Genomic DNA, 60,948 nt, shown 5'->3' with positions numbered 1-60,948 from the left:
CTGGTAGGCTACAGTCCATGGGGTCTCAAAGAGTCAGACACGACTAAGCACAGCACATAAATATCACAGAAGACCATGGATATTAAACTGCCTGGGTGTGGCGAATCAGCAAAATGTGTTCTTTACTGCATATATAACTCACATATGTGGGATTTTAAGTATAATGCTAGACTACTAAAATACAAATCCATGTATTTTTTTTAAGCGGGTCAGGGAGTAAAATCATGAATGAGACAGGACAGTCAGCCCAAAACCATGCAGTAAAGTTGTGGGTCTGTTATTTCCAAAAATGAAACATCTGTGTTCTCTTCAGAAACCTATGTTGCATATATTATTTAGAGCTCACATTAAATGAACAGTTGACTGTAATGCTAACTCAAGAAAGAAAAGTTCACCATTCACCAATGACTAAGTCCACATTCAGCTCTCAATTTTAAGGCAGCACAGCTTCGGTGACAGCAACTGCTAACCAAAAGTGATGAATACTTAGTCACTTGCCAGCCCTTTTGTTGCAACAGTGTAGTAATTTCCCTAAGACAATTTGCTACTGAATAATTTTCCTGCTGTTAGAAGGCTTACTCTGTAGAAAAACACCACAAATTTCCAGTGTGAAAGTAACTCCATGGTGGTATAAATATATATATGCATAACTATACAATATACACTGCACACATCCTTTACAGAGAACAATTAACTGAGAGGGTTAATTTAATTGACCATATAAAATACTTCTGTAAACAAAGTATGGCAGGCAGTAAGGAAACCATTCATAGACTTCCTAGGAATAATCTGAATTCCTTTCATCTGAAGAAATCGCATGTAAGGACGCAGTATTGAATATTAATAACATTCTTTGTATTAAAATGAGTCAGTATTTTACACTTTAAGAAACTTTACATATATACAAAACATTTACACTGGGAATGGTATTAGAGCAAATAGGCTTTGTTTTAGTCTCATAGATCTATTTTCCTTCGATCAAAGACTTAAATTCTTTCACATTGTGGTCACTTGCAACAGACATAGCATGATCCAGAGCTCGAACGCTTGCAAGGAGTTTTACTATCTGTTTTATGTTTTCTCTAAAAAGAAAAAAGGAAACAGAGATAAGCAAGTTACAGCATGTGAAAAAAAAATTATCCATATTTAAAAAAAAACCTTTCCTGTTTAGATGACTAGCCAGGAAAAGGATTCATTAAAAAAATAAAAATAAACACCCCACATCTCGTTCAGATCCATGATTTTCATTAATATCTAGAAAGGAAAGAAACCAATCTATTGCCTAATTACTTCAGAGTCCAGCCACCCATTCCTTCGCAAACCCGAGTCCTAGCTCTTCTAGAATATACCAGGAACACAAATTGTATTTGTGAATATTCATCACCAATCCATCAAGATCCAGCATAACTTCCATTCCTCTAAAGTCCAATAATAAAGTATAATCTGGCTTCCTTTATCACCCAGCTACAAGTCATTCTCAGCAATCCTCAAATTTTAGCATACATCAGAATTAGCTAGAGGAGTGCTGAAACACAGACCATCAGGCCCCTCCCTCGGAATTCTGTTCAGCAGGTCTGGGGTGAGGCCGAGAATCTGCGTCTCTAACAAAGCTGCCAGGTGATGCTGCTGCTGCTGGTCCAGGAAGTACGTTTAAGATTAGTTTGAATAAGTGTGACATTGTCAGTTGTCTCTTCTCTACAGAAATGTAGTAAGCACCTTCCTGGGAAGGATTATAATTTGTAAGATGTTGTGACCCAGATGGAGCCTACTTTATGTGCACTGCACACAGCAGGTGCTTAAATAGCTGCTAAATTCTTTTCTGTAGAAAAGTGAATACTGTTTGTTTATATTTAAACTCCCCAAAACACTGCAACCAACACCAAAATGACACATTAAGGATGAAATAAAAATATAAATCATAATTACCTGCCAAAGATTTTTTTTTAACGACTGAAGTATTTACTACCTACTTTGCCTTTTTTAGCATAAAAGGAATCAAGTTTTCTCTCAAAATAAGGTTCTTTTTCATGGTAGGGGAACAAAAGGAAAAAGAAAAAAGATTTTCTTATGGTGGTACAACTGATGTATGTGATCAAAATGAAAATGAAACTCTGACATTAGGAAGAATATATGAAATGAAACTAACACACTGCAAGCTGCAGAGTGTGGCCAAAAAAACAAACAAAAAATTTCTTCTAAATGGTATTAGTAGTTATTATTACTATTACTTTTATGCTACAGATCTATCCCCAAATTATTGAACTTTCAAGACAACATACTGAAAAAGGTTAGTGGTTTATTCATTCCTTCTCTGAAACCCTTCATAAAAAAATACGTGTAAGGTGCTCCCATAATTCACTTAGCCCATCCGTTCCGTTCTGTCGCTCAGTTGTGTCCGACTCTTTGCGACCCCGTGGACTGGAGCCTACCAGGCTTCTCTGTCCATGGGATTCTCCAGGCAAGAATACTGGAGTGGGTTACCGTTTCCTTCTCCAGGGGATCTTCCCGACCCAGGGATCGAACCCGGGTCTCCCGCATTGGAGGCAGACGCTTTAACCTCTGGTATAGATATAAAAAAACTTAACATAGAGCACAAACATCCCCAAATTGGGATATAACCTTCAATATACTTGGGGTTTCAGTGGCTATTTTTTCTTGGGTTTGTATCTGTAAAATGAACCTGCAAAGACCAAGATGCATGACATTCTAAGAGTCTACAGTCTCCTCAATTTATGATTCATTCATTCCCCTTACAGCTGGTGCTTACTATAAGTCTTCCCTTAATATCTTCATGAATAAATAACATACTGAAATAACATTAGGTAAGAGTTAGAAAGAATGAAGGGATGAAGCCAAAGCAAAAACACTACCCAGTTGTGGATGTGACTGGTGATAGAAGCAAGGTCTGATGCTGTAAAGAGCAATATTGCATAGGAACCTGGAATGTTAGGTCCATGAATCAAGGCAAATTGGAAGTGGTCAAACAGGAGGTGGCAAGAGTGAACGTCGACATTCTAGGAATCAGTGAACTAAAATGGGCTGGAATGGGTGAATTTAACTCAGATGACCATTATATCTACTACTGTGGGCAGGAATCCCTTCGAAGAAATGGAGTAGCCATCATGGTCAACAAGAGTCCAAAATGCTGTACTTGGATATAATCTCAAAAACGACAGAATGATCTCTGTTCGTTTCCAAGGCAAACCATTCAGTGTTACAGTAATCCAAGCCTATGCCCCAACCAGTAATGCTGAAGAAGCCGAAGTTGAACGGTTCTATGAAAACCTACAAGACCTTTTAGAACTAACACCCAAAAAAGATGTCCTTTTCATTATAGGGAACTGGAATGCAAAAGTAGGAAGTCAAGAAACACCTGGAGTAACAGGCAAATTTGGCCGTGGAGCATGGAATGAAGCAGGGCAAAGGCTAAAAAGAGTTTTGCCAAGAGAACGCACTGGTCATAGCAAACACCCTCTTCCAACAACACAAGAGAAGACTCTACACATGGACATCACCAGATGGTCAACACCGAAAACAGATTGATTATATTCTTTGCAGCCAAAGATGGAGAAGCTCTATACAATTAGCAAAAACAAGACCAGGAGCTGACTGTGGCTCAGATCATGAACTCCTTATTGCCAAATTCAGACTGAAATTGAAGAAAGTAGGGAAAACCACTAGACCATTCAGGTATGACCTAAATCAAATCCCTTATGATTATACAGTGGAAATGAGAAATAGATTTAAGGGACTAGATCTGATAAGATAGAGTGCCTGATGAACTATGGATGGAGGTTCGTGACATTGTACAGGAGACAGGGACGAAGAACATCCCCATGGAAAAGAAACGCAAAAAAGCAAAATGGCTATCTGACGAGGCCTTACAAATAGCTGTGAAAAGAAGAGAAGCGAAAGCAAAGGAGAAAAGGAAAGATATAAGCATCTGAATGCAGAGTTCCAAAGGATAGCAAGGAGAGATAAGAAAGCCTTCCTCAGCGATCAATGCAAAGAAATAGAGGAAAACAACAGAATAGGAAAGACAAGAGATATCTTCAAGAAAATTAGAGATTCCAAGGGAACATTTCATGCAAAGATGGGCTCAATAAAGGACAGAAATGGTATGGACCTAATGGAAGCAGAAGATATTAAGAAGAGGTGGCAAGAATACACAAAGAACTGTACAAAAAAGATCTTCACGACCAAGATAATCACGATGGTGTGATCACTGACCTAGAGCCAGACATCTTGGAATGTGAAGTCAACTGGGCCTTAGAAAGCTCACTACGAACAAAGCTAGTGGAGGTGATGGAATTCCAGCTGAGCTATTTCAAATCCTGAAAGATGATGCTGTGAAAGTGCTGCACTCACTATGACAGCAAATTTGGAAAAGTCAGCAATGGCCACAGGACTGGAAAAGGTCAGTCTTCATTCCAGTCCCAAAGAAAGGCAATGCCAAAGAATGCTCAAACTACCGCACAATTGCACTCATTTCACACGCTAGTAAAGTCATGCTCAAAATTCCAAGCCAGGCTTCAGCAATACATGAACCGTGAACTTCCAGATGTTCAGGCTGGTTTTAGAAAAGGCAGAGGATCAAATTGCCAACATCCGCTGGATCATGGAAAAAGCAAGAGTTCCAAAAAACATCTATTTCTGCTTCATTGACTATGCCAAAGCCTTTGACTGTGTGAATCCAACAAACTTGAAAATTCTGAAAGAGATCAGAATACCAGACCACCTGACCTGCCTTTTGAGAAACCTGTATGCAGGTCAGGAAGCAACAGTTAAAACTGGACATGGAACAATAGACTGGTTCCAGATAGGAAAAGGAGTACGTCAAGGTTGTATATTGTCACCCTGATTATTTAACTTATATGCAGAGTACATCATGACGAACGCTGGGCTGGAAGAAGCACAGGATGGAATCAAGATTGCTAGGAGAAATATCAATAACCTCAGATATGCAGATGACACCACCCTTTCGGCAGAAAGTGAAGAGGAACTCAAAAGCCTCTTGATGAAAGAGAAAGAGGAGAGTGAAAAAGTTAGCTTGAAGCTCAACATTCAGAAAGCTAAGATCATGGCATGTGGTCCCATCACTTCATGGGAAAAAGATGGGGAAACAATGGGAACAGTGTCAGACTTTATTTTCTGGAGCTCCAAAATCACTGCGGATGCTGACTGCAGCCATGTAATTAAAAGACACTTACTCCTTGGAAGGAAAGTTATGACCAACCTAGATAGTATATTTAAAAGCAGAGACATTACTTTGCCAACAAAGGTCCATCTAGTCAAGGCTGTGGTTTTTCCCGTGGTCATGTATGGATGTGAGAGTTGGACTGTGAAGAAAGCTGATCGCCGAAGAATTGATGCTTTTGAACTGTGGTGCTGGAGAATACTCTTGAGAGTCCCTTGGACTGCAAGGAGATTCAACCAGTCCATTCTAAAGGAGATCAGTCCTGGGTGTTCATTGGAAGGACTGATCCTAAAGCTGAAACTGCAATACTTTGGCCACCTCATGCGAAGAGTTGACTCACTGGAAAAGACTCTGATGCTGGGAGGGATTGGGGGTGGGAGGAGAAAGGGATGACAGAGAACTGAGATGGCTCGATGGCATCACCGATTCAATGGAGGGAGGTTAGTTTGTGTGTCTCCGGGAGTTGGTGATGGACAGGGAGGCCTGGCGTGCTGGGATTCATGGGGTCGCAAAGAGTCAGACACGACTGAGCAACTGAACTGAAGAGTGCAAAAGTGAAAAACTACAGTGCCCATTTTTGGTAGGTTTATCAATATGAAGTCAACGTACAATTTAAAGTAAAATATAAACATGTCTCTACCAAAAGCATTTTAGTAATACTAGACCCAACAACTAAGACTCTAGATCACTGTTTCATTTGGTAATTACAAATAATTACCTTGCATTTCTTTTTTCCACATCAGAGCACCCAATACTGTTTCTGTAAATTGTATCTGCTAAGTGTACAAGGTATCGACAGAAGTTTTCTAACTGAGAAATAGTTCTTTCTCCTTTAAGATTCACGAACCACTGCTTGGGAAAACAATTAATTACCTATGGAGAAGAAAGATGTAGAACAGTTAAAACAAAAATAAAGTGTCTAAAAGCTGAGTCTAGACAACAGGTATAATGTATTTAACTAGAAGATATGCTACTGAGCTACATATTAACTAGGTACTTAGAAGGGATATTCTTTTAAACCTGATTTTCTATGTAAGCTATACAAATATACCTGGATATACTCTACTTCGACAGACACCCAATGCAAAAGATAAATAAATTCTCCAAAATTTAAGTAAATTGGGGACATAAAATTGATAACCAACTGCCTCACTTTCCAGTCTTCCAAGTCCTAAATGAATTGAACTGACCTTTTGTCAGCAGTTTTTGATGTAATAATATGTATAGCATAAATACCAAATTACAGCCCCTCCCCCGCAGAATGGTTCAGTCAGCAGGCATCTGTGCCGACAGCAGGAGCCACGCCGGCCCAGAACAGGGTGGAGAGACCATCACGCCAGAGGGGCAGCCTAGGGCAGGCACCTAAGCAGGGTCCGCATGGCATGGCGCCAACTCGGTGTAGGGAACTGAAACCTGAGCAAGGGGAAGCCTGTTCCCACTTGTGAGAAAGTGGCCCCACCGAAGAAACTGGGGATGCTTGGAGAAACAACGGGTTCAAGCTGGGCCAAGAAAGTACCAGGTGAGTCTGGAACATTGTGCCAGGAAACAATGAAATGCTCCCCCAAATTAGAAACAAGGTCACAGAGGTCAACTTGAAGGAACCTATACTAATCAAGTCTAGGACAATTCTTGCCAAAGATGCAAGATGTGAATATAACCATGAGAGAATATAAAAAAAAAACACCAAACTGAAGGACATTCTACAAAAAACTTGCCTATCGTTTTCAGGGGTATCAAGGTATGAAGATCAAGGAAACCTTCAAATGACAATTGAATGCAAAGGATGATCTGGAAATTTCTTTTGCCAATTTCTTTCAATATTATTGAGACAGCTGATAAAATTTGAAAAGAGCCCTAAGGATTAGGTGACAATATATAAATGTAATTTCCTGATGTTCATGTTTATACTGTAATGTACAACAAAATCTATGTTTATAGGAAACAAGACACAAAAATATTTGATGGTGAGGGAATGTCAGAGAATTACTCTAACGTGGTATAGGTCAAAAAGCTATACTGTACTTGCAGAATTTAATTGTATTATTGTTTAAAAATTAAAAAAAAAAAGTTTTAAAAAACTATCAAAATTGTGTATATAACACATGCATATAACTCATGTATATAAAGTAAAAAAAATTTTAATTACTTCTTAAATGAGAAAAGAAACCATTTCTTTAGTAACACTTAGAATAGCATTCCTTCAACTGTTAAAAACCATCTCCAAGTTAAAACTTTTATTAGTACCTACAAAAATAAATATTGATATAGACAGATGGATAGAAGGATAAATATACACATATACAGCACACATTTTTACATGAAAAATGCTAAGGGGATTTGGGACTACCTAGGAGGCAAGCTGACTGTCAACATTACAGCAAATTAAATAATCAAAGGGGTTTTCATAAATTTCTCAAATCTCTTCAAATAAAACAATTCATCTTAACGTATATGCTTTAAAAACTTCACTATGAGTCATTTAACTCACATTTTGGGCTTTTTTGATGCTGTCATCTCCATATTCTGAATTCTGAAAAGCCATGAGAATGTATCTATTTAATAAACCGTCAATTGATAATTCCTGAAGAGTTTTGTTTGAGAAAATGCCATACCATTGAAGAAAATTGCCTAAGAGCTAGTGAGAAGAGAAAAATTATTTTTCCCAGTTGCAGTGAGATACAATTGACATGTAACATTGCACAAGTTTAACAATTTAAACATATAATAATAATTAAAATATATATTGTGAAATGATTACGAGTTTAGTTAACATCCTTCCCTTCACAGAGTTACACATCTTTTTTCTAGTCTCTTAGCAATTTTCAAATATACATTACACTACAGTAATTACAGTTATCATGTTGTACTCTACACCCTGAGAACCTACCTTACAACTGGATGCTTGTACCTTTTGATTCCTTTACCCCATCTCCCCATTTAGACAGCATACTTAAAAAGAGACATTACTTTGCCAACAAAGGTCCATCTAGTCAAGGCTATGGTTTTTCCAATAGTCATGTATGGATGTGAGAGTTGGACTATAAAGAAGGCTGAGCGCCGAAGAATTGATGCTTTTGAACTGTGGTGTTGGAGAAGACTCTTGAGAGTCCCTTGGACTGCAAGGAGATCCAACCAGTCCATCCTAAAGGAAATCAGTCCTGAATATTCAGTGGAGGAACTGATGCTGAAGCTCCAATACTTTGGCCACCTGATGCAAAGACCTGACTCATTGGAAAAGACCCTGATGCTGGGAAAGATTGAAGGTGGAAGGAGAAGGATAGAGGATGAGATGGTTGGATGGCATCACCGATTCAATGGACATGAGTTTGAGTAAACTCCAGGAGTTGGTGATGAACAGGGAGGCCTGGTGTGCTGCAGTCCATGGGGTCGCAAAGAGTCGGACCTGACTGAATGAACTGAACCCCACCTGTGGCAACCACAAATCAGATCTCTGTTACTAGAAGTTTGTTTTTTTGAAAAGGGAAAAAAAGTACTGAGAGGCAATGTAAAGTGACGAATTTAAGTACATACAAAGTCAATTGCTTATACACTAAAACACCTTATAAAATACCATGGACCATGTCTTGCCTAAGCACTAAGAAGCAGTTTTGAAGGGCCTGAATATTTCCTAGAATGACTGAAATTAACTAAACTTTAAATAGCCACACAGAGTTGGTAGTTACTGTAGTGGACAACGCAGGTAAGAAGAGTTTCCATCATAACAAAGTACCTGCAGAGAAGTGATTATTCTTAGATAAATGTCCTCCCTTGAAAATCATGAAAAATGTCACAGTCCTATGACTCTGCCAAAAGATGGAAATTCTCTGACTACCACATTGCATGCTTCCCTGGTGGCTCATTGGCAAAGAATCCACCTGTAATGCAGGAGACTTGGGTTTAATCCCTGGATTAGGAAAATCCCCTGAAGAAGGAAATGGAAACCCACTCCAGTATTCTTGCCTGGAAAATCCCATGGACAGAGGAGCCTGGCAGGCTACAGTCCACGGGGTCACAGAGTCAGACACCACTGAGAGACTAACTTGTAAGACCTGCGTGTTTACCAGACCTCATGAATCAGGACACTGGAAGCTACTTAAGTTCAATACCCATACAAAAATGGAAGTCCCCGCACATTCTACCATAAATACTTCCATGTTCTCAGTATTTCTCATCCTAGGAAATTATAACATTATCCAACCAATCAAGCAGGCCACAGCCTACATGTCACTCCCAGCCTCTCCCTCAAGCTGCCTCATCCCACCTCAACCCCTGCTGTCCCTTCTCTTGGTCCCTGCTGCCATACCCCTAACGGAAGCTGCCGCCATCTCTTTATGGCTCTGGTACTGTTCTTCTCAAGCAGGGTTCTGTGACACAACTAAATCCTACAGAAAATGATTTGTGTAACTCTTTAATTTTCCCAAGGATGGAACAAACTAGTACCATTCCAGGTACATACACCCGGATAGATAGAGGCCTTAGGGCACCAGGAATTAGTTTGTTCCCAGAACCGCAGTTGAGAACTGCTGAAGAGTCAGACTGGCCTGAGGAGACGCCCAACTCTACCAGTTAACAAAGGAGTGAGCCTGGGTAGGCGATTCTGCACCCCACTGTCCCATCAGTGGAGTTAAGCTCACAGGGCTGTTGTGAGGATTCGAGAGAATAATCTGTATAAAGGGTGTGGTACAGTGCTTGGAACACAGTAAATATGTAGTAAGTACTAATTCCCATTTTCATTATTACCATCTTTACCTATTTCAAACCATTATCTCCACATAGCAACCGCAATATCTAAAAAATGGCAATATTTTTCAAGTCACCTCCCTACTTAAAAACCCTCCACAACCCATGTTAAGGGCAGATGACTTTCAACAAAGGTACAAAAGCAACTGAATTTAATAAAAGATAGCCTTTTCAACAGAGTGTGCTGGGGCAAATGAACTTAAACAACCAGGCCTCATGCCCTATATAAAAATTAACTCAAAATGAATCACAGACTTAAATGTAGAACTTAGCCATGAAACATCTAGAAGAGAGGCTAGGGAAAAAACTTAGTGGTCTTGTGTTACACAAAGATTTTTCAGATGTGACACGTAAAGCACAATCCATAACAGGGAAAAGTAGTAATTGAACTTCACCAGAATGAAGAGCTTCTGAGAGAATGAAGATAAGCTACAGACTCAGGGGAAAAAGTTTGCAAATCATTATGTGAAGTATTTGTATCAGAATATAAAACTCAAAGCTCAATAATAAGAAAACCCAATTTTACAAAATAAGCAAAAGATTTGCAGAGATACTTCACTAAAGAACCTATGAGTGTTAGTTGCTCAGTTTTGTCCAACTCTTTGCAACCCCATGGACTGTAGCCCACCAGGCTCCAACCCATTCCACCAAGGCCCAACCCATTCCACCAAGAATGCTGGAATGGGTTGCCATGCCCTTCTCCAGAGGATCTTCCCGACCCAGGGATCAAACCCGGATCTCCTACACTGCAGGCAGATTCTTTACCATCTGAGCCACATACAGATGGTAAGTAAGCACATGAAAACGTGCTCAGCATCATCAGTCATTAGGGAAATGCGAACCATAACAAGACATGAACATACACTTGGAGAATGGCTTAAAAAAATAAAAGCCCTGAAAGACACCGAGTGTGTGAGAAAGAACTAGAACACTAATACTGTTGGTTTAGAAAACAGCTTTTAGATATTTACCTAATAATCGAAGAGAAATAAAAACTTATATTCCCAGAAAAACCTGTATGCTGACAGGTTTACTCATAATTACTCCAAACTGTAAACTATCTAATGGATAAAAAACCACACCAAAAAATGTTATATCCAGAAGAATCTGAGTATAACTGAATCACTCTACTGTACAACACAACACTGTCAAGTCAACTATATTTCAATAAAAAATTTTAAATGGTATATTCACCATCTGAAAACAGGAATGAACCTAAAATAACACTAAATCATGAATGCATTATGTTACATGAATGCAGCCAGATTCAAAAGGCTAACTAGTATATAATTCCATTCCTAAGACATTCTTACAAAGAAAACTATAAGACAATAAAAATGGCTTAGGAATTGGGGGATTTGGGTTATAATCTTGATTTGGAGAGTCTCCTAGAATGTTTCCACGTAAGTTATAGCTTCTGTATCATCTGGATTGCTCATCTCTTCCCTAACTCTAGCCACCCTGGACTTCTCTCAGCTCTAGAATATCTGGCTCTCCCTCACCTCAGGGCCAACCAACAACCTAAACATCACTTCTCAGGATGGAAGGGAATCTGCTATACCCCTTGTCATATGCTCCAATACAACTCTGAATTTCCTTTTTCAAAATTCCTCCTACCTGAGATTACTTATTTGCGATCATCAATTGTGCTGGGTTATAAACACCATGATGGCTCTACTTCTGTCTTATTCAGTGCTATATTCCCCCAACTTGGAAGAGTACCTGGTACTCTATCTGCTGAATAAATCAACTGTGGTTTAGTAAGGCATTTTGTTGGGTAGTCTGGATCTTATTGGGACTCAGAATTCATTTCCTCCTCTGTAAACATCAAACCTATCAAGTTATTTAACCAAATAGTAAAATACTTTTCAAAATATACTGTATGAAAGTCAAACAAAATCTGAAGGTTTCAGATAGCCTGTAGACACTTACCTTAACTGAAGACCAAAACTGTCGTTGAAAAAACAAGTAAGGCCCAGAATTTTTATTTTCCAAGACACTAAGGAAAAAAAGAGAAACACATCATGATCAAAAGTTGTGTTTTAAGTTCCATCTTATTTCTAGAAGATTTCTGCTAAGTAAGAGGTGAACAAAGGAAGCAATGAATTTTTCTGATTTTCAATTGTATTCCAGAAGATAATAATTTTAAAAGGTAATGGCAATGTATTCTGAGATAACGGAGCACTATTTGTTTATTCCACTTAAGTGAAGCAGTTTCCACAATGAGCTCCTCAATTTGGGCTACAGGTTTAGACGATAGGTAGGTACTCTTGCCTGGAGAATCCCATGGATGGAGGAGCCTGGTGGGCTGCAGTCCATGGGGTCGCTAGGAGTCGGACACGACTGAGCGACTTCACTTTCACTTTTCACTTTTACACATTGGAGAAGGAAATGGCAACCCACTCCAGTGTTCTTGCCTGGAGAATCCCAGGGACGGGGCAGCCTGGTGGGCTTCTGTCTATGGGGTCACACAGAGTCGGACACGACTGAAGTGACTTAGCAGCAGCAGCAGCAGGTAAACTTTACAGGTAGGTAGAGTTTATATTACAAGCTATGCTTAGTTTTCCCAGAATTTAAGAAGCTTTCTCTGAAAGACAATAGAGAATACTATCATCTTTAACATTTTTAGGAATGACTTACTTTTTGGGATACAAGGGCATGAATACATCATCATCTAAAGTTCTCCTCATTCTCAATAGGAGTGCTTTTAGGTATACCTGAAGAGTTAAAAATAGATCACGCATTATAATAAGGGTTATGATAAAAACTGAGGAAATAAAAATAAGCCGCATTCAAATTTAACTGAGTGTTCAACTTTGAGTGGACAGCTCAAATTCACTTCCTCACGAAAGGCCCTTCTTCTCGGTTCACGTCTCATCAGTTACCAAGTAATAGAGTCATTTAGAGGTCTTCCAGCCCCTTCACCTACTATACAAGGGTTAAAATCAGGTCTGTAATTCTGGTTCTTCTCAAAATGAGGCCAGTGAAGTAAAACAATGATAAAGAGTACGCTCGTAAGAAAGTTCAGTGGGGGCAGCAGCAGTTTAAAATTTGGAAACTGATTATATAAAACAACACCTGACTGTTTCACATGCTATTTTACGTGTTTCGGGATTTAAATTATCGATTGTTACACATCCCAGTAGTTTTCTGCTTTTCTTTTCTCAAATAAAAAAAAAAATAAAGTTCTTCAAGGGATGTCTGATTAGTCTGATTGTGAATGGGGACGGGGTGGCAAGAAGGATGAAAACAGTATAGATAAGCTATCTAGACTCTCTTCTTTTGAAACTAAAAACCACTACCTCAAATTTTCTATATAAAGGACCAGATACCTCAAGTCAGAGAATCAGATTTTCTGACTATAACCCACTCATTTTCTCAACTTGCTCATTTCCAAAGGGAGAGAAGATATATAAAATTTTTAAACTTTTCATAAATAACAACTAAATTACCTGTGTATTTTTGTTTTCTGCATGCACCACTGAAGGATATCCATTTATTAATTTTAGAGTAATTCCAACCATTCTTGAAGTCTGTGTTGTAGAAAAGGGGTCCCACATATTTTCAGCAATCACTATTAAGAAAAAAAAAAAGGTAGAAAAGTACTGAGATATAGACGTAAACTGCAGCTGACTTAAATCTGATGTCAAGCAGTCCTCAGTTTAGAAATGCCAATCGTTGACTCTTCCTCTAGAGCGTGAGCTTCAGTTGTCTTTGTCCAATTAACCACAGGAATGTTGAAGATTAGGCAAAGGTGAAGAGGAGACACAGATTCCTATTACTTTCTGCTTCTTGGTGAAAATAAAGACTGGGGAAAATAGGATTTTATATCCCAGGAGATTCTGTCCCAGTGTCAAGAATCTCTAACTGAACCTAAACTTTTTTAATACTTTAAATAGGTCCGTAGGTCAATGATTCCTAAACTTTTGTGAGAAATTGACGAAAGAAATGAAAGTGCTCCCTGGAAAAATGCATATCGTCCCCGAAACTATGGATTCAGTTTTGCTTCAGGCAGTCCTTAAGAGTCTAAAATCTGCCTACTGCCCCCAATTCCAGGCCCTCCCCAAGGTGGTCTTCAAAGTCCCAAGGTACCCTTTAGCCATCTCTGGGTCTGACTGTAACTTCATTATTAATAATATAATTTCTAAGAGAACATATGCTCTGATTAAAAACTCCTGACAATAGATATGAAAAACCCAATGAGTTTGAATGTTCAATTCCGTAATCTCTACCTGTTAGTTTAGGAAGAATCACCTTTTCCACAATGGTAGGCAACAGTGCGACATCGACATCATCCTTTTCTTGCTCTCGCTCTTCACAGCCATAAAACAGCAAAGATTCAAACCATAGCATGTTCTCAAAGTCACGACATTTTGCCTAGAAAATATTTACAACATTTACAACAGTGGCTAATTCTGCTTCTAGCCACAAAGAGAGTAACCGGAACTGGATTCAGCCTTCAGCCATAAACTAAATAGGCGACAAAGTATATGAAACGTCTATTCTTAGACAATGGACCAGCAGAGGCAGTACAGGACAACGGCCCCTGAAAGAAAAGAGTCAACGGAGGCGACTGCTGGTCAGGAGAGCAGAGCAGGGCGGGGGACTACCAAGTAGAGCAGTCCTGCTGAGTCAGGAGACAGAAAGAGTCCAGGGAGGCGGAGACAGCTGGCGGCTGCGGGATCGAGGGCTGCCAGGGGCGCAGCACCGCACCCGCAAGCCTCTGCCAGTGCGCTGGGACACACAGCGCAGCGTGGAATGCCACAGGGGCTGCGCAAGCAGGAGCTGCGAGCACAAGAGTCCCCAGAGCTCACATTGTTCTCCTGTCGTTTCCAGGGCTTCCACCTCAGCCTTCTTTTTGGTATAGTTTGCATACTCAACCCAACCCATGTCATCATGCCCATGGCTCCACCCATATGTTGGTAACTTACAAAACTGTTATCTAAAACATGACCACTAGATGTACACTGACAATTTGACAATTACCTAGACAATTATCTCCCTTAGGTAACAAGCAAACAGTTTCTACTGATTGCACCTCTTAAATCTACCAGTTTATCTCATCCTCCTGATTTCCATCAGCACTGACTTACTTCAGGGCCCCCCTTCACATCTTCCTCACTGACATTCTACAGTCTTCTGGGATCAAAGAACCAAGTTCTTATTCATTCATGTTCCCATCTCCATGTCAATACTTGTAATTTTAGTTGAGAAAGAGACTGTATACAAACTGAGAAGCAATAGATGGTTCTCTTAAAAAGGGTCAGAAAATAAAAGGAGAGATCGGTAAGATTACACCCAGTGATACTCTGCATCACTTATAGCCCTGAGCATGACCTACCTCCTGGGAAAAATAGTTTATTCAAGCTTCATCTCTTCCCCAAGCATCATGGTATCCTGCTTTCCAACAGTGAGAAAAGTCACTCACCTCAAGCGGAGTCCAAGTGAGAAGCTGCAGTCTTATGAGGGGGTTGAGCAGCTTTGGCAAACACAGGCCGATGTAGGCATGCTTATAGGATGTGTAGTATTTTGAACGCCAGGCTTCAAACTGGGATTTAATACAATCGATTGAATAGAAACTTTCAAGGACATCTTCAAAAACCTTGCTGGACTCTTTTGAAATGCGATCTAAAACCAACAAAAACAACAAAGAAACCCCCACAGAGAAATGTTAACTTAGTATGCAGTAGAAAAAACGCAGTTCAGTTATCTTCACCATTTTCTCTGTAGCCTGAGTAAGTAATAAGATAAGGCTCATTAACAAAGGAACAGTCCATGGGGTCGCAAAGAGTTGGACAAGACTGAGCAACTGAAATGAATGATCAACTGCAACTTAAAGGAAAGGAAACAAAGATAAATTTAGGTTCCAAATGTCTATCACACAAACTACATTGCAGGCAGTCACCATTCTGCATAGTTCCAATATGTACCATTATCTGCTGCTGCTGTGAAGTCATTTCAGTCGTGTCCGACTCTGTGCGACCCCATAGACAGCAGCCCACCAGGCTCCCCCGTCCCTGGGATTCTCCAGGCAAGAACACTGGGGTTGCCATTTCCTTCTCCAATGTGTGAAAGTGAAAAGTGAAAGTGAAGTCACTCAGTCATGTCCGACTCTACCGCAGCCTACCAGGCTCCTCCGTCCATGGGATTTTCCAGGCAAGAGTACTGAAGTGGGTTGCCATTGCCTTCTCCTACCATTATCTGCTACCATAGTCTGAATAACACCTGTTCCCCAAAACTCCGTTCAAATTTCAGTTACCATGGAACAGTAAGTATGAGTAATTGCATAAAGTACAAACTCTGTATCCAGCTCTTCTGCCCACAGATCACCATTTAAATAACAGATATGCATGATCATCAGTGACCAATCATATCTGTTCTTTCAAAGTTGCTTGGTGACTACAATAACTAACATAGACAAGAATCCACAATGGATGCTAGGATCTTTGAGTGAAGTTATTTGATGCTGTATATGACTCTGAACAGTGGACTCTTTATAATGAAGAGATCGAGTCATGACAATCTACTTCTTAAGATCCACCTAAACACCACTGATAGAAGGCAACCTAACATATGCCATCTGCTATTATATAATCCAACATCCTCTGGATCATGGAGAAAGCAAGAGAGTTCCAGAAGAGCATCTATTTCTGCTTCATTGACTATGCCAAAGCCTTTGACTGTGTGGATCACAATAAACTGGAACATTCTGAAAGAGATGGGAATACCAGACCACCTGACCTGCCTCTTGAGAAACCTGTACACAGGTCAGGAAGCAACAGTCAGAATTGTATATGGAACAACAGACTGGTTCCAGATAGGAAAAGGAGTACATCAAGGCTGTATATTGTCACCTTGCTTATTTAACTTATATGCAGAGTACATCATGAGGAACGCTGGGCTGGAAGAAGCACAAGCTGGAGTCAAGATTGCTGGGAGAAATAGCAATAACCTCAGATATGCAGATGACACCACCCTTATGGCAGAAAGTGAAGAGGAACTCAAAAGCCTCTTGATGAAAGTGAAAGAGGAGAGTGAAAAGGTTGGCTTGAAGCTCAACATTCAGAAAACAAAGATCATGGCATCTGGTCCCATCACTTCATGGGAAATAGATGGAAAAACAGTGGAAACAGTGTTAGATTTTATTTTTCTGGGCTCCAAAATCACTGCAGATGCTGACTGCAGCCAGGAAATTAAAAGACGCTTACTCCTTGGAAGGAAAGTTATGACCAACCTTGATAGTATATTAAAAAGCAGAGACATTACTTTGCCAACCAAGGTCTGTCTAGTCAAGGCTATGGTTTTTCCCGTGGTCATGTATGGATGTGAGAGTTGGACTGTGAAGAAAGCTGAGCGCCGAAGAATTGATGCTTTTGAACTGTGGTGTTGGAGAAGACTCTTGAGAGTCCCTTGTACTGCAAGGAGATCCAACCAGTCCATTCTAAGGGAGATCGATCCTGGGTGTTCATTGGAAGGACTGATGCAAAAGCTGAAACTTTGGCCACCTCATGTGACGAGTTGACTCACTGGAAAAGACTCTGATGCTGGGAAAGGTTGGGGGCGGGAGGAGAAGGGGACAACAGAGAATGAGATGGCTGGATGGCATCACTGACTCTGTGGACATGAGTTTGGGTGAATTCCCAGAGTTGGTGATGGACAGGGAGGCCTGGCGTGCCTCATGGGGTCGCGGAGAGTCGGACACGACTGAGCGACTGAACTGAACTGATTATATAATAAGAAACAGCAACTTTTATGAAGTATTCTCGCCAAAAAGGTTTAACCTGAATCTAATTAAGACTCCAGACTTAAATTCCAGTTTACAAGAAATACAGTGACTGTAGGAACAAGTTACCATGAGGAATTTAGAATGTAGGATATTTTATAAGACAAATGGCCTTCAGAAAGCAAATGCCTTGAACAGATAGTAGGGGTGTGTGTATTATAAGGTACTCATGATATCCATTAATTCTAGATAAAAAAGGTGCAATGACCAAGTGCAATGCAGGAACCCTGTGTGGATCCAGGTTTGGATAACACAAAGTAACCCACAAAAACAGTCCTGAGAATTTGGGAGGTACTGAATACAGATATGATACTAAGAAATTTCAGTTAATTATTCTCAAGGGTGCTAACAGTGTTACAATAAGGTAGAAAAGCATCCTTTTTCAGGGGGGAGACATTAAATATGTTAAAGTTTTTAGAGGCAAGTGCCATGATGTCTGTTTCAGCGAAACATACACATATCCAAAGCAAACTTGGCCAAATGATGGTAAGAACTGCTGAATTTGGGTGACAGGTAGATGGTGATCAATTTCCTATATGTTTAGAAATGTTCACTATAAAATAGTGAGAGAAACAAAATAAGATAAGCTTCTCCAACTATGAGTCTAAGTTAATAAATGACAGGTAACTGCAGCCAATGGTGGGAAATAAAGACTTTTACTTGGGTTTCCTTCTGGAAATGCCTTCATGTAACAGTACTAACTATTCCCTGTGGCTGAATGATTCAGGACTCCCCAAATCAGGAACTCCCTTTAGGGCTGAGCAGGGCTCCCTACTGCCAACCTTTACCTTTCCAGACCAGACAGGCTATATTAGGGCGGCCCCTGGGATCTGAAACATTCTCCTGTCGCTTTTAAAATTCTATGATTCTGAAGAGCAATATTATTTATAATGCAAGTAACTAAATAAACCCCATAAGAAAGTGTTAACACTAATTGTGAGAACTCATCACGCTATTCAGTAATAAAAACAGGTAAAAACAGGTGCAAGTAAGCAACAAGTGCCAGGTTCTAAGGCAGAGGCCACAAAACCTCAAATTATTTCATGGTAACAACTACAGTCAAACAGAAAGCACACTGACAATGAATCTCATTTCCAAATAAAAGTCTAACCTTTTTCCAGATTGAAATTTGTGATATCCGTAGAAGTTTCTTCATCATCACTGGAAAGGCCTTCAAGGTGATCTGCCATCTTACCAGTCTGCTCTCTGGCTTGTCTACGACGAGTCCTAAATAATAAGCAGTGAGTTCCCAAACCAGATAAAGGAGACTCCTCCTTTCACAAACCGACCAACAGCAAACATCTGGAGATTACCTCCTGGCCTCCCGTTCTGCAATCCGACGTTTGGCATGCTCTTGATACAGTGCCCGATCTCGTCCAAAGGAGTCAAGATTTGGTGCCATCAGAGCTTTATCTGGAAAACAACAATGGTTAAAATTAAAAGCCTTCCTCCAACAATCTTGAGGAAAGAGTTTGCACAGAATAAGCCATAATGACAGACTGCTTTCTAATCTCAACAACGGGATTCTGCAATAACTGATAAACCAGATAGTTTGCTAATTTAGAGCAAATCTCAATATTAATCCACGTTTCCACAAAAAGGAGTAGAGAAATAGAGTCTGACAACACTACCCCAGTGCAAACTGGCTGAATCCCTGTTCTTATGTCTAAGTAACAAAACTAGTTTATGCTATCATGATGACAAAGTAAAAAACCTACGTTATTTGTGTAAAGGGAAAAATAATAGGTTACTTTTTTAGGAATGAACTTAAGCATCATATTGTTGAATGATATGAAATGACAGCAAAGAGGTCTAAGTAGGAAGTATGAAAAAACACCTTTGTTACAGGGATTTAATGATTTATTCTATTTTGTTCTAATTTTTCTTTGCAGAAATTTATTCTCTATTACTATTTTAAAAACAAGGGCAGAATCAACAATATAGACTAAAAATCATATCTGAATAGGACCAAGTTGTGCTTTCTCAACCACTACTTTCAAAGCACAATTCCCTTATTTCTTTTTTTCCCATTTTCCCTCTCTCCCTCTTTTTAATTTCTTGGACAAATTTTCTGACTTAGCTCTCGACATTCCTACTTATGTTTATCTGTCAGTTACCATTTTTTAGTCTCCAGGGTGTGGCTAGTCTTCTGAGAAGATTTCTGTTTTATAGCACCTTCTACTTGTGCTACATGTAGGAGCTCTTCTGCCATCTCCCAAGGATAGCAATTACGTTTTAAATTTTCTCCTGCCACCTGCATTTGTGTCCTCAGTCTCTTTGGTCCTACTTCTTGTGTTGCTTTCCGATGATAATTAACTACACAGGAATGAGACTGGAAATTTGGTGGATGCAGGTGGGAGCTGTCTAACAGAGGCATCTACATCAGATCACTGGGTAAAAGTCAACCTTCTGTTGGGGGCCCCAGATACTAGTGTCCCATGGTCTTTTCTCTGGACCCACTCTCTTTGTCCAGAGAAGAATCCTGGAGACTCTCTTGCCTAGGGTAGAAGCAGAAGTGGGGAAAACATCTCTCTGCGATGCTTTATTTCTACATTTAAGTTCGACACTATGGAGACATCCTGTAATACTCAGGATAGTAATGGGAAGCAAAAACCCCAGAGGGTGTGGGGGCAGGTGGGGGGCGAGACCACGTGCAAAATGAAAGACATCAACTGAAGTTTTTCCCTGATATCAAAGACGTGGCACAGCAACAGGGAAAATAAAACCAAAAAAAGTGTTGGTGTCTACTTCAGTGTATCCTAACTACCCTAGATCCAACTACTTTTAAAAGTTGACTCTTTTGCTGCTTAATAAACAAGATGCCCCAGCTCTACCTCAAATGGGACTCCACTACATATCACAAATAAATTAGCTAAAAAGTCCCAAACTACAGAAATGATTCCTGCCTCTTTAAGAGGCAGCCATCATTAAAGACGTATTCTAAAGAAAATTATAATGTTAACTTAGTATAATACTTAAAATGTTTATATTTAGAGACTTTTTAAAATATATATTGAAGGAGACAGAGCAGACAACTCAACTGATAGCTTCCTTCTTTCTGTAAGAACTATATGCATTAACTGTGGTAAAGCACTTCCAAATCTAAACAGAAGAATTTCACACTGTATTTTTGTTTCTTTAAAAAAAAGATATCAGAAAAAGAAATCGATACTTCAGTATCCCATGCAATTTTCCTCAAATCTTCGGCAATAATGAATACTCCCTCTAGGACAATACTTTTCACTTACTCATTACATTTCTTTCCAACTGTCAATCTATTGATAATTAACACCCATCATTCAACCCTTATGCTGAATTCCATGTAAGTAAATACCTCCAAATTATAAAGAACAGATTATAGCTTGGAAAAGGTATTTGATGAAATGCACAGCTCACACAACCATTTAACTTAAAAGGAAATTACTTCCCATCATAGATATAATGATTATTACCTGTATTCTGCCCCAGAAATCTGGTTCTGTCTGGATCAAAAGTGATTTGAGAGGCATGCATTAGTTATTTAGGTGCCCCAAATGGCACTAATCCAAATTTAAATGTGTATGGGCTTCCCTGGTGGCTCAGAGGTTAAAGCGTCTGCCTCCAATGCAGGAGACCCGGGTTTGATCCCTGGGTCGGGAAGATCCCCTGGAGAAGGAAATGGTAACCCACTCCAGTATTCTTGCCGGGAGAATCCCATGGACAGAGAAGCCTGGTGGGCTACAGTCCACGGGGTCGCAAAGAGTCGGACACGACTGAGCGACTTCACTTCACGGCAAAAACAGAACGTCAAAGCCATTCACATGGCTCACACTGAGTCTGACTCATCTGAGGGCCATGTCACCATCTCTTTATGATGCTCCAAAACCCATTCAGCACACAGGAGAATGCTTTCCAGGGATTCAGTGTCTCTCTAATTTAGAGGATACACTATATGACAAAGCATTGTTTTCAGAAAGAATAAGAACAGGGCACTTTACACTTGGAACACCTGGAGTGGCTGTTTAACATGCAGATTACTGGACACCATCCAAGACCTGGCAAGAATTTCTGGAGACGGGACCAAGAAATCTGCATTTTAAATTAATATCATGGGTAATTCTGATGTACACATCCATTTAAGAACTGCTGACACAAGGACCAAAGAAATAACAAAAAAAGCCAGGAGAAATCCAACATAGGAAAATTCCTATTATAGTACTCAAGAACATAGAGGGCAATAAAAAGTGGAATTAAAATGTTTTTAATATGTCAGGTTAAAGAATTTCAGCTAAACTCTTTATTAAGAGGTTTCTAATTCATTTTGGTTTTCCATAACCCACATCATAATGAAAGGAATATAAATTTTAAATTTCCAGATTTTTACACTAAAATTTTAAGAAGTGTTGGCATCAACTGACTTACTAAAAAAAAAAAACCCAAAAAAACTTGGTTATATAAGGCAAACTAGAAAATTTTTTTAAAAAATTTCAATACAAAAAATTTTGCTTTATGCGATGGGTGAAGCTCAAAACTCCCCTAATCTTGGAATTGTATCATTTGTTATGTAATAAAACCCTCTCTCCCATCCAAAATTTCCCAGCCCCTAACTCAAAACCTTGGTTATGATCAACAACAGCATTTGTGTGAGTATTTGTATTGATGTTAAAATGGGGGAAAAATAATCACTTAGGGACAAGTAGATACTGATGACATCCTTACTATACTTTGAAGAATGAAAAAATATGCCCAAAGAAGACTAAGATAGAATATTAGTACATGATTTGCGCTCATTTGTGAAGCTGTATTTTCTTAAACACAAACCGACATGCTATGAATAATTTTAGATCTACCTGACACAAGAGCAAGGAAATTTGTTTCTTAAAAAAGAATGCCCTGAGATGTCTACGTTTCAATTAGGATGCACTAAGTAAACAAGGTTGTTTAATGAATAATAAAAACCTTCAAGATGGACTGACTTGAATGGCTTGAAAACTCCGAAGATTCATCTTTAATATCATCTTGTCGTCTTTGGACAAGGCGGGAAGCTCGCTGTTTGTACAGCTGATGTATTGCTGATTCAAGTTCATTAATCAGTGGCACCTGTAAAAATACAACACACTCCGTAACACCAAACTCCTCAGATGCTTATTTATTTGAGGGTTCCATATTATTTCCGGATTTCTGAAGGGAGTACCCTCTGGACAGAATAATGATGAATTCCCAATGAAATACAAATAGTAATTCAGTTTTACGACGTCTGGGAAATAACACTTCTTCTTTTATTCCATATATGGAACTATAATGTCCAGTGCCTAGTTGTTGGAGCAAAAGTTTAGTTAGGAAACTTAAACACTTTAACAATAGTAAAGAGAGTGAGTAAAGAAATGTCAGAAATTTTAGTGCTTTTCTTTTAAAGTACGTGAAAGTCCATTTTTAGTTTTCTAGCAGCATGATCTACCTTGCAATTTTTGTAGCGTAAGATAAACTAATATTGCTGTGTAAGACCAACAAAATGGCTCTGAGTAGGTAAAGAGTTTGCTAACTGCCCAATTTCGGACATTTAAATTGCTCTACCATCCACAAGGACCAAGTACTTTACAGTAATGTTATACTACTTTGTGGCTTTATCATACATTTTAAATGTGAACTGCATTCATTTATATTAATAAAGTGAATAAAATTTCGAGCTATCATTAACCTGTCTAAAAATCAATCTATTTGAAACTCAAAGTTCTTCTGTTCCCATCAAATATTTAATTTTTTTCATATATTTAAATAAAATTGCTTGCATGAATTGTTGCTTTACAAAGTCAACAGATTTTTCCAGGTTAACAGCCACAGCTAAGCATTCAGTTGGTTCATACAGAATACAAAAAGCTTACAGAATGAGACCTAACTTAAAAGGAAAAACCAGAAAACATTCTCTTTTTATAAATACCTTATGCTATATAATCAAATGCTATGAAACTTTCACAAAACGCTAACAACCACTAGACATACCTGAGGAAACCAGAAATTCTAGTTTCCTGATGGTTAGTGCGAATAAAAAACACACTATTTAGAGTTGGGCACCACTGGCACCAATATAGCAGCTTCCTGAACTGAACAGACTGCAAATGGAAAATAAAAAGAAGCAGGTGGGGTAAAAGCATTCACACACTTGAATGATTCCACTGCAAAAGCAACAAGTGTTCACAGAAAGGTCAAACTGACGCAGTCATTTTATTCTTTCATATGCTGCACCATGGGCAGCAGCGTCCCCAGACCTGGATGGTATCAGCCGAGCCCACAGACTAACTCGAAGGTTAACCATGACCCATTTTTCAAGCAATTGTTGTCATACTATTGTGACTTACACTCACCCACCCCCTCATTTTTCAAACCATATAAGACTAAGGACAAATGAACCTACGGGCCTGCAATGCATTCCTTTAGCCCTGGAGGTTATTAACACTCTTCTACTGCTAAGCTAGATGGCTGAGGCTGCATCAGACAGAACCTTAATGATTCAATTTACAGTTAAAATGCTGATAATGTAATTTTTGTTTAGGTAATGAAAATGCCTTTTAACAAAGCCCAGAGAAAATTCTGAGAATAAAAGTCCTAAAGCACATTTTCACCTCTCTTTCAAGTTTCTTAACGATATTGATTCATGATTTATTATAAGAGTGCACCATGACGATTTCTTTACCCTCTCCAAACTCAAAACTGCTATTGACTACCATTATTTCTAGACCAAATTTAAGGCAAAGAGCACAAGAAGGAAGATGACTCCAGGAAAGCAAAACAATGGAAAGTTAAAATAATCTGCAAAAATAAAAATCTAAGCTTGAAATCACTTAAACCTTTATAATGAAAGAGAAAATACACAAAAGAAAGCTTATCTGTTTATGGTCTTACCCTGACACAGTATTTTTATAACTGAAATGAGCATTCAAATCTATCCAATTATTCCTCAGTATTTCCAGAATGACAATTTATGACATTATTAATTAATTTACGGAGCAGCAAGCTCCGTAAAATCAAATGGATATGGAAATGTCTAAATGAAATAAAAGCTATCTTCAAAAGGGAATTACCCACTTCTCTTTTATTAAAATGTAGCCACTATATAACAGATATGGTTTAAGATCTGCTTCAAAAACATTTAGCTAAGGGATTCTGTAAAAACCTCAGCACAGTCCGAGGTTTACTTCCCTAGGAACAGCGTAACCAGGAGAGAGAAATCATACTACTAAATGTTTTCAAAATAATAAGCAACTGAAAACAATATGAACTAGATATTCTACTAGTCTCTAACTCAAGAATGGTACAATCTGGTTGATTGTATTACTGTCAATATTTTTTAAGGGCTCAGTTTGCAATCACAGTGTGTAAGTTTACTCAAGTAAGTTGCAAAGCAAAGACCAAGATATTTTCAAGAAAAACTCCACAGGGACAAATTTCACTTACAAAGTATGGTTTAAGACAAAGATTCTTTCTCTAGTCACAAAAGCTTACTGGGCCAGCTCCCACCACCATGCCCCCTGGGTTCACAAGGGCTTTGTTAGTAGGAAGGACACACTACCAGCTCTGACATTTCTGTCCACTTCCCCTCTTAACTCAAGCTTCTCTGCACAGAGTTGAACTTATGTTTGCTTCTCACCCTGGTACTTATCACCCTAAGCCACAGACCTGCCACAAGGGCTATTACAGCTCAGAATGTAGCTGCTTCTCCAGAAATCATATGATCAGGACAAGAACACAAATCCTCCAGAGAAGACTTCATGGATTTGACCAGACTGACTGGAACCACTAAGACTCATTAGGAAGACACAGTTTGGGACTGTTCTTTAGCCAGTCTTTGGCCTTAAGATACTGATCAAGAGATAATAAAAAGTTAAAACATACTATATACCTACAAATTCTATGCTAATTCATATGGTCAAGGATAAGAGAGAATGTGCCTTCTAATCCTGTATCCCATGAAAGTTTAGAGACAGAATACTCAAAAGTACGATGATTTTAATTCTTTTTCAAGACAAGGCTGTGAAGTCCACAAATGCCTTTTTTAACCAGTGCATCAAACAATAGATTTGTCTTAAAGAAAAATCAACTTAAAGTTGTTTGAAAGAGAATTTTGTGTGCAGCTAACAAAAAATGCAAACAAATGGTACAACAGAACGCAAATAACTGCCAATTGACTATCATACCAAAAAAATAAAAACCTGGAAATGAGACCTTAAAACAAATTATGGTCAATGAATGGTTTCTGAAATGGATAAAGCACAGACTTATTCAGATGAGAACTATTACTAGCAATGGCAATCAATTTTATCTAGGGTAAAAATAAAAACTAATAAATACATATTTGGAATTACTTATAGATACAGTTTAAAGATAAGTTTAGATCTGAACTGTAAGAAAGAAAATTTCATCAGTGAGTCCCTTATATTCTAATAACCCAGGACAGGCCAGTAATCCATCATTAAGTTATGGCAGGATCTGCCAAAGTCTTTAAATGTGCTTTGAATTATCTTTTTTGTTTTCAACAAAGGCACTAAATTGCCCCTAAGACAGAATGCTGCTAATGAAGTGGAGAAAATGAAGCATGACTTTTCATCACTTCTAAAGCTAAAGTCAGTGGATATTCTCTGAGAAATATAGAAATCTAGACCTCCCTAAGTTTTGCCTTATTCAAAGAGATTAATATTTTTGCATTCTTACCTTTTCACTGAAACACTCAAGCAAGTCTTGGACATACCCTCGCATTTCTTGCAAAAATTTATACCGTTCACCAATACCCCCAGAAGACCCTTCTAATCTTTCAATGGCCCTGGTGGAGTCCGCTCGGCTTTGCAGGTGTTTCTCGTGCTGCTGTCGGTTTGTTTTGTGCAGTTCTTTCATGGAGTCCAACCTTAAGAACAGAAAAGCATAAATATAACATATTTACATCTGGAAGTCTATGCTGTCAGGACACTTGCAATATTTATAATAATGCATTTCGTTCCACTATTAGAATATAAAATTGCTTGGAGTAGATCTTTTCATCTGTACTCCTGTTTTGCTCAAGAAAATGGCAGTCTACAGACTTCTTACATAAAGTTATTTGGTGGGCTAACCAAAACCTCACTGTTTTGCTTTCCCCCCCATATCTTGGCTACACTTTTTTCAGAGTCCAAGAGGAGAAAACTGAGAACTGTCTTCAACCAGATCATGGAGTGGTATTTAAAAAAAAAAAAACTTTGAGGCATCCACAGAAGGAATCCAAGTAGGTAGCAGAACAAAGTATGAAGTCATCTTCTGGTTAGGTTTTGAAGATAGGCCAGTCAATCTTCTTTGCCGATATTTGTATTTGCTACCCCAGACTACATCTTGCCTGAGGGAACAGAAAGCTAGAAGACAGGTCTTAAAGAAGTTGATCTGCCCTACCTGTCTTTAAGCTGTTTCTTTACCCAATCAATAGTAACGGGAGTCATCTCATTACTGGGAGTTTTGAAAGGGACTGTGTTATCTGGTTTTTGAGATTTGGCATCGGATGATCCATAGGCTGAATAACTATACGGAATGCCATAGGATGGACCATAAGGCATTGTCTGGTAGGTGTTCTGGTAGTACATGTTCACTTCCGTGGGCTGACTTGCTTGAACCTAGATGAGAAATGGGATATATATTAAAACCAGCAGCTGAAACTACAAAAAGAATAAAAAACTAACAGTAAATAATAAACCCATTTTTTAAAAACAGTATGTAATTAAAGTCAGTAATTACAGAGCTTCTCAAAATCAAAAGTAGGGCTGGATGAAATTTCTCTTATGGGATTACTGGATTCATTTCCAGTAACTTTCAGGAAAACAATAATGAAGAGTTTTTGAGTTAGTAGGGACATTAAATAGTGTCAAAACACTAACAAAAAGAAACTCTGTATGACATGTCCACTGAGCTATTTATTTCTATAAAACAAGTTGTTATAACTACTTTGGAAGATATTTTTCATCTACAGTTAAGATTTTTGCATTACTAAGAAATCCACCTTCTACAAAATAATTTTTAAAGTCAGAAAAAAAAAAGTTGCACAAGAAAGAAACATTTAATCTATACAGTGGACAGCTTTATTTTGGCAATATGTTTTTTACTTCAACAAAATAAGCTAGAAATCTTAATTCACCTTTTCAGGTTTGAAGCTTAGCTGTTTAGCTCTCACCTGTGGGATATTGATTCCTTTCCTTATCTGCTCCTGCTCCCATCGGCTGAGCTCTTCATCCTGCTCCCCAGTTACTAGAGCATCATCGTCACTCCCCTCAATACCTATGGCCATAAGCAGGGAGAAAATAAGTCCAAAAAGCAGCAAGGGAAGAGATGCTACCCTGATATTTCACAAAATCAAGCAAGAATATCGGCACAAACTCAACCTTACTAAAATTAAAGTGTCTGTTATGATCTGTCTCGTATTTGACCTTTCTGCTTTACTTGTCTTAATACACAGTTATCCCTTAAGCAAGAGGCAGTATCAGTTTAACAGTAAAAACCTTAGATAGGCTTCCTAACTTCTGTTAGTTTGACATCAATTCAACAAAGAGAAGAATGAAACCTAATGCCTCCTAAGAATGAAGAGCCAATTAAATATATTTATAACACGTTGGGTGCTTAGCAAAATACCCGTCACACAGTCCTCAATAAACATCAGCTATCAAAATCATGCTACACTTCCCCCAAAATGCCAGTAAGACACTTAATATCCAAGCAAGAACTTGTTCTCCAACATTGAAAGTGAAGTGAATATCGCTCAGTCATTACTGACACTTTGCAACCCCATGAACTATGGAATTCTCCAGGCCAGAATACTGGAGTGAGTGGCCTTTCCCTTCTCCAAGGGATCGTCCCAACCCAGGGACTGAACCCAGGTCTCCCACATTGCATACGCATCCTTTACCAGCTGAGCCACCAGGGAAGCCCAAGAATACTGGAGTGGGTAGCCTATCCCTTCTCCAGGGGATATTCCTGATCCAGGAATAGAACCAGGGTCTCCTGCATTGCAGGGGAGTTCTTTACCAACTGAGCTATGAGGGAATCTTCAACATTAAACATAGTTTAAATAGATACATTTTACTTGATTTAGTATCAAATAAAACTTACTAACAACAGGCTTACTGTTGCACTAAATAAAGTTACCTATTTCCTCTGCAATTTTCTGTCTCTGTGACTTTTCTTTCACAGAAAAAACTATGCGGCGTTTCTCATCATCATCTTCGTCATCACTGGCATCATTCTCATCTTCTCTAACAAGGCGGCCTTTCCCAGGCTCACTATCATGAGGAGTGAAATCTCCCAATTCCCGGGCCATCTGACGCTTTTTCCTTGCCGCATGTATAAAAGCTGCATCTGGAATTTCTCCTGGAAACAAACAGTAAGGATTAGAACCCATGCCATATTAGGAAGAAAGGTTCTATTTTCTTGAAACTATGAAAGATAAAAGAATCTCTCCAAGGCAGCCATGCATAAATGATGTTCTAACATCCCTTGCTGGCATCCCCGCCCCTCTCCCCAAACTCTGCCTGCAGTACGACTGATTTATTTTGACTTAAACAGAAACTGAAAGAAGCTAAGGAAACAAAACAATATCTACAATGGCAATATATCCAGGAAGGCAGGGAGAGGAAAATTCATGAAAACAGTTTTATTTTAATGGTTTTTATTTTTCATTTTTAAGAAATAAGCAAAAGTAATAAAGTCGTATTTATTACTAAACTGGAGAACAAAAACAAAAAAGGGATCTACACTCTTACAACCCTAAAACACACTATAAGATTTAGAGTGTATTTCACCTGCAAATAGTTTTCAGTTCACCTGAAAACACATTGAATATATAATCCTGTATCTAATTTTTCTTCATATTAAAACATAAGCTTTTCCATGTTGTTGTTTTGCATAAACATAATTTTTAGTGGTTTACAACATTCAATAGCTAAAGCATAATCTACTACATAATCAAATTAATTAACACTTTCACTTACAGTAAAAACTAATGCCTTGCTACTTTTCTAATTTGTTATTTAAGTAGCAATGGGATATCTCATCATGTAAACGCACCGTAACTTCTTAACTTACTAAGCCATTCCTCTCTTACTAGACATTTTTTCTAAATGTTTCTCACTGCAGTTAATGGTACAATAAAAACATTATTTCCTTGGGATACATTTATAGCTATGGAATTATGGGTCAAAGAGTAAGAACATCTGAAATCTCCCAATTCAAAATGTCAAACAGCTTCCCATAAAGACTGTACCAATCAGAATGCTATTAGATCCATGTATGTAATTTTTCACAACTTTACAAACCCAGAGCAAACATTTTGACTTTTTAAAAAAATTATCATCATTTTCTTGGCTGTATTGCATGGCTTGTGGAAGTTTCCAGACCAGTGATCAAACCTCGGTCATAGCAGTGAAAGCTCTAAGAAGTTCCCACAGAGTAAGCATTTTTTAATTTTATAAGTTAAATGGTTACTCTTCATAATTTAAATCTGGTGCTGCTGCTACTGCTAAGTCACTTCAGTCGTGTCTGACTCTGTGTGACCCCATAGACGGAAGCCCACCAGGCTCCCCCTTCCCTGGGATTCTCCAGGCAAGAACACTGGAGTGGGTTGCAGTGACTAAGTATTTATTCAAAAAGCTGATTAACCAGTGAATAGATCTGCGAACTATTTCCATTAAAATGTAAAAAAAAAAAAAAAACCTGAATATAAAGCTAGCAGCAGTTTGGCATTTGGTAGCAGTTCTTGAAAAGTTAAAATCTTAATCTGAAATACACTAAAAAAAAAAAAGGACTTTTGTACTATTTAGCCATGTCCTTGAACCCCTCATTTGTTCTGATAATAAAACTGCCTGTCTGAGAATGAACTTGGGAAGTTTCTACTTCTCCTCCTTTCTGTATTTGCAAAAGGAAACAGCCTGGCTCCAAACAGATGTCGTAAGAAACACCACTTAGCTAACTCCTTCCTTAATGACCATCATTACAGATGGCTCATTCCTGAGGGATTACTTCAGTTCTAAGGAACATCTGCAAGCACACACCTGGACGGAGAACATTTAATGAAGATAAAGCATTTGAAAAGGCTCCACCAGCCTTTGGCTTTTCTTCCTCCTTCTCACTTTCCATATCCATTTCATCTTCCCCGTGTTCACTGATGATAACTCCATCTTCTAGACTGGTGTCCTTAACATGACCTGCTTTGTCCAAAGGCGGTTCGTCTACATTTTTGAAAAAAAAAAAATAATAATAATAATACAACATATCTAAAACAAAATCCGTAAATTAAGGAGGCACTTTTAATGCAATTATGGGCTCAATTCATTAAAGCATCAACTATTCTAACTGTTTATAAAAATACTCAAACTACTGACATGTTAAATGATCACAACAGACAACCAGGAGGTAAAAATAATACAGGGGATAGAGTGCTGCATGAGGCCCTGCCCAATCCCTAGCTTTAGTTGCTGCTAAGCTGCTAAGTCACTTCAGTCGTGTCCGACTCTGTGCGACCCCACAGATGGCAGCCCACCAGGCTCCCCTGTCCCTGGGATTTTCCAGACAAGAACACTGGAGTGGGTTGCCATTTCCTTCTCCACTGTGTGAAAGTGAAAAGTGAAAGTGAAGTGGCTCAGTCATGTCTGACTTGTAGCAACCCCATGGACTGCAGCCTACCAGGCTCCTCCGTCCATGGGATTTTCTAGGCAAGAGTACTGGAGTGGCTTGCCATTGCCTTCTCCTTTAGTTAACTTTATTGAAATTTTACCACTGTACCAAAACTAACTTCTTCCTCTAAACTCTCATAGGTAACTGTTCTAACCTCTTGGAAGCATTATTTCACTTTACATGTCAGTATTTCTTTCATTAAACTCTAAATCCATTTGTGTTAGTCTCTCAGTCATGTCCAACTCTGTGAGACCCCCATGGACTACAGCCCACAAGGCTCCTCTGTCCATGAGAGTCTCCAGGCAAGAATACTGGAGTGGGTTGCCATTTCCTTCTCCAGGGGATCTTCCGGATCCAGGGATCAAACCTGGGTCTCCTGCATTGCAGGCAGATTCTTTACCATCTGAATCGCCAGGGAAGCCCATTTGAGGCAGTTTTCTATCAAGAACAAAACAGAAACTTCTCTGTAATGAACACTTTATGGGATATCGTCTCAGGTTAAAACCATCATCTGAAGGGTTGAGACCCAAAAGTCACAGTTACACTGTGTAAACCCCTGATGCTGTTGCCACAACTCAATGTTTGGAAGAGTGGATTTGTGACTAAACCTGATTTTTCTGGCAACCCAAAACTGGGACACAGAGACAAGTTAGAGACTCAGTTCAGTTCAGTTCAGTCGCTCAGTCGTGTCCGACTCTTTGCAACCCCATGAATCACAGCATGCCAGGCCTCCCTGTCCATCACCAGCTCCCGGAGTTCACTCAAACTCATGTCCATCGAGTTGGTGATGCCATCCAGCCATCTCATTCTCTGTCGTCCCCTTCTCCTCCCGCCCCCAATCCCTCCCAGCATCAGAGTCTTTTCCAGTGAGTCAACTCGTCGCATTAGGTGGCCAAAGTATTGGAGTTTCAGCTTCAGCATCAGTCCCTCCAATGAACACCCAGGATTGATCTCCTTTAGAATGGACTGGCTGGATCTCCTTGCTAGTTAGCACTAAAAACCACCGCTTGCAAACCAGGAAGGGAGCTATGGAGTCGCTACACTCCATCATGTGGACGGAGAAGAGAGCTCTCTCTTCCGCAGGCCATTCGAGGCCAGCTTCAAGACTACTTTCCTGCCACAGGGTTCCAGGTGGCACCACTGCCACAGTGGTTTATTCCAAATGGTTTACTTTACTTCCAACTAAATAGTCCTATTACACCTTCCATCCCAGGCAAAATGCAAAAATAGGCATTTTTCACCCTGAATCACTGAACCTGGCAAGTGCACACACAAGGCACTAAGAATACAATGAAAGAGTGAAACAAAAGGCTCATTCTAAATATGAAAGATATACTTCCGTTGTTCCCCTAGCATGTGCCCCTCCCCAAAACTGCTTCGAAAGTTCTCAAACCATCTCCTCCATCTCCTACTCCCCTAAAGAAGAATCCCGGGGAAAAGGTCCTACACCCCTCACCCCCCTGCCCCACAACTTTACTTAGAAGATTTCGGTCATTCTGCTTCAGATTCTTAAATGTTTAAAATTCACCACTCTACCTCACTGCCACAGGCTCCCTCTGAAGTGCATTCTGAGGCTGAGATTTTAAAACTCACTTTATCAGATGCATAAAGGTACCGGGAGTCAAGAACTACCCATTTGCTTTTGCTCTCAATTAACACTAAACCAATGGCTTTTAACAAGACAAAATAGAACTGCAAAAAAGTTTACTTGATCCAATATGCCCAGATGATTTCTGCAGACTTTAAAAGATTCAGTGTTTTAATAAAGTCTTAAGTTATTTGCTTGTGACAGAGCAAATACAAAGTCCAAAACATGGTGACAGGTGAATTTTTGTTAGTCCTGTATTATCCTTCCAGACAGCTTTATAAAAAGAGATGCTGAATAACCTTTTCTGAGGCTCCTCTTGTGCCTCAATGTCTTCGATACTTTAGGAAACCTGATGACACAAATATTCTACTCTGTGGGCACATTCTCCATCTCCTCCACTCTGTCTACAAAGAGACACAGGCTTCTCTTTAGGAAAAGAACTTCAATGTGATCCCAACTATTTCTCTAGCTATTGTCCTCTACTCTGCCAAATGTTCCAAAGCAGCCGTGTGGACCTGCTACCTCCTATTTCCTCACCAGTTTGCCAGACTCTACCTTGGCAAACGGCCTTTGATATCTCCCATTCCAAGCTCACCAACTAAACCCAGAGGCTCAGTCACAGCTAACTGATACAGTACCATTGAGCAATTTAGCAAAAGATGTTCCTTCCTCTAAACAGGCAGAGCTTGGCAAGTAAATTAGTCTCTTTTGCCAGATGCTCCCCGCCCCCCCCCAAAAACCCAGCCACCATACCAACAGCCCTTCCTTTTCCTGACCTTCCTGATACTATTTCATACAACTGACACTCAGCAACACTCATCATCTTGAAACTTTCCTATCTGTTCTCCTTTGGACTTTATGACTCTTTGTATCTCTTGAGTAAAGCGTCCTTCCTGTGTGTATGCTTATTACAGGTGAAGTCTTTGGTCCGCAGGAATATTTCCTTTATGCTGCAGCCTCGATTCCATTTACCCCTGGCTTCAATTATCACCTCAATGAGCACCAAAACAAAATCTACATCTCCAACTATTCACTGGCTATTTCCACTCAAATTCAAGTTCAAAGGTGAACTCATCAATTTGGAATATCCCAAAGGTATAAGTTGATACTAAGTTGATACTACCCTTGTTTTCCAGTTAATGCATCTCTGCCTATTTAAGGAGGGCTGGGGTAGGAAAAGTTTGGGATTGTAAATTGATTAATAAAACAGGAACAACAACCTATAACACAGAGGCTCTGCCTTTGGGGAGGACATTAATAGAGTTATCTGCTGAGAAGGAAATCAGTTAATATGAAAACAAGGTGGCCACATACACTTTGCACCTGCTTCAAGTTTTAAACTCAACAGTAAATGGTCTTTCCTCAGTTCTCACTTTTCCTAAGCTTTCTTCTTCAACTTCATCATACACAGTTGGTTCTTAAGAGATTTAGAAAAAATGAAGCAGCTTCCTAGACTCCAAAATAATCAGTTCCCCTAAATATACTCCTCCTCCCACCTGCATTCCCTATTTCTGTATATCATACATAATTATCCTCTCAGTCACCTGGCACAAAAGCTCTCAATTCTGTTTCTTTTAGATCCAATAGCTGAAGCATACATTAGGTCTACCAATTCTTCCATTGGAATACTTCTCAAATAATCTTTTTCTATTTCTTTCCCCACACCCACAGCAAACATCTTAAATTCACCTAGAATTTCCTACTGAAGCAAGAAAAGCCTCAGTCTTGCTCAACTGAGACCTTTTTAAACCAACTATTACTGGATCAAAGCTGGTCGTTGCACTTAAACTGCTTTCAGTTCAGTTCAGTTCAGTTCAGTCTCTCAGTCGTATCCGACTCTTTACGACCCCATGAATCACAGCACGCCAGGCCTCCCTGTCCATCACCAACTCCCGGAGTTCACTCAAACTCATGTCCACAGAGTCGGTGATGCCATCCAGCCATCTCATTCTCCGTCGTCCCCTTCTCCTCCCGCCCCCAACCTTTCCCAGCATCAGAGTCTTTTCCAGTGAGTCAACTCGTCGCATCAGGTGGCCAAAGTATTGCAGTTTCAGCTTTAGGCCTCTAATATTTCCTTGTGCCAATCCATGCTGCATACTAACACCAGGTTAAGATTTCAAAAGGCATTTATCATGTCACCATCCTGGCAGGCCCCTGAAATGGCAACTCTAAACCCCATACTAGATAATAAACATCCTTCACAATCTGTCAACAATGTACCTTTCACCTTAAACCTCTGCATCCCCCACAAATCATCTATTCAGCCTGTCACATGCACTTGCTCTTTTCCAAAACAGGAAATCTTTGATAATAGCCCCACACCTCCCCTATTTTCTTTGCAATTTAAAAGATCAAAAATCCAGCTTCAAATTCCACTTTATCTATGAAGCATTCCTTCACCCATCTCTAAAAAGAAAAGTGTAGTTAAGCTTTAAGTCACTCACTAGACATTTTGCCAAATTCAGGATCCAGTTATACATTGAAGTGATGTTGTCTCCAAAATTAGATTGCAAACTTGAGATATAATGACATACATTCCCACATCAAGCCTATAGTGGAGAACTGGGCAATAATAATTCCATTTTTAATTCCACAAAATAAAAAGATCTCCCTAAAGCACTTGCAAGAGAATAACTCAGACCACAGCATATTATCATGAAACCACTTTCCTAAGGACAAATAAATGCTTAAAAGTTTAACTTAGGTTGTGAGAGGACATAAGAGACAATGTAGGCAGGTGCCACACACCCAGGAGTGTGCATTCATATATCTGATAAGGCTACATGAGACTTAAGGGGTTCCTAAAAGTTCTCTAAGAATTAAAATGACTGTGTAAATAAAACCAAAGGAACCCAAAACTTGTCTCTACAAAATACAAGTACAGAATACAAGTACAGGAATTTGCACAGTACTCCTTCAAATAGAAACATACTGTGTCTCAGGTTTAAGTGGGAAACCTCTCTCTGTTCAACAGCACTTGGAACACTAGTCAGAAAACTAGAAGAATTTAGTCACTGCAGCAGAAACATTCCAGTGGCAATGGTTCTGTCTTTTTAAATAATGCATTCACAATGCGGTCATGTTGGAATTAAATAAAACTGCATCATTACTCAACTTGAACACTTGACAATGACAGAACCAAGCGAACAAGTGCACTGTATATACACCAAATCTATTAAATACCTGTGAGAGTTTCATTTTGTCACTTCAAAAGAATCAAATTAGTACTTACTGTCGGCAGATGAGTTGAGTTCTGTCTTAATCTTAGATTTTTCAAGATCTTCTTTATATTCTTTCTTAAGCAATTTTACTATCTTTTTGCTGTAACTTGATTTCTTCACTTTGAAAACTTCTTCATTTTCTTTAAAAAATAAGCAAAATCTGTAGTAACTATTTTCAGACAATATTTTCCATTCTAACTTTTCAATTCTTCTAAATATACTCAAACATTCCAAATCATTACATAATTTGAAATTACTTAAAATCTGTAATAGGCTTCCAAAAACTGAATCAACCTCATAACCTGGAATAAAATGCCAATCTGAGACTTTTTAAAGGCATAACACATGTAACTACACAAAGTTCTGTGTTCTACTGTTTTTCTTAAATCATTTATTTCAGGAGAGGAAAAGAGATCTTTGAAAAAGCACCTAATTATCAAATTCTTAAGGTATCTTAAATAAAATATCCAAAATCAAAAGGTGCTACAGTTTACAGAGCTGTCAAGACTGAGTAACTCTATACCCATCACACAGGGACACAGTTATTTCAAGACCAAGTTGAGAGCTAATCAACTTTTCAAAAATAAATTTCGATGGTGTATCCATCATCTTTGATTTGAAAACTTTAAAAGTCGAATGCAAACACTTTACCAAGCTGTCCCTACATCAGCAAAAACAAAAATGTGACTGTACTCCTGGCAAACTTGAGAAACTGCCTATTACTGGAAACAAATCATCGCGCATCAAGATGCAAGTCAGATTTCCAAAAGTCTTAAATTCTTTTTTCATAACGTAGACTTAACTGGATTATACAAATATACACTTAACAATCGGGGAAGTAAAATGATAGACGGCTCATCTACGATCAGAAATCTAAATCCACTGCAGCCTGGCCCCTCACACCAGATTGGATAAACCGCCTTGAATTACCATTACACCGTCTCTTTTCACGGTCCAAATGTTAATGCGAGTTAAGGTCGCACATTTGTACCCCTATTTGGTTTTACAGGAAAAGTGAGGATCTGAAACAGGATCGCCGATCGCGAAGGGCTGGCCCAAACTGACTCAGAACCAGGGCTTCAAAACTTTGGGCTTCTCGTTTCAGACCTAGCACTCCTCTTGACACACTCAGCCTTCCTGGTCAAGGATGTCTGGCCCCTTCCTACTCAAGGATGTCTGACCAGGACGAGGATGCCAAGAGGCGTGGGCATCGTGACCTACGGAAGGCCCGGAGAACGTGCCCAGAGCAGTCCAGGCAGCCGTCTAGAAATTAGAGCAGTCTGGTTCTCCCTAAAGCACAGCAGCCAGGAACGAGGCAGGACAGGAGACACTGAATTTCCAGGTGAAAAAAACTCAGAATGACTGATCTGAGGTCACCAGACCCTCGGAACAGGCGATGCTCCGGAGGCGGTAGTTACGAAAAGGCCGGCGGCGGCGCGGGAACACGACCCCCCCGCCCCTGCCTGCGCAGAAGGCCCGAGGCGGGGGAAAACGTGCAGCGGGTCGGGGCGGGAAGAAGCGCCTCGGTTCCCGGGGCGCGGGGTGGCGGTGCTGAGGCTGGGCGCGTCCAGGGAACGCAGGGACCCGCGGGGGAGGACAAGCTAGGGCAGAGACCCCGGGGTCCGGGGGCCCCCCGAGGCGCGGCGGTTTACCTTCGTCCTCGTCCTGGAAGCTGAGCAGGCTGGCCCGGGGCACCTCTTTGTTCTCGCGCGGCCTCTTGCGCGGCTTCAGCCCGTTGCCGGGCTCCGCGCCGCCAGGGAGGCAGCCCCCGGCCTCCGTGCCCGAGGTCGGCGCGGCCGGCGGCGGCGGCGGCGGCCCCGGGCCCAGCAGGGACTCACCCGCGGGGGCCCTGTCGCCGCCGCCGCCGCCGCCGCCGGGGCCCGGGCCGGGGCCAGGCTCCTCGCCGGTGCCAGGCGGCGGCGGCAGCAACGGCGGGGGCTCCTGCTCCTCATCGCGCTCTCGCTCCTCCTCCTCCGAGTCATTCCGCTTGCGCACGTTCACCCGCCGGGCCTTTCGGAACATTGCCCCGCGTCCCGCACGGCGCTCTCACACACACACACCAGCCGGCTCCCAGCTCCGCAGCCCCGGCAGCGCCGAGCTCGCGACAGCGCACGCGCGATCTCCCCGGGACTCCAGCCGGGCTCCCCTCTGCCCTTACCCAGCTACCGCGCACCGCGGGGAGCGCGCAGGCGCTCGCGCGCTCAATGACTGGAGAGAGAGAGAGAGAGAGAGGGAGCTCCGCGCCTCTCGCGAGAACGTCAGTTTTGTTTTGGTGCCCCGCCCCCACCCGCGGCGTCCCCCTGTCGGCCCGGAGGACTATTGGCACGGAACTCTGGGAGTCCGGCGCCGTCTGGCCGGTCACAAAGAGGATCACAGAGACGAGAGGACAGAGTCAGCCCCGGGTGCTGCAGTGCGGCTCCCTCACTGACGTAGTCACGTGAGGAAGCCTCCCGCCAAGCGCTGGGAGGAGCAGATAGTGAAGGAGGAGACGGGGGAAAGGCGGAGTGCTGGGGAGAGAAGGAGGTGACCCGAGATGCAGCGGGAGGCGGTAGGGAGCAGCTGGAAGTGGAATCCCACGGGTGGGATATTTTTTCTTTAGACTGAATTGAGTGAAGTGAAGTCTCTCAGTCGTGTCCGACTCTCCGCGACCCCTTGGACTATACACTCCTTGGAATTCTCTAGGCCAGAATATTGAGGCGTGATATATTAATACGACTAACCTTGTTAGTTTTTTGTATTTCTACACCTTCATGATTTAAAAGCACTTTCCAAAAAACTGAATGTCATATACGGTAAAATGTTATTTGCCCCCCCCCTTCTTTTTAGCACCTTTCCCTCTATTACAATGAAAACAAGTGTCCTTGGTCTTTTCGAAAGAAGGCCAGGTTTGCTAGCAGTTCCTCGACTTGGCTGATTTCAGAAACAACTGTAGAAAAAAATCGACGTAGCAAGACACAGTTAAGACGTATGTCACAGAGGTAACCCTTTAAATTGGCAAGGGCACATTTGACTCTGAAGTTGAGCTCACATACTTTCTCATTGTGTCACCAAATGTAGGGCCTTCTCTTTGCCCATGTGCCTATATGTGAATTTTCTTGTCTCAAAATTCAAAAGGTTACAAGAGGTATTCATTCCCATCCATTTCTAGGCACCTTCCAGTTCTCTGGCAGTGTTAAAAGTTTTATGATCCTCCAGAGAACTTCTCAGTTACGTGCACCCATTCCCCTCCATTTCAGTTCACTGATTCCTAAAATGTTGATGTTTACGCTTACCCTCTCCTGCTTGACTAAATCCAATTTACCTTGATTCATTAACCTAACATTATAGCTTCCTATGCAATATTGTTCTTTACAGTATCAGACTTTACTTTTACCAGCAGACACATACACAACTTTGTACATTTCCACTTTGGCCCAACCTCTTCATTTTGGAGTTATTTCTCCGTTATTCCACAGTAGCCTATTGGACATCTACTGACCTGAGGAGCTCATCCTTCAGTGTCATATTTTTGTTGTTGTTGTTTTTTCATACTGTTCATGGGCTTTTCGAGGCAGGAATACTGAAGTGGTTTGCCATCCCGTTCTCCAGTGGACTGTGTTTTCTCAGAACTCTCCACCATGAGCCGTCAGTCTTGGGTGGCCGTCAGGTGGCTATCAGCATGGCATGGCTGATAGCATCCTTGAGAAACACAAGACTGTTATCTATGTGATGATTTTAGCTAGCTTTGTGTGATCCTGGTTTTCTGGAGGCTGTAGGATTATAGTTCTTGCTTCCTGGTGGGAGGGACTGGTTGTGGGAAAATCTGGGTATTGTTCTGGTGGGCGGGGCCATGCTCAGTAAAGCTTTACTCCAATTGTCTGCTGATATTTGGGTCTATGCTATGTTACTTATGCCTTGGTGCAACTCAATACTGGAGTCTACAGGCTCTATGTTGAACTACTGGCAACCTTCGAAAAGGACTTATGCCAACACATGCCTCCCGGGATTGCTACTGCCAGTGACCCTGTCCCCGAGGCAGGCTACTGCCAACCCATGCCTCTGCAGAAGATCTTCAACACAGACAGGTGGGTTTATCTCAGGCTCTAGTGGGATTACAGGAATTTAATTCACACCATTATATTTACTACTGTGGGCAAAAATCCCTTAGAAGAAATGCAGTAGCCCTCATAGTTGATAGAAGAGTCTGAAATGTAGTACTTGGGTGAAATTTCAGAAGGGACAGAATGATCTCAGTTCATGTCCAAGGCAAACCATTCAGTATCACAGTAATCCAAGTCTGCACCCCAACCACTGAGGCTGAAGAAGCTGAAGTTGATTCTATGAAGACCTATAAGACCTTCTAGAACTAACATGAAAAAGAGATGTCCTTTACATCATAGGGGGCTGGAATGCAAAAGTAGGAAATTAAGAGATACCTGGGGTAACAGGCAAGTTTGGCCTTGGAATACGGAATGAAGCAAGGCAAAGGCTAACAGAGTTTTGCCAAGAGAATGCACTGATCATAGCAAACACCCTTTTCCAACAACACAAACGACAACTCTACACATGGACATCATCAGATGGTCAATACCAAAGTCAGATTAATCATATTCTTTGTAGCCAAAGATGGAGAAGCTCTATACAGTCAGCAAAAACAAGACTGGGAGCTGACTATGGCTCAGATCATGAGCTCCTTATTGCAAATTCAGACTTAAACTGAAGAAAGTAGGGAAAGCCACTAGGCCATTCAGGTATGACCTAAACCAAATCCCTTGTGATTATACAGTAAAAGTGATGAATAGCTTCAGAAGATTAAATCTGATAGAGTGCCTAAAGAACTATGGATGGAGGTTTGTAACATTATACAGGAGATGGTGAACAAAACCATCCCAAATGAAAATGCCATAAGGCAAGTGGTTGTCTAAAGAAGCCTTATAAATAGCGGGAGAAAAGAAGAGAAGTGAAAGGCAAAGGAGAAAGGAAAAATATACCCAACTAGATGCAGAGTTCCAGAGAATAGCAAGGAGAGATAAGATAGCCTTCTTAAGTGAACAATGCAAAGAAATAGAGGAAAATAATAGAATGGGAAAGACTAGAGATCTTTTCGAGAAAACTGGAGATTCCAAGGGAACATTTCCTGCAAAAATGGGCTCAATAAAGGACAGAAACGGCAAGGACCTAACAGAAACAGAAGAGATTAAGAAGAGGTGGAGAGAATACACAGAACTACAAAAATGTCTTAATGACCCGGATAAACGATGCTGTGGTCACACGCCTAGAGCCAGACATCCTGGAGTGTGAAGTCAAGGGGGCCTTAGGAAGCATCACTACGAACAAAGGTAGTGGAGGTGATGGAATTCCAGCTGAGCTATTTCAAATCCTAGAAGATGATGCTGTGAAAGTACTGCACTCAATACAGAAAATTTGGAAATCTCAGCAGTGGCCACAGGACTGAAAAAGTCAGCTTTTATTCCAATCCCAAAGAAAGGCAATGAGAAAGAATGTTCAGATTACTGTACAGTTGCACTCATTTCACATGCTAGCAAAGTAATGCTCAAAATCCTTCAAGTTAGGCTTTAGCAATATGTGAACCAAGAACTTCCAGATGTAAAAGCTGAATTTAGACAAGGCAGAGATCAAATCGCCAACATCTGTTGGGTCATAGAAAAGGAAGAGAGTTCCAAAAAAAAAAAAATCTACTTTCATTGACTACACGAAAATCTTTGACTGTGTTTCATAACAAACTGGGAAATTCTTAAAGAGATGGGAATAACAGACAACTTCATCTGTCTCCTGAGAAACCTATATGTAGGACAAGAAGCAACAGTTGGAACCAGACATAGAACAATGAACTGGTTCAAAATTGGGAAAGGAGTACATCAAGGCTGTATATTGTCATCCTGCTTATTTAACTTATATGCAGAGTACATCATACAAAATGCTGGGCTGGATGACTCGCAAGTTGGAATCAAGATTGCCAGGAGATATATCAATAAACTCAGATACGCAGATGACACCACCCTTATGGCAGAAAGCAAAGAGGATCTAAAGAGCCTTTTGATGAAGGTGAAAGAGGAGAGTGAAAAAGCTGGCTTAAAACTCACTATTCAAAAAATGAAGACCATGGTATCTAGTCCCATCACTTCATGGCAAATAGATGGGGAAAAAGTGGAAACAGTGACAGATTTTATTTTCTTGGGCTCTACAATCATGAGGAAAGCTGGCCTGGAAGAAGCACAAGCTGGAATCAAGTTTGCCGGGAGAAATAACCTCAGATATGCTGATGACCCCACCCTTATGGCAGAAAGTGAAGAGGAACTCAAAAGCCTCTTGATGAAAGTGAAAGAGGAGAGTGAAAAGGTTGGCTTGAAGCTCAACATTCAGAAAACGAAGATCATGGCATCTGGTCCCATCACTTCATGGGAAATAGATGGGGAAACAGTGGAAACAGTGTCAGACTTTATTTTTTTGGGCTCCAAAATCACTGCAGATGCTGATTGCAGCCAGGAAATTAAAAGACGCTTACTCCTTGGAAGGAAAGTTATGACCAACCTAGATAGCATATTAAAAAGCAGAGACATTACTTTGCCAACAAAGGTCCATCTACTCAAGGCTATGGTTTTCCCAGTGGTCATGTATGGATGTGAGAGTTGGACTGTGAAGAAAGCTGAGTGCTGAAGAATTGATGCTTTTGAACTGTGGTGCTGGAGAAGACTCTTGAGAGTCCCTTGTACTGCAAGGAGATCCAACCAGTCCATTCTAAAGGAGATCAATCCTGGGTGTTCATTGGAAGGACTGATGCTAAAGCTGAAACTCCAATACTTTGGCCACCTCATGCGACGAGTTGACTCACTGGTAAAGAGTCTGATGCTAGGAAGGATTGGGGGTGGGAGGAGATGGGGACGACAGAGAATGAGATGGCTGGATGGCATCACCGACTTGATAGACATGAGTTTGAGTGAACTCTGGGAGTTGGTGATAGACAGGGAGGCCTGGTGTGCTGCGATTCATGGGGTCGCAAAGAGTCGGACACGACTGAGCGACTGAACTGAACTGAACTGAGCAATCACTGCAGATGTTGACGGCAGCCATGAAGTTAAGACACTTTCTCCTTGGAAGAAAAGCTATGACAAACCTAAACAGCATATTATAAACAGAGACACCACTTTGTCAACAAAGGTCTGGATAGTCAAACCTATGGTTTTTCCAACAGTCATGTACAGATGTGAGAGTTGGACCATAAAGAAGGTTGAGTGTTGAAGAACTGATGATTTTGAATTGTAGTGCTGGAGAAGACTCGTCTTCTTAAGAGTCCCTTGGTCTGCAAGGAGACAAAATCAGTCAATCCTAAAGGAAATCAACCCTGAATATTCACTGGAAGGAATGATGCTGAAGCTGAAGCTCCAATACTTTGTCCACCTGATTTGAAGAGCCAACTCATTGGAAAAGACCCCGATGTTGGGAAAGATTGAGGACAGGAAAAGGGGGTGGCAGAGGATGAGATGGTTGGATGGCATTACTGACTCAATGGCCATGAGTTTGAGCAAACTATCGGAGATAGTGAAGGACAGGGAAGCTTGGCATGCTTCAGTTCATGGAGTCACAAATAGTTGGACACATCTTAGTGATGGAACAACAAGAGATAGTCTTTGAACATAAAAATGAATTACCTTTTTTTAATACAATGTGTAAATTACTTTTTCAGTCTAACATACATTGGAGATCAGTTCATATCTGTTCATAAAGTGTTGTCCCTTCTACCAACCTGCATAGTGATCCATTGTTCAAATGTACCATAATTTATTAATATTTAAATAGTTTCATAAGAATTGGTATTAATGTTTTTTCCAGTATAGCTGTGATAATCAATACTGTAATGAAAAGCTTTGAAAAATGGTCATGAGTAGGATGAATTGGTATTGAAATTACTAGATCTACAGGTGTGCATTTGTAATTTTGCTAGTTCTAAGCTGCTCTCTATAGCAGCATGCCAGTTTAAAAGAAAATTTTTTTTTTATGGAATTGTTGTTCAGTTGCTAAGTCATGTCTTTTGCGACCCCATGGGCTATAGCCTGCCAAACTCCTCTGTCCATGGAATTTTAGGCAAGAATACTGGAGTGGGTTGCCATTTCTTTCTCCAGGGGACCTTCCTGATCCAAGGATCAAACCCACATCTCCTAATTACAGGTGGATTCTTTACCACTGAGCCACCAGGGAAATACAAATAAAGTCACCTGATATATAATATTAGATTGGTTTCACATGTACAACAGAATGATACAATGTTTACATATATTGCAAAATGATCGCAAGAGTTTATTAACTTTCATCACCATGCATAGCTACAAAGTTTTTATCTTGCCATGAGAAGTTTTAAGATACATTCTCTTAACAACTTTCAAATATGTAATATAGTAGTTTTTGTAACATAGTATTATTTACCAAGTCAAGTTATATTTTATCACTATATTCCCATGACTTATATATTTTTTAACCCCATTCATTCATTTCATCCACTCCCAACCATGCCTGTTTGTACTCCTACCACAGTGTCTGTTTGCTTACACCATTCTGTCAAAATTTCACTTGAGATTTAAGTTGCAGGTTGAAGCAAAAGATCCCAAGCTCGATTTCATACACAACTGGCTCTTTTCACTGGTTTTCTTTGATTGCATTTGAAATCTGCCCACCCGTAACTCACTTTTGAAAGCTAGAAAGATGATCTAGGCTGAGAGTGTCCTCTGTAACATTTTCTTCCAGTTAGTAGAGAAAGTTAATAACATCTGGCTTCCATTCTACTCGCATTACTCTAAGTTCTTATATTCTGGCTGTTCAGCATTAAGTTCTGATTCCAGCAGAGTGTTTCGTTGGTGAAACTGAACTCAACTTCTCAACACAAAAGCTTCAAATTGTGCCTGGTCAGCCTGTAGACACCAGTGCCAGTGCCAAGAGACAGATCTGCAGTAACATGATTAGGACAGAGGTAAATGGCACCCCACTCCAGTACGCTTGCCTGGAAAATCCCATGGATGGAGGAGCCTGGTGGGCTGCAGTCCATGGGGTCACTAAGAGTCGGACACGACTGAGCAGCTTCAGTTTCACTTTTCACTTTCATGCATTGGAGAAGGAAATGGCAATCCACTCCAGTGCTCTTGCCTGGAGAATCCCAGGGACGGAGGAGCCTGGTGGGCTGCCGTCTGTGGGGTCGCACAGAGTCGGACACGACTGAAGCGACTTAGCAGCAGCAGCAGCAGCAGCAAGAAAGATAAGGTTCAGAGCAGACTGTGTTAATATCTTGGCCTGAAACTTCAGTAAGGTCTTCCAGTATCAAAGTGGTGATTAAATATGGATAGAGAGGAGAACATTGGTTGTTTTAAAGCAAGCTAACAAATGAAAAGCCAACATGTATTTATAACTTTTATAATCTACCTATTCAGATAATTGAAGGGCAAAGTTAAAGATTCAGAAGTTATCTTGCTGCTAACGCAAGTCAAAGGCCCTTCTAGAGGTTACAGACCTTGTGGAAATTAAATTCCTGAAACAGAAGAGCTGCTTTCATCGCCTGTCAGCCAGTATACAATCTGAAACTAATTATTTTATAAACTGCTCTGTGCACTGAGTATTAAACTGTTTACAGCATATCATCACTACTTAATGTTAGAGTGTTTTTAGACAAAGACCGCTCTCGTAGAATGCTTACATCCATCATTTTGTTTGAATCAGTTCAGTGCTTTTTTAAGAAAAGAAATTTTGTTGTATTTTTTGATCACATGGACCATTTTGAGAGTCTTTCTTGAATTTTTTTAATAATATTGCTTTTATGTTTCATTTTTTTAGCTGTGAGCCCTGTGGGATCTTAGATCCTTTACCAGGGATTGAGCCCACACCCCCTCATCAGAAGGCAAAGTCTTAATTGGATTGCCCGGGAAGTCCCCAGTGATTTTTTTTTTTTTAATTAGAGAGTAATTACACTACTGTGATGGTTTTTGCCATTCATCAACATGAATCAACGTTGGATATACCTATGTCCCCTCCCTCTTGAAACCCTCCCCTTCCCATCCCTTTCCTCTAGGTTGTCACAGAGTACTGGCTTTGGGTTCCCTGTGTCACACTTCGAATGCCCACTGGTTATCTTTTTTACATATGGTAATGTATGTTTCCATGCTATTTTCTCATATCATCCAACCCTCTCCTTCCCCAACTGGGTCACAAAATGTCTGTGTCTTCTTTGCTACCCTACCAGTAGGATCGTCAGTACTATCTTTCTAGATTCCATGTATATGCATTAATACAGGATGTTTGTCTTTCTCTTTCTGACTTACTTCCCTCTGTGTAATAGACTCTAGGTTCATCCACCTCATTTGGACTCAAATGTATTCCTTTTTATAGGTTAGTAATAAGCCATACCAAGTGCTTTTTAAAGTTACCTTTCCAAGCAATAATTCCAATTAGTTTTTTTTTCCTACCAAATTGTGAATTTGCATGGAATAACTGACCCATAGTTTCAGACAAAATAGGCAAACCACTTTTGTTTGTTTTGTTTGCCAACTCAGTATTAGACTTTGTAGTCTGAGACAATGATTACCAAATGTAGCTCTGTGAGCCCGTGAAGTTTTCCCTGGTCAGTTGTCAAATGAGAAGCACACAAACAGTCTGCTCATGTGTAGTAGCCAGATGTCTCTTATCAGGGGGGAGAAAATGGTGCTTTATTCTGAGGTGAGCTTCCTCCTTCCATATTAAGATACGAAAATCTTTCTTTAAATGAAATAATGATGGTATATTTTGTTTGTTTTCATACCCTTATTTGACAAACTGAAAAGTAGTAAAAGCTATAAGCCCCCCCAAATTGTTTATTATATCTAAAAATTTTATGTGACATGCAAAATCTAATAGTCCAGGAATTCCTGGTCTACAAATTTTTCCTTTCTTCTTAAATAACTCAAGAATTGAATTCTGAGGGGAACAAAGCTGGAGAAAACATTTAATTATTTCATTAAATTTCATGTCCTTGATTTAGCGAAGACAGTTGTTAACTTTAACTTAAAGTAAAATGTAAGCCTCTTGGGGAAGGAGATTTTGTGGAAAGCTATAAGCCCCCCCAAATTGTTTATTATATCTAAAAATTTTATGTGGCATGCAAAATCTAATAGTCCAGGAATTCCTGGTCTACAAATTTTTCCTTTCTTCTTAAATAACTCAAGAATTGAATTCTGGGGGGAACAAAGCTGGAGAAAACATTTAATTATTTCATTAAATTTCATGTCCTTGATTTAGCGAAGACAGTTGTTAACTTTAACTTAAAGTAAAATGTAAGCCTCTTGGGGAAGGAGATTTTGCTAGCTTCACAGCCCTTCCCAGGTGGCTCAGTGGTGAAGAGTCCACAGGCAATGCAGGAGAGGTAGGTTCCCTCTCTGGGTTGGGAAGATCCTCTGGAGAAGGAAATGGCAACCCACTCCAGTGTTATTCTTGCCTTTTCATACTATTCGTGGGGTTCTCAAGGCAAGAATACTGAAGTGGTTTGCCATATCCTGCTCCAATACTTTGGCCACCTGATGCAAAAAGCCGACTCGTTGGAAAAGACCCTGCTGCTGGGAAAATTTGAGGGCAGAAAGAGAAGGGAGAATACAGGATGAGGCGGTTGGATTGCATTATCGACACAATTGATATGAGTTTGAGCAAATTCTGGGAGATAGTGAAGGACAGGGAACCCTGGTGTGCTGTAGTCCACGGGCTCGCAAAGAGTCAGCCACAACTTAGTGACTGAATAATAACAAATCATTTTATCTGATTTAGTGTTTTATATCTTCTGGTGTTACTATGTCAACAGTACAATTCATAATCATAGTACCATGTGATATTTATATTATATTCACAATAAACACTTTATAAATACATCTAAGGACTATACAACCAATGCAGAAGCAAAAATAGCTATGCCTGCTTTCTAAGAGAATTCACCTCTGTTAGCTCAAAATCATTCATACATTGCTGTCTTTCCTTCTTGCGGAAAAAGTCAAAAGCAGATACTTTATCAAAGACAACAGAGTTACAAGTATCTCTTGATGAAGGAATGTGTCTTTTTTCTGTATTATTTGATTTTACTCCAGGGCAGCAAAACTGTACAAGAAACACACAGTAACATTATAGAATGATTACAGAGGGAGGCATCAAATCAAGCTTTGAATTTTTCATATCTTTTAAAATATTCTTTTTGGTTGTGCTGGGTCTTCACTGATGCTTGTGGACTTTCTGTAGCTGCAGTGAGTGGGGTCTACACTCTAGCTGCAGTTCATGGGCTTCTCATTGTGGTGGCTTTTCATATTGTGGAGCACAGGCTCTAGAGTATTCAGGCATGCAGGATCTTCCTAGACCGGGGATCAGACCTGTCTCTCCTGCACTGGCAGGTAGATTCTCAATCACTGGACCACCAGAGAAGTCCCCAAGCTCCAAATTTTTGAAAAAATGAAATGGACTTTTAAAAATAACCTTTGAAAGTATTAGTTGCTTAGTCCTGTCAGACGCTTTGCTTCCCTGTGGACTATAGCCCGCCAGGCTCATCTGTCCATGGAATTTTCCAGGCAAGAATACTGGAGTGGGTAGCCATTCCCTTCTCCAGGGGATCTTCCCAACCCAAGGAATGAACCCAGGTATCCTGCATTGTAGGCGAATTCTTTACCATCTGAGCCACCAGGGAAGTCCCTTATCTAATTATAAAAGTGCTACCTGCGTTACTACATTTTAAAAATGTAGAAAATGCAGAACAATACAAAGAAGGAAATAATAGTTGTTGTTAATCTTAACACTTAATTTTGGAGCATTTCTTTCCAGAATTATTTTATGAACATTCACTCTTTGATTCTTCATGTCTTCAACATTCCAGTGCAACTTCTACTTGGAATTAGTTCTCTAACCTCCTCACTCTAATCCTATCATAATGATTGCATCTTGGAGTTTGCAACTTGCACCTTCTCCAAGTTACTAGGGAGTTACTTGGCATCTTCCTCAGTAAAACTTCACTTCCATCTTCTAATTTGTCTATTCTACCTCCAGTCTATTCTTACTCCTTGGAAGGAAAGTTATGACCAACCTTGATAATATATTGAAAAGCAGAGACATTACTTTGCCAACAAAGGTCCGTCTAGTCAAGGCTATGGTTTTTCCTGTGGTCATGTATGGATGTAAGAGTTGGACTGTGAAGAAAGCTGATCGCCGAAGAATTGATGCTTTTGAACTGTGGTGTTGGAAAAGACTCTTGAGAGTCCCTTGTACCGCCAGGAGATCCAACCAGTCCATTCTAAGGGAGATCAATCCTGGGTGTTCATTGGAGGGACTGATGCTAAAGCTGAAGCTGCAATACTTTGGCCACCTCATGCAACGAGCTGACTCAGTGGAAAAGACTCTGATGCTGGGAAAGGTTGGGGGCGGGAGGAGAAGGGGACGACCGAGAGTGAGATGGCTGGATGGCATCACCGACTCTGTGGACATGAGTTTGAGTGAACTCCGGGAGTTGGTGATGGACAGGGAGGCCTGGCGTGCTGTGATTCATGGGGTTGCGGAGAGTCAGACACGACTGAGCGACTGAACTGAACTGAACTGAACTGAACTGAACCTCCAGTCCAGAACCCGTCACTTTTCATTGCCCATTCTCTTCTTCCTGTCTTTGTTTCCTGCTTCATCCAGATTGGATTTCATGGGGATAAGATTATAGTCACTCCCTTCCAACAAGTTCAGCTTCCTTCCCCACTCCTGTTTTGTTGTTGTTGTTTAATAATAATAATAATAAAGTGAAAATGAAGTCGCTCAGTCGTGTCCAACTCTTTGCAACCCCGTGGACTGTAGCCTACCAGGTTCCTCCATCCGTGGGCTTTTCCAGGCAAGGGTACTGGAGTGGGTTGCCATTTCCTTCTCCATGTTGTTGTTTAGTCCTGTCCAACTCTTTGCCACCCCATGGACTGCAGCAGGCTAGGATTCCCTGTCCTTCATATCTCCTGGAGTTTGCTCAAGCTCATTGAGCTGGTGATTCAATCCAACCATCTCATCCTCTGTCATCCCCTTCTCTTCCTGTCTTCAATCTTTCCCAGCATCAGGGTCTTTTCCAATGAGTTGACTCTTTCCATCAGGTGGCCAAAGTATTAGAGTTTTAGCTTCAGCATCAGTACTTGCAATGAATATTCAGAGTTGATTTCCTTTAGGATTGAATGGTTCATTGTACTCATTCAGAAAAACCTTAGCCATAGCTGAGCCCGACTGTGGCCTTTTCTATATCTGTCCCTGGTTAATTCAGTTCAGTTCAGTTCAGTTCAGTCGCTCAGTCGTGTCCGACTCTTCGCGACCCCATGAATCACAGCACGCCAGGCCTCCCTGTCTATCACCAACTCCCTGTCTATTCACTCAAACTCAGGTCCACAGAGTCGGTGATGCCATCCAGCCATCTCATTCTCGGTCGTCCCCTTCTCCTCCCGCCCCCAACCTTTCCCAGCATCAGAGTCTTTTCCAGTGAGTCAACTCGTCGCATGAGGTGGCCAAAGTATTGCAGTTTCAGCTTTAGCATCAGTCCTTCCAATGAGCACCCAGGATCGATCTCCTTTAGAATGGACTGATTGGATCTCCTTGTGGTACAAGGGACTCTCAAGAGTCTTCTCCAACACCACAGTTCAAAAGCATCCATTCTTCGGCGATCAGCTTTCTTCACAGTCCAACTCTCACATCCATACATGACCACGGGAAAAACCAGATTTCCTCTTAAATAACTGCAGAGATCAAATGGACACTAAATACATTATTTTTATTATTATTTGTATGTGGGTCTCTGTGTAAATCAGGCAGATGAAGTCGTCAAATAAAATGTAAGTTTATATATAGGATTTTAATAATATAATCAGTGAGCTCAAATATATAGATTAATAAAATTATGTTCTCTCCAAACAGAGACTATTTAATTACCCATGGCATCTGTAAAACATTTATAAATATCAGTCATTAACCTGGGTAAACAAACAACTGAACAAATTCTTCAAAACAGAGATTTTTTACAGGGAACGTTCTCCAACCAGAGAAAAAAGTTAAATGACGAGCCAAATTCAGGAAGCTGAATGACCCCTCCAATACAAAAAAAGAGTCTTAACTACTTGGGAATTAATGAGCAGTCATCTAAATCTCTAAATCAAAGGGGAAATAAGACATACATTATCTAAGATCTCTGCTGCTACTGCTGCTAAGTCAATTCAGTCGTGTCCAACTCTGTATGACCCCATAGATGGCAGCCTACCAGGTTCCCCTGTCCCTGGGATTCTCCAGGCAAGAACACTGGAGTGGGTTGCCATTTCCTTCTTAATAAAAGTGTCATTTCCATATAAAAGTATATGGTATATAGCTAAAGGAGTACTCAGGGAATGATGTATAACTTTAGCCCAGAGATAAATCCACACACCTATAGACATCTTATCTTCAACAAAGGAGGCAAGAATATACAATGGAGAAAAGAAAATCTCTTTAACAAGTGGTGCTGGGAAAACTGGTCAACCACTTGTAAAAGAATGAAACTAGAACACTTTCTAACACCATACAGAAAAATAAACTCATAATGGAATAAAGATCTAAACGTAAGACCAGAAACTATAAAACTCCTAGAGGAAAACATAGGCAAAGCACTCTCTGACATAGATCACAGCAGGATCCTCTATGACCCACCTCCCAGAATACTGGAAATAAAAGCAAAAATAAACAAATGGGACCTAATTAAACTTAAAAACTTTTGCACAACAAAGGAAACTGTAAACAAGGTGAAAAGACAGCCTTCAGAATGGGAGAAAATAATAGCAAATGAAGCAACTGACGAAGAATTAATCTCAAAAATATGCAAGCAACTCCTGCAGCTCAATTCCAGAAAAATAAACGACCCAATCAAAAAATGGGCCAAAGAACTAAACAGACATTTCTCCAAAGAAGACATACAGATGGCTAACAAACACACAAAAAGATGCTCAACCTCACTCATTATCAGAGAAATGAAACTCAAAACCACAATGAGTTTTGAGTCATTTCATGCCAGTCAGAATGGCTGCTATCCGAAAGTCTACAAGCAATAAATGCTGGAGAGGGTGTGGCGAAAAGGGAACCCTCTTACACTGTTGGTGGGAATGCAAACTAGTACAGCCACTATGGAGAACAGTGTGGAGATTCCTTAAAAAACTGAAAATAGAACTACCATATGACCCAGCAGTCCCACTGCTGGACATACACACCAAGGAAACCAGAATCGAAAGAGACACATGTACCCCAATGTTCATCACAGCACTGTTTATAATAGCCAGGACATGGAAGCAATCTAGATGTCCATCAGCAGTGGATAAGAAAGCTTTGGTACATATACACATTGGAATATTACTCAGCCATTAAAAAGAATACGTTGGAATCAGTTCTAATGAGGTGGATGAAACTGGAGCCTATTACACAGAGTGAAGTAAGCCAGAAAGAAAAATACCAATACAGTATACTGATGCATATATATGGAATTTAGAAAGATGGTAACGATAACCCTATATGCGAGATAGCAAAAGAGACACAGATGTATAGAACAGTCTTTTGGACTCTGTGGGAGAGGGCAAGGGTGGGATGATTTGGGAGAATAGCACTGAAACATTTATATTATCATATGTGAAAAGGATCACCAGTCCAGGTTCGATGCATGAGACAGGGCACTCAGGGCTGGTGCACTGGGATGACCCTGAGGGATGGGATGGGGAGGGAGGTGGGAGGGGGGTTCAGGATGGGGAACGCATGTACACCTGGGGCGGATTCACGTCAATGTATGGCAAAACCACTTAGCCTCCAATTAAAATAAATAAATTCATATTTTAAAAAAAGGGAAAAAAATAAACTAAGTTTATAATTACAAAATGAAAAGAGAAATATTCAGCCTCAGAAAAACAAAGAAAAAAACCCAGCAAAACAATTCAAATAATGTGTAGAGTAGAAATAGTCAAAGATAAAATGATTACTAATAAAAAATAAATTAGAAAATAATAAAATAAAACCCCAAATATAGGGATTACCAAGAAAAATCCAAACTTAATTAAGGAACATACATATCCCCCAAAACTTTAAATATAACTAGACATGAGGAAGAGTCAAATTAATTGTGAGAAAATGTTGTATGGTACCCAGTGACAGTACATTTGAAATTCTACAGAAAATGTATATTTTAGCAAAATACAAATTTCACAACTGATTTAAGAAGAATATAATGCTTTCAAATTGTGGTGATGGAGAAGACTCCTGAGAGTCCCTTGGACAGCAAGGAGATCAAACCAGTCAATCCCAAAGGAAATCAACCCTGAATATCCATTGGAATATTGGACACTAAAGCTCCAATACTTTGGCCACCTGATGCAAAGAGCTGACTCATTGGAAAAGACCCTGATGCTGGGAGGGATTAAAGGCAGGAGGAGAAGGGGATGACGAAGGATGAGATGGCTGGATGGCATCACTGGCATCACCGACTTGATGGACATGAGTTTGAGCAGGCTCCAGGAGATGTGAAGGACAGGAAAGCCTGGAGTGCTGCAGTCCATGGAGTCACAAAGAGTCAGACACAACTTAGCAACAGAACAGCAACAACAATGGCTCCTAACAAACCAATAAGCAAAGAAGAAGTGGGAAAGTTTTGAAAGAGGTAAATAGATTTTGAGTTAATGATATGGGAATAATCATGTGTTTTTATCATTTCCTTTTCCCATTACTCCAGTAAAACTATGCCAAAGTTTTAAAACATGTAAACATATGGCAATGAAGAGATCATGTGAGAGCCATCTGTACCTTTGGGATTTCAACAAATTTATCTGTCCCGTATTTTTAATGTTCCCTTGGTAAGTTTGCTTTCCCATAGAAAGAAAGAAAAGAAAGCGAAGTTGCTCAGTCGTGTCCAACTCTTTGCGACCCCATGGACTGTAGCCTACCAGGTTCCTCTGTCCATGGGATTTTCCAGGCAAGAATACTGGAGTGGGTTGCCATTTCCTTCTCCAGGAGATCTTCCCGACCCAGGGATTGAATCCAGGTCTCCCGCATTGCAGGCAGATGCTTTACTGTCTGAACCAGAAGCTTTCCCATACCATGAGATTATTATATACCTCTTCTCAAATCCTGCATTCTATCCCCAGCTAATAATGAGCTAATTCTTTACTGACAACAGAGAAGCATTGGAGGGAATCACATCTATGCACCTACTTCTATGCATCTGTACTTCTCTTGGCTCCACTCAGGAAACTGAAAAAAGTGGCCTTCTTCCTATCAAAGATGAATTTATCATTGTGTTCAGAATTCTTTTTTATTTTTTTGTATTCGGAACATGAGTTTTTTAATTATGAAAACATATTAACACATTGACAGGAGACTTGGAAAATGCAGAGCAAGTTTACATATAGTTCCACTGTATACTAGTTACTTTTTTCTTGTTTATTTATTAAAACATTGTTTTGGGTTGCATTGGGTCTTTGTTCCTTTGGGCAGCTGTGCTGAGCGGGGACTGTCCTGGATGCAGTGCTCGGGCGTCTCGTTGCGGTGGCCTCTCTTGTTGGGGAGCATGGGCTTCAGTAGTTGCAGCTCGTAAGCTCACTAGTTCTGGCTCCCGGGCTCTAGAGCTCCAGTTCAGTAGCTGTGGCATGCAGGCTTAGTTGCTCTGCAGCATGTGGGATCTTCCTGGATCAGGGATCAAACCTGTGTCCCCTACTTTGGCAGGCAGATTCTTTACCACTGAGCCACCAGAGAAGGACCCAACACGTATTTCTTGTAAGAATTACTTAAAACACATGTGAAAGAGCTCTGAAGCTATTAAAAGTCACCAAATGGACGATATGCACATTAAGATACTCATAATTTCTAGTATCAGTAAATTTTATACCTTATTAATAAAAATTATTAAAATTCCATTTGTCACATTTTCAGTAACTAATGACAGTAAATATAGTTAATATTAATCTTTTCCTCTATATCCTTCTCGCCATTCTTTCTCTTTTTTTCCTTATCTGTCTTTTTCTACCGCTTTAATCTTACCTCTCACATACAATGTCAGTAATAAGGTCATTACATCTTTCTATTAAAATTGGTATCTTGGTCTTAGTTCTGGCCTAATTTAAGCACTGACATTATAGAGGCATGCTAATTAGTCTGAATGGCCAAATCTCTCACCAGTTAAGCAAATGGAAACATTTAAGGTTATTTCAGCTACCTGGCTAAGAGAAAAATGTGTGTTATTTCATGATAGAACTATTTCTTATCATTATGGTATCATGCTTTCAATATGTTCCAACTTTTTGCATTCTGAATTTAGATGTTTATACCATAATTGCCACAAATTCTTTATATTCCACTTTTGAGTTGGGCTTCTGTGAAGGAAAATTTTCTTTGTGCAATGATGAGTCAGTTTAATTTAAAAAAAAAATTGATCCTGTATATAGATAGATAACTGATGAGAACCCACTGTACAGCACAGCGAACTCCCCTCGGGGCTCACTGGTAACCTAAACAGGAAGGAAATCCAAAAGAGAGAGAGTACATGTCTACGTGTGGTGATTCACTTTGCTGAGAGCAGAAGCCGACACAACTTCATCAAGCAACTATCCTCCAGTGAAAATTAATGAAAAATATTGCCTTAGTTCTTTGTATGAACACACATGAATCCTTTTTATGTTAAGCCCATCATACAGAGTGTCTTCACTTTCCAGTCTTAAACTTCCAAATGGACTGAACCCTCAAAGTTCTTCTGTTAATTATCTATCAGTAATCTGGATGTATTTACCTGTGCGAATAGTGTTATAAAGCGGCTATTACATTCCCAGGCTAGCCCCTAGTGTAGTCAAACACAGTTCCAGTGGTATTAATCCAAGTTCTGATTTCTGCAGCAGGAGAAGGAGGAGAGGAACGATGGGGAAGTGGTATAGCCGGGCCAAAGGTAGAAGGTGGCAAGGCAAGAGAAGGAAGAGAAGCGCTAGGAGAAAGCTTTCCCTGGATTTAGGCCTTGTTCTAAGCAACAAAAACCCCAACGCACTTGGTTTTTGTGACTTCCAGTTTTGATTTCTGCACCCCTGTCTCAGGACCCTGGTGTTCTCATTCAGCCCTAAGGCTCCACCATATCGGCCAGGCTTCAACCCTCCCTCCCCCCGACTGCCCCCCACTCCCCGCCACAGAGCACATAAGACTTCCCTTTCTCAGTGTGAATGCGCTTTACAAGATGTTTGGAAAATACCAATCTAAGAGGATCTAATCATTTTGAGGGGCTCCTTGTCCCCAGACCACTGAAGTCTGACATTCTCTACGTAGGGGAATTCCAACCTATGTAAGAACATGAAGAGGGGGAGGAAAAAGGCAATGTGAAAGAAGATGCTTTTCATTTTTATTTTTTAAGTTTTTTTTTTTTTTTAACGTGGACTTTTTTTTTAAGGGCTTCCTTGATGGCTCAGATAGCAGATGGTAAAGAATCTGCCTGTTACAGGAGACCCAAGTTTGATCCCTGGGTCGAGAAAATCCCCTGGAGAAAGAAATGGCTACATATTCCAGTGTTCTTGCCTGGAGAAGTCCATGGCTAGAGGAGACTGGTGGGCTACAGTCCACTGGTTGCAGAGAGTCAGACAGAACTGAGCGACTAACACTTTCAGTTCTCTTTCATTTTTTGAAAATCTTTATTGAATTTGTTACGCATTGCTTCTGTTTTATATTTTGGTTTTTTGGCCATGAGGCATGTGGGATCTTAGTTCCCTGACCAGGGATCGAACTGGCACCCCCTGCATTGAAAGGCAAGTCTCAACCACTACATCACCAGGGAAGTCCTGGAAGATGCCTTTCTTTAGGGTTTGTCCCCTCTGCTGAGCTCCACTAAGCAGTCCTTGGGGTGCACTGATCTGACATGTCCCTACCCTCCCTTAGTAGCAAAAACCTAGCCTCTAGCCGGCCCCCAACATACGCTTCTAGACTGAATCAAGTAAGTTTTTTGATTATTTTTATTGTGTTTTCCCAGGGCCAGGCACGGGTGGAGCAGAGGGCTGGCTCTCTGTGAAAGGAGGCTGGGGGAGAAGTGAAGTTGAGGCTAGGAATACCCATGACCTTGTGCACAGATCCCTTGTTGAGATGATCCAGCAGGTGCCAAAGTCCCCTGAGGATGGGCACAACTACAATGTTAGTAAATGAACGTGACAACGAAGCTTTTGTTGTTTAGAACTGGGAAGGTTTTAAGGTGGGAAAAATAGGGGAAGTTGCTGGCCATGCTGGCAGAGTTTGCAACACTGTATGATTTTAAGGCAGACTCCCTGTTGAAGAGTGCCGTATCTAAGAAGGAGATATACATACAGGTTTGCCAGCCTCGCTGTAACAATATGGGCTTCTCTCTGGATTCGCTCTCCCCGCCGCCGTGGATGAGTAAACTCTGTTCAGGGGAGGGATGCTTGGCCTCCGTGCTGACCCGAAGCCTCTTCAGACCGCAAATAGCCAGGTACTCAGTGGGGAGAGTGTTGGTACTGCACAGGGAAAGCTTCAGGTCCCGGACCAGCGTGAAGTTCAGCAGGAGCCCCAGAGCAGACGTGTCTGTGAACCAGATGGTCAGACGGTCACTGTAGCTCGTTTGCTCTATGGCAAGAGGCAGCACAGTTTTACAGCTGCACATCAGGTTGGCCAAACTGTAGTCACAGTCCCGGATGTCTGCTGAGCAGCTGCACTTCCGAATGGTGTTTTCCTTGGTGAAAATGAGCGTGCCGTTCCTCTGAGCCCTGGTGAAGCAGCTGAGTGCAAAGACGCCCAGCGCACCGATCAGAAAGAAGCTGTGCCCAGAAGGAGGTGCCATTCTCAGCGTGGGCCAGCCAAGTTCCCCTTCATGAGCCGATTCGTTGACACTTACCTGAAAGAAAAAACGCAGTTTTGTTATCACAGCCTCTCATTAGAAATGAACAGCTTCTGGGAAAAAAGGAACCCCTGAAATAACACGTCATAAACTTTCTCACTTGCAGTTCCAGCAAAGGCAGGCTGTGCTAGGAGCCCAAGAGGAGGTCATGCTCTTTTCTAAGAGCCTGGGGTGGGGGTTGGTGGAGGGCAGCAACCAGGCCCCTGAAATCTGAAAAAGTGAGCTGGAAAACTCCCAGTGGTGTCTGTTGGTGGTGAGACGAACACGCCAACAAGCAAGCAAAGAGTAGATGCCGGGGGAGGAGACCTACTGCATCCTGTCTGTGGACGGAGAATTGGAGTGATTGGAGGGTACGCATCCTCCAAACATCCCATTATCGGTACTGAGTGCCTGTCTTACCCACTTAAGCACGCACATTCCCTCCTCCCCCTCAATATCTGACTTCCTGGAATTCAGGAGACAAACGGCTTGTTGGAATCAGCTACCCACGTGCTCTGTTAACACATCATGCATACCAATGATGAAACTGTTAATGGTAAACCTCAATTTCTAACTAGACAAACATGCTCCCCTCCCTCTTATCAATCTGTTTATAAAACCGTTCATATTTTCCTGGTCTCCGAGACCAGGATTGTAGTCCACATTAACAGTGTCACTAGACAAGGAAAAGACCCATTGCCCAGCAATTCATCACAGGGATCTTGATTTACCAACTCCTTTCCCCCAAACAAACCTTATCAATTGATACATTTTTTTTTTATTTTTCAGTTGGTTGCACTGGGTCTTTGCTGCCGCATGGACTTTCTCTAGTTGTGGCTAGCGGTGGATACTCCTCCTTCCGGTGCTCAGGTTTCTCGTTGCCGTGGCTTCACTGGTTGCCAAGCACAGGCTCGAGCTCATAGGCTCAGTAGTTGTGGCATGTGGATTTGGTTGCTCAGTGGCATATGGGATCTTCCCAGATCAGGGATCGAACCCGTGCCCCCTGCTTTCACAGGTGATTCCTATCCACTGTACCCCTAGGGAAGTCCTATGAACTGATTTCTCCAAAATGTGAAACAGTATGTAAACATTGTTAAATGATCTACATAAGGCAGGAATGCATACTGAATTGAAAGAGCAACCCTGATGTCCAATTTGGGTGAAAATGCCCTATGGGTGCCTGGCGTTTAATTGATCTGTGTGTGGTCTTCTTTTATGGTGTGATTGAAATGACACACATTGTGAAATAGGACACCAGATTTCAGTTTTTCAAAAATAAGTAAATTTCCCTTGACTTAGCTGATGACCAAAGAGAGAAAACAATACAATTCGGAGCATCTATACATATGGCGGTGGGCATGGCAAGATGCTGAGAATGAGACCTCTGAACAGGATCTGGTGACGGCCCCCGCAGGAAGAGTGCTAAGGAGACATTGATGGAAAGTCAGTGCCCGGGGGGTTAAACTTGTGTCCAGAGAAGATGGTGACAGCGGGAAAGGAGCTAGGCTGACCCACACCCTTTAGGGAGCGAGATGAGGCTACAAGAGGGCAGCGCAGGTCAATGTGAAATCCCAGGGGGACGGAGCGAAAAATGCTAGGGAGGATACCCAGGCAGCACAAGGCCATCAGCAGGAGCTGGAGTGAGGGTAAGGAGCTAGCAGACCGTCTCAGCCAAGTAAACGCGAGCAGGAGGAGAGACGTGGGTCACCACAGTCATAATGTCATCCATCCATTCATCCAACAAATGCTCATGGGGAGTTTCCTAGGTGGCAGGCACTTTGCTAGCCCTGGGGATACAGCACAGAACGAGAAGATGAGCAAAGAGTTCTATGGGACTTGACTCTGCTTCCAGTGCCCAGGGTGGGCCAGGCCTGCTTGTGAGGACCAGAGGCTAAGAGAGTGAAGGAGGCAAAGGCAGGAGTCAGGTAAGGCCAAGCAGAAGATACAAAAAGAAAAAAACCTGGATCCTGCCCCCGAGGGCTGCTTTGCAAAAGAGGAAGACAAAGAAGGCTGAACCGAGGAAGTCAGTCCTTGGAAGCAAAGCTATGACCAAGCTAGTCACCAGTCAGTGAAGCTGCTCAGTCGTGTCCCACTCTGCAATCCCATGGACTGTAACCTACCAGGCTCCTCCATCCATGGAATTTTCCAGGCAAGAGTGCTGGAGTGGGTTGCCATTTCCTTCTCCATAGGATCTTCCTGACCAGGGGATCGACTGAGCTACCAGGGGAGCTAGTAGACAGCATATTAAAAAGCAGAGACATTACTTTGTCAACAAAGGTCCATCTAGTCAAGGCTATGGTTTTCTCAGGATTCATGTATGGATGTGAGAGTTGGACTGTAAAGAAAGCTGAGCGCAGAAGAATTGATGCTTTTGAACTGTGGAGTCAGAGAAGACTCTTGAGAGTCCCTTGGACTGCAAGGAGAACCAACCAGTCCATCCTAAAGGAGATCAGTCCTGGTTGTTCAATGGAAGGACTGATGTTGAAGCTGAAACTCCAATATTTTGGCCACCTGATGCGAAGAGTTGACTCATTTGAAAAGACCCTGATGCTGGGAAAGATTGAGGGCAGGAGGAGAAGGGGACGACAGAGGATGAGATGGTGGGATGGCATCACCGACTCAATGGACATGGGTTTGGGTGGACTCCGGGAGTTGGTGATGGACGGGGAGGCCTGGAGTGCTGCGGTTCATAGGGTCACAAAGAGTTGGACACGACTGAGCGACTGAACTGAGTTGAACTGAACTCCTGAAGATACACACAGATGTAGGATCATAGCAGAGAGGCAAGCCAAGAGTCAATTCAGGAAACTGGGTAAGACTTCTGATACTGCTTTGTGTTTATTTTTAAGCTGGCACAAAGTTTGAGTTTTAGTTTTTTATAAAGTATAAGTAGTGTTTTTCTCCTTTCTAAAAGTGGATTTT

At 40.9% G+C, this 60,948-nt stretch overlaps 2 protein-coding genes across 3 annotated transcripts in view; both read right to left on the bottom strand.

Annotated features, from left to right (window-relative positions):
* Positions 1-833: 833 nt before the first annotated feature.
* On the bottom strand, positions 834-38,396 carry PAXBP1 (PAX3 and PAX7 binding protein 1). Its single transcript, XM_055421286.2, has 18 exons — positions 37,835-38,396; positions 36,194-36,322; positions 30,752-30,928; positions 28,851-29,072; positions 27,883-27,986; positions 27,111-27,328; positions 26,406-26,595; positions 22,676-22,799; positions 19,034-19,133; positions 18,832-18,947; positions 15,366-15,565; positions 14,170-14,314; positions 13,390-13,511; positions 12,578-12,654; positions 11,870-11,936; positions 7,686-7,832; positions 5,916-6,070; positions 834-1,082 (listed from the first exon to the last, which is right to left on the bottom strand). The coding sequence occupies exons 1-18, from the start codon at positions 38,202-38,204 to the stop codon at positions 965-967; spliced, it is 2,781 nt and encodes a 926-aa protein (XP_055277261.1). The 5' UTR covers positions 38,205-38,396; the 3' UTR covers positions 834-964.
* An 18,294-nt stretch (positions 38,397-56,690) lies between these two features.
* EPCIP (exosomal polycystin 1 interacting protein) overlaps positions 56,691-60,948 on the bottom strand; it is an 18,959-nt gene continuing 14,701 nt past the window's right edge. Inside the window, exons 1-2 of one of the 2 annotated variants that reach the window (XM_055417574.2) lie at positions 58,148-58,401; positions 56,691-58,044 (exon numbers count right to left, since the gene is read on the bottom strand). In XM_055417574.2, the coding sequence (XP_055273549.1) occupies positions 57,331-57,990 (660 nt within the window). In that variant the 5' untranslated portion in view covers positions 57,991-58,044; positions 58,148-58,401 and the 3' untranslated portion in view covers positions 56,691-57,330. Of the gene's footprint in view, positions 58,045-58,147; positions 58,402-60,948 lie in introns of those variants that run through there. The other variant, XM_055417568.2, reaches the window with a different exon arrangement.

The sequence above is a fragment of the Moschus berezovskii genome, chromosome 1 (genome assembly GCF_049115385.1).
Source record: "Moschus berezovskii isolate FMDL1 chromosome 1, NW_MosBer_1.0, whole genome shotgun sequence".
In the NCBI taxonomy this organism is placed as follows: Eukaryota; Metazoa; Chordata; class Mammalia; order Artiodactyla; family Moschidae; genus Moschus; species Moschus berezovskii.
The sequence above is the reverse complement of the archived record's forward strand: the minus strand, read 5'-3'. Positions and strand labels throughout refer to the sequence as shown.

Coding starts and splice junctions, on each gene's coding strand:
- PAXBP1 (XM_055421286.2), bottom strand. CDS start 38,204: ATGTTCCGAAAGGCCCGGCGGGTGAACGTGCGCAAGCGGAATGACTCG. Junction 22,800..26,405: donor TTGAGTGTTTCAGTGAAAAG/GTAAGAATGCAA, acceptor GTATTTTTACAG/GTGCCACTGATTAATGAACT. Junction 7,833..11,869: donor AGTTTTGGTCTTCAGTTAAG/GTAAGTGTCTAC, acceptor TCTTCTCACTAG/CTCTTAGGCAATTTTCTTCA.